The sequence below is a fragment of the Alnus glutinosa genome, chromosome 8 (genome assembly GCF_958979055.1).
Source record: "Alnus glutinosa chromosome 8, dhAlnGlut1.1, whole genome shotgun sequence".
NCBI classification, from domain to species: domain Eukaryota; kingdom Viridiplantae; phylum Streptophyta; class Magnoliopsida; order Fagales; family Betulaceae; genus Alnus; species Alnus glutinosa.
The window spans coordinates 26,491,756-26,555,933 of NC_084893.1; the positions used below are offsets into that span (position 1 = coordinate 26,491,756).

Genomic DNA, 64,178 nt, shown 5'->3' on the forward strand with positions numbered 1-64,178 from the left:
TAATGTAATTAACTTTAAATCTGAGAAATACTAATAATTTCACATGAAAGAAAAAGATCCTTTTTTGTCCGGTGGATTGAGGTCGCTAATAAATGAACAGTTTAAATTAAGCCATGTCAGCCTTCAAAGCACGTACGGTCTTTACTCTCGCTATGGAGTCCTTCATGGGTGCCACTTTTAGTTGGAAAATGATAAATTTACAACACCACCACAATAATTATGGATCAAGATCTCCTCAAATTCTTTGCCCGAATTTGATACAATTCGGGCAGGTTGTTGTGAGTAAGCATTTATCAGATTCACCTGACCGGATAAACAGTTAGGCAGCCCAACTTTTATTTGGTCAGGTGGGTCTCATAAATGCTCACTCACAACTACCTGCCCGAATTCTATCAAATTCGAGCAAAGAATTTGAGGGGATCTTAATAATATTCCTTCATATGGGGTGGGGTCAGTGTATGGAGCCCATCTTATATGAGGAGGTGTTGTGCAATTATTGTACTGGTGAAATGTAGAAATCAAACCCCCTTTTAGCTAAGCTGAAAAGCATTCTAGGCCCTTCGTATCCTATCCTCTTCCCACGTGTCCTCCTTTCACGCTCCGGATATTTTCAACCTCCTCCTCAATAAATACACTTCCCCACTCTCTCTTCTTCCTCAGCAGTCTCTCTAGCGTTTAAAGCTGATAACAATGGCGACCATGGCCTCCACCCTCACCTCCAAACCCCAAAGGCTCGCTCTTTTCGAAAACTCCGCCTCCTCCTTCCATGGCACCCCTCTGGCCCCATCTTCCATCCGCGTCCAGCCCACCAAGGCTGGGGCTAAACCCTCGATCTCCATGTCCGGCGCTCCCTCGCCGCCGTACGATCTGAAAGCGTTCACGTTCGATCCCATCAAGGAGTCCATCGTGTCCCGCGAGATGACCCGGCGGTACATGATGGACATGATCACGTACGCCGACACCGACGTCGTGGTGGTGGGCGCGGGATCCGCGGGGCTCTCGTGTGCCTACGAGCTCAGCAAGAACCCGTCCGTGCAGGTCGCCATCATCGAGCAGTCTGTCAGCCCCGGTGGCGGTGCATGGCTCGGCGGCCAGCTCTTCTCGGCTATGGTAAGTGCCTTCAAACTCATCGTTTGCCTGCGATCTCAATCCGGGAAACTCAATAGACAAGTTGCATGTTTGGTCCTTTTTGTAGGAGAAAAAACTCCTGGGTTAAGATTAAAAATGCTAAACGAATCTGTTGATAGAATCATTAAGTAAATTTTTATATTAAGGACTCAAGTATTAACATATTTATATATATTTGCCAATATTGATTTGACAAATATTTATCTTCCATTTTGTGGTTGCTTTCTTTAAGAGGCTTTAATTTGTGGAAGATTTTGACTGGATTTGTATACTAATCTAATGTCATTATATTAGGTAGTGCGCAAACCAGCGCATCTCTTCCTTGACGAGCTGGGCATCGAGTACGACGAGCAAGACAACTATGTGGTGATAAAGCACGCCGCTCTCTTCACCTCAACCATAATGAGCAAGCTCTTGGCTCGCCCCAACGTGAAGCTCTTCAACGCCGTGGCGGCCGAGGACTTGATCGTGAAGGGAGGCAGAGTTGGAGGGGTGGTCACCAACTGGGCCTTGGTGTCCATGAACCACGACACCCAGTCGTGCATGGACCCCAACGTCATGGAGGCGAAGGTGGTCGTGAGCTCCTGCGGCCACGATGGGCCGTTTGGGGCCACCGGGGTCAAGAGGCTCAGGAGTATTGGCATGATTGACACAGTGCCAGGGATGAAGGCACTGGACATGAATGTAGCGGAGGATGCTATTGTGAGGCTCACTAGGGAGATTGTGCCTGGGATGATTGTTACTGGGATGGAAGTTGCTGAGATTGATGGAGCCCCAAGAATGGTATGTTTCTAGCTCTTTTTTCTTTGTATTTTGTGTGTCTAGGAGCTTATTACATATTCACTTTGTTTATATATGCCCAGCTTTTATATCTAACATTCCATACAGTTCTAGCTAGTAGACTTAAAATTATCAGCTTTTATAGCTCTGCTGTGAACTTTTTGTCAAAGATTGTAAGATAAGATGAGTCTGTTTTCGTTGCTCACCTTTAATAGTGTGTACTACTGATAGATGCTGATAATCACATACAATTGATAGAAAGAGAAGATTTGATAAACATCAAATATTATCCAAGTTGAGAAGCGCGCAGATATGCATGTATTCAAAGCCTCCTATGGCTTGTAAATTAAGTTTGAGTTTAATTTAGTAGATGTTTAGGTGCCTTTGGTTTTGAAACTGCTGTGTTGCTAGCTGAAACTGCTGCTGTGTTGGTAGCTAACATATATTGTAACGACTAAGGAAAATTGTTAGCTACATCTCATATCATATCACTTTTAAAAAGGACTAATCGAGTTGCAATAAAATTGCTTATAAAGCTCAGTTTTATTATGGGGAATTTAGCACCATGAACTTTATAATTTTTATTACTTTGGGCTTTTCATCTTTTTAATGTGGGATGTGGGATTAGGGTGTTACAACTTTTTTTCCTTTAATTCTTTAGAGCCATGTTCGTATGATGTTATTAGATTGCTATAATTTTATTTGTAACGATTCAAGAAAAGTGTTATCACCCCATAAAGACTAATTCATTTGCAATTTGAGCTTCGTAGTTTCACCTAATAAGAAATTAATGTGGAACTTAATACTTATAAACCCATTTTATGTGGGCTATTATTTTTTCCACATGGGCTTAGTGTGTTTCCTATATGTAGTCTTTTCCTCAGTGGTCCAACAATATTATTACATTTCCATTGGAAGATAAAATAAGGCAATTATAATCTCTACTCTTAATGGTCCCTCGAAGTCTTGTCTTAATAACATGTCCACTAGAAAGAGCAAAGGGATGCCTTTTATGAATGAAAGTGATGGATCAATTTGTGATTTGCTTTTTCTTTTGAGGTAATGCAGGGTCCTACATTTGGAGCCATGATGATATCAGGACAGAAGGCAGCTCACTTGGCCTTGAAGGCACTGGGACTTCCCAATGCTCTTGATGGGTCATACGTTGGAGGCATCCACCCGGAGCTGATCCTAGCTGCTGCAGATTCTGCTGAAATTGCAGACGCTTAAATCAAATTTAATAGTGTTATTAGAACGAAGAAATGCCGGAAATATTTATAGACTGATAGGAATGAGTTGTGGGCTTGTGGTGGCCGGTGGTGGTGGGTGGTTAATGTGATTATGTGTTTTGTTAATAAGGTGGCAGCGTGTCTATTTCCTTTTTCTTTTTGTTAGCTTTTTGTTTATGACTGCCGGAACGTGGAAGTGGAAATGCTAGAATTTTCCCTTGAGCTTTTGTTATGTACGTCTTCTTGGTTTCTCTATCCACTCTTATCGATCTGTTTTCTCATATCTTTTTGGACCTTTAGAAACAATATTCATAGCAAGCTAGCTAATCTCCTCGCACCCAATTCTCTAGATGGTTAATGACCCTGTGCTAAAAAGTAATCATTTGATACACATTTAGATGGAGGGAACTCATTGAGGATAAATGGGTAGTCCCAAAATAGAGAACATATTTTACTGGGCGATTCCCAATCTGAAACCAAGAGTGGGCATTGGCGAAATCTGCGCGAATGAAGTAAATGGAGAGTCTGGAGCAGCATAATGCATGCTCTCCAGAATTTTGCTTTGCAAATATGCTAAATTTTGCGCTTGTCTCCCCTCATTCATAGTAATGTTAGGGATTTATTTATTTTTTATTTGATTTCAAAAGAAAACACTCTGTTCTTGGCATCTTTTATGTTCTCTTTCATCGTCGTGTTTCTCTTGTTTTGTGGAACTTCTTTTTTGTTTCCATTTTCGCAATTTCATGAAAGTAGTTCTTTAATATCAGTCTTCGAAAAAAACAGTGTGTTTTCTTTTGAAATCAAAAGTCGTGATGCAGACCTTTGTGAATAGCCAATAAAACTGGCATCAAACGTAAGCCATGGAACGAACTCTGCCTAAGCCTTTCCATGGTACCCAGTGAAATGCAGCACGTACGGAGACAACCCATCTCCAGGCATGTCCATCTTGAGAAACACTCCCACAGCAGGCCACCCAAAGGGGGCACCCCCACTGTTGGGGTGGCCAGCGATGGGGGTGACTTCTTTTTAATAAAGTGAATATATATATATATATACACACATATATGATTTTAAGGCGATTCGGCAAAAAAGCTTCCATGGCACTAACAAAACTTCACTGAATTCGAGAAAAACTCGTATCAAAAATTGATTTCAAATCAAGCGTTAATTCAAATTTATGATATATTTACCCTTTAAACAAATGCAAAATCAATGGAAAGTTGGAGACCTATGACAAGAAGCAAATAAAGCAGTGGAATACTGAATAGCTAGAATATTAGAATATATTAATGAGAAGCAAGTTGAGGAAACAAATTAATGAAATGATACTAAAAAGCTGGACATCAGCCGATACAAGCAAAATGGCATGCAGCATGATTCGAATGAGAAGTGAGACTAATAGAAACTTAAAAATCCTATTCTTTTTTCTTCAATTTTTTTTTTTTTTTTGATATAATTGTTTAATATATAATATATTATAAACCGATTAGCAATTATTAATCACTTTTGCCTATCTTTAAATCCGTTAACCACAACCAGCTTAGACAATTATGCGGTTGCGGTTATTAGCGGTTAATAATTGAACCGCTTGTACACCCTACCTTAAATTATGGATTTTAACTAATTACTTACGCGTGTTTGCTCCAATAAAGAGTATAATGTGCCTTAAACAATGGGAACGATCCTGCTCTGATTTAGACTTAAAACTTGATTGCATTGTCGGTTATTATTGGAACAATGAAATTATCATAATTAACTATTTGTTTTTATTTTTGCAAAATGGTAAGATCGAGTTTTCATTTACCATGGCAGTTCTCCTGAAATTTTAAGTATGTGCCATGTCGAAGGGTGGATTTTTTACCAATGAGATCAAAATTGATGTAGATTATTTGTCTATTACGGAGTGGGCAAACCAGCTAAAGGAATTTGGATAAATGAATTATATTGGTTATTGGTACAAGCTTGACGATGAGATTTTAGATCATGGATATATATGCTCACATCCGTAATGATAATGATGCCATCAATTTGATTAGGGGGATAATTAAGTAAGAATAGAATAGTGATGCACTCAAACGATAGTGCCGAATTTAAATAATTACGAGACAACTGATGCTAGGATGAAGATCTTTACACAACATGTGTGAAAGGTAAAGACAAGCATAATGCACATGGAAATTTTGATTGGTATGGGCATGGTACATTGTCTAATGTGTATAATGGTGATGTTGTGCCATCTAATTATGTTGATACTAAGGGAAATATGGAGATTTTATCATCCGAGTCTGATTAGGGGAAGGCCACTCGGTGCAAGAAGAAGAGAAAATACCCATAATTCATTGAGCATGATTTGAAAAGGAAACTTAAGCTACAACCATTTAAGAATGCCATAAAAAATTATTCCATTCAAAATAGATCCAATTTTATGTTTAAATACAATAGTAAAATCCGGATAACAACTAAGTGCAAATTGAAATGTGGGTGGCGGGTTTATGCATCACAGTCAAACACTTGACATTCCATCCAAGTTAAGATCTTCCTTCCGATGCTTAATTGTAGCACCCATCGCGAGAACAAAAAAAATTGATGTGAATTAGATCGTAAAGCAAAATCTTCAGAATTTTAGGGCTATGGCTTGAGTTTCATTCAAAAATTAAATTCTTCTCCAGTTTCATAATTTTCTTTTGCCTTGAATATAATCCAAGTCCTTGAATCAGTAATTAATTCTATGTCTTACAGTTCTTTCTGCATAAATAATTTTTTCAAAATTAAAATTAATGAAATCTTACACATTGTCACAAGAAAATATTAAGTGGATTACTCGTATTATCAATTGAAAAAGAGATGTTAGAAAAAAATGAATTATTAATTTTGCATCCAAAAAAGCAAAAAAAAAAGAAGAAAAAAAAAAAAGATTTTAAATTTGTCACAATGAGTTCTAAACAAACTTTTATACTATGTAAAGCTTATTGCAAATTTGTGTAATTATACCTTCTGATTTTACATTTTTTTCAAGATTAAAGTAAAAATAAAATTACAAATAAATATAGAACTTTTTCAATGAGTAGGTGATTTCTGTGCTACAAGTAGTTTAAGAGATAAATCTGTGCGCTACAGAAAACATGAGTGTGCTATGGACGACGTCGTTCTGTTCTGTTCTTTCATATTGATGGTTAAATTCTCTCCAGGAGTCTACAGCAGGTTCTCCCTCTGAAAACGTCTTTAGCGTCCTGACTCCTGACCCGTCACACTCTCACTTCCTTCTCGAAGAATTTTCAAGGTATGTTCGCCAAATTTCACTTTCTTTACGGTTTAACGGAAATTTATTAGTGAAAATTATGGAACCCTAGCTCTCTGTTTGTTTCCTGAGAAAACTCGGGAAAGGAGAATGAACGAGAAAAATCTACTGGTGTATATGTTCCTTATTGTCTTTGGTCTCTCATAAATTGAAAATTTTGGCTCAGGTAGTCTGATAATGTCGTATTACGTTCAGTTGATGCGGGGGTTTTGGTTTCGAGGGCCCAAATTTATGAGATTAAGAACTCTAATTTGTTTTCTTTTCGCGCATTTTCTTAGTAACCAAACGCGGTGCTAGCCCTATCCAATTTATTCCAATCCGTAGCTTCATTAAAGCACTGGTCGAGGATTTTGTTTTCTATGGTGCCTGACTATGAGAATAAGAATTCGAATTTGATCTTTGCACCGAAAGAGAAAAGGAAAAGAATTATAGTTTAGTTTGATCCCTTTTCTTCCATTTTCTGAGAAACCAGACGCCGTGTAAATTTCCCTGAACTCTTCGCTTATCCAAAATTGTTTAGAAACTCTATAAATTTTATTCCTTTTCTCCCTATTCATCGCGTCATAGCTTCATTTGAGTAGTTTTTGATTCATGAAATAATTTACCAATATCGGTGAAAACAAAGAGGGAAGCTGCTAACTTTACCTGCCAAATAGTGAAAATAAAAAATTGCTAGTCAATCTAGGATTTGTGAATTACGGAAATTTTATTGTGCAATAAATTTTTAAGGACCAGTAATTATTTTAGGTTATGTTGCAGTGCCGATTGGATGTCAAACTGTTTTAACAGTTTGGGACATTACATATCTCTTCCCTGGATAACTAGTTGTGTTGGGTTTTTATGTGTTAGTCTATCTATAGGCTCACAATAATGTTTTTAATGGCAGCCTGAGATTGAAAGATGGAGGAACTTTTTGTTGTGATTCTCTCTATGCTTCTCTTTGCTGCGTTAGTTCCACTCTACCTGTGGAAACGCCGTCAAGATTCTCGATCACCGGATGAAAACGAAGAACATGAGGTCTGCTTGCTCCTCTTCTTCTCTCTGCCTTAAGCTTCTTTTAGAGTGTAAGGTTCAATTTTCAGCGAAGATAAGTTATCAGCAGAATTTAGATTTGCTCTTTATTTCATCTTTTAACCTATTATGAAGATAGGTTCCAAGGAGGGAAACAGTTGTACGGGCTACTGGTGCTCGTCGAATGCGCCGGAGACCGGCTGCAGGAGCTAGTACATCATCAGCTGCAGTAGCAAGTGTTGAAGGTTTGTAAAGTGATTTTTTTTTTTTTAATTTTTGTGTCTCCATTTCTGTAAATGAAAGAAATGTATGAATTTTATTTTTTGGTCTTGATCCTGTTATTGAAGTTTTGAAATGTTTTCTCATGTAATTGGATAAATGGGTGCAATTGAATTGTGAATTCAGTAAATACTCATAGCATCTGATATTGGGCAGTCAAGAAATAGTATGTGCAGATATTGAGTTTGGTAGGGATCATAGGCAAGAGAGGAACGGACCAAAGAGAAATAAATTTAAATGTGAGAAGGTAAAGGTAGAAGTAAATGAGGATTAAATGAGGGAAAGCCAGTTGTGAAGGTATTTTATAGTTGACTGAAATCAATTTTTGTTCTTACGAGGTCTAATTTGGTTTATTCGTTGACAGTTGATGCTACAAACTTGAGGGGAATCAAAAGAATATTGATAAAGGTACTTGAAAGGATATGTTGGCCTGTCATAATCTCTATTATATGACAGGCCAACATTTATCAAAAAATGTTGGCCTCTAATATAATAGTGATTATGATCCTAGATAGATTGCTGTGTCAAACTAAGACTTGTATATTTGACTTTGTATAGTTGGGTTTTGGAATTGTTGAGTTGGTTTGAGTTTCTATAATACGCATGAGAGCTGAGAGGAGCTTGGAACAGTGTAGTCTCTTTATTAATTATTTAAGTTTTATTCGAGTATGTTATTATGGTTTCTTTAGGTATAAATTTATTTACATTTGCTCTATGAGAATGTTACTTGTAATTTGGTAATTCTTGTGATGGAAGTTTCTCAGAAGACTGTCTTCATGGCATTCTGCTAGAATTATAGCAGTCTTAACCCCCACACCTTTCCCTCTTGGACGAATAGAGACAAAACTAACATAGAAGGGGGTTGGCGTGGGCGAGGAAGATCTTTTTTCCATCAGAACTGAGCAGGGAGGATTCAAGGTTACATAATTGTGTGTGTGCTCCCCTAGATGCCCTCCCCGACTGGTCAAATCCTCCCCAGGCAAAGAATGAGACCTGGGTTCCTCAGCTAAATAGCTTCCTCAAACTTAACTTCAAATTGCGTAACATACAACTTTAACTGTCAAATGTGTGAAAAACAACCTCTTCAGCTTTTCAATGAGCTTGAAGTTCGCTGTGTGCTGGTCAAACCATTAACCTTGAGATCATTAACGTTACATATTTGTATGTTACCAGTTTTCTGTCTGCTTTCGATCATATCTTTACATTAATGCATCCATAAGATGTACAGGCATACATATATTGGTTCTTGCCGATCCTAGGTGTGCTTTTACGGCTTGACTATTGCTTTCCTTGATTACCTTATATAAGTTGGAAAACTGGTATTGTATTTGAGTGAAGTAATCATTCTTAAATGTAGATACAGAAGTTGTTGATGGAAGTGATGATGAAGCTGCTGCAGATGAGTCTTATGAGGCTAAAGCATCAAAGAAGAAGGAAAAGAAACGGCAAGAGCGGGAAGCACAACGTCAGGTACACTTTTTTGTCCCCTTTATATATATATATATATATATATATATATATATATATATATATATATATATATATATATATATATATATATATATTGTGCTCTCAGTTTTATCTTTATACATGGTTTTCAGGTATGATCATTCACTAGCGTTTCAGGAATATGTGGTAATGGGCAGGGCATCAGTACTTGCCTTGACCATCTAACCTAGATTTAATGAAAGTCCCAACTGTTGATATTAAAATTTAGAGCAAGCAGTATCTTTTTTGCTGTCCTGAATGAGGTCCAATTGGAATGGGGACATGTGGTGATTGCTAAGGCCTCGTTTGGTTTGCGGAATGAGTATTCCATTGGGAAATAGAATAGTTATTACTATGAATAAAAGAGAGGAATGGAATGACTATTCCTACTCTTTAGATTTTTAACAACTCATATACTTTAATTGGAATCTAATCAAAATTTTCTAAAAAAACCACACATTATTATTATTATTTAAAAAAAAAAAAAGTTAAAAAAACTCAAATTATAAAATAATAAAAAAAAAAATTGAAAACTAGTGGGTGGCTAGGCCACCCCCAAATGCTCAGGGGGTGGTGTGATCACCCCAATGAGTGGTCGGCCAGCCACTGTAAAGGTGGATTTGTTTCTTTTTTTTTTTTTTTGTTCTTTTCTTTTTTTTAAAAAATGTAGTCTATTCCTTTAGGAATAACTATTCTTCTAATTTTTTAGAGGAACAAGTATTCTTCTCCGTAAAGGAGTAGACCCCTACCAAACAAAATAATGACTATTCCATAAGAATAGTCATTCCATTTCAGGGGTCTATTCTGCGAATCAAACGAGGCATAAGTAATTCTAGAATTTCTCAACAACTAATGAGGATCAGTAACGAATGAACTTCTTAAGCAATTGGAAGTATCCATCTTACAAATTTGTAGATATTCAATTTATATTTAAGATGTTTAAGTACTTGGTGTGTATGAAGTTTGTGTTTCAAATTTTGTTTGGATCAAAAGAACTTTGTTGCTCTGAGTTCCATATGATTGTTTTGCTTTGTTGTTCTGAGTTCCACATGATTGTTTTGAAGGCTGAACAAGCTGCAAGAGATTCAAGGTATGGTAAACAAGACAGGTATGCAGAAATGCGGAGGAGGAAGGATGAGGAACGTGAGGCGAAGGAGCTTATGCTGGTAAGTGATTTCTTTTTTGTTGGATTTTCAGTCTGCATATGCGTGTATGTGTGTTTGTGTACACATGGCATTCCTTGTTGAAGAATTTTGTGGTGCTTCATATAGGAAGAAGAAGCAAAGGCTCGTAAGGCCAGGGAGGAGGAAGCTGCTGCATTAGAGTTTGAGAAGTGGAAAGGAGACTTTTCAGTCGATGCTGAAGGCACTATAGAAAGCGAAGTACAAGATGGAAATCAGGACTTGCTTTCAAATTTTGTGGAGTACATAAAGGTTATTTTCAGTCCTGTGTATAATAGACTTCTCAGAGATTTAATTCTTTATTTTATCGCACAAGTGTTAGAAACCTTCAATCTGAGTTTCTCATCTCATTTGGCGATTTAATGAGCAATTCCAGTAGATATGAAACCATGATAAGTGAATGTATTGACAACTGTTCGAAGTAATTAAGAGGAATAGGGGATATCTGCTAGCATATGAATAAAATTGTTTCGGGTCAGTCTGCTGATATGTCAGTGAGAATAAAAAGGCTTTCAAACAACGGCTGCGGTGCAGACTTTTTCTTTTCTTTTCTTCTTCTTTCTTTCTTTCTTTTTCTTTTTTTTTTTTCTTCTTTTTTTTTTTTTTTTTTTTTTTTTTTTTTTTTTTTTTTTTTTTTCGTTTACTTAATTTGTTTACTATGATCTTGCAGAACCACAAATGTGTTCCCTTAGAAGATCTCGCTGCAGAATTCAAGTTACGCACTCAGGTACTCTCTGTTCACCCTTTTGGCAGTAATATATATAAGGTTTCAATTTGACAGTATGAATGAATTTTAGATTTCGTTCTGTTTTTGAGAAATTACTACCCATGTTTTGTTTGTCTACAATTCTTTTAGAATGTATCTTGTCTGTGTGTGTGTGTGTCTCTCAACCTGAGAAATTTTGCATTGTGGTTTATATTGTCACATAGAGTTGTTTCATGCAAAATATGGCTTTCTAATGTTGCAACACAACTTTTTGTTGACGCAGGAATGTATCAATCGGATTACCTCCTTGGAAAGTATGGGTGCGTATTGTTCCATTTCTTTATAGTTGTATCGAGTCTATTGACCATCTTGTTGCAAACAATCAATAGAGTATTATTTTTTTATATAAGTAAGAAAGGTTTTGTTAAAAAAGCGTAAGGCACCTCTAAGTACGCATGAAGTATACACAGAAACATCCAAACCAGCCCACAAAAAGAAACCCAACAAACCCGCAAGGACCTAAAGCCCTCAAACCGGAAACCCACAAGGAGTACCCAACGCTACAGCACATGAGCCTAGCCTTGAGAGAACACGCTTGCATCGCTGTAGTTAATGGAGCTTTTCAAATTCAACACCTCCCTTATACCTTTAGATACTTAAACAACTCTCACATTTCAGCATCTCAAGGATGTCTTCTGTCATGAAAGATGCTTTGTTTGTTAACATTTGTTTATTCTTCTTTTTGTTATATGCTTTCAAAATAAAAACATTAACAAACAACCCAAAACACAAAACAATTAAAATTACTCACTTTTATCTCACTTCAAAACACTTTTTCAAAACAAAGATAAAATAAAAAACCCTCTAAAAAACATTAACAAACGAAATCCTAATATTTTTGATGAGTATGAAAGACAATATCTAAAGCCTACTTCAGATTTTTTCCGTCATCTTGAACTTTCCCTTCCGTTGTAGCACCTCTGACATTTACAATCAAATTTCTAAACAATGTAACTTTCTATGTTCTCTTTTGTGGTTTACTTTTTCTGATTTGATAGTTTTCTATGCTATTTATTTGTAGTTGGGCATGGTCCAAGTGTTTTTTCTTTTCTTTTCTTTTCTTTTCTTTTCTTTTTAATTCTTCTGTTTATAGCCTGTCCTAGTCTTTCCTTGACGAGACTTAATTAATTAGTATGTTATTTGTTGTTCCAGATTTATGTTCCATGGAGTATGTCTGGTCTTTACATGCTCTAAAGCATCTTCCCCTAGTTCTTCTGTTGTTTGAGGAATGTAATGTTGGATTTGGTTTTGTTTTAGGGCGACTTTCTGGTGTCATGGACGATAGAGGAAAATACATATACATCTCACAGGAAGAAATGAAAGCTGTTGCGGACTACATTAAGCGTGAGGGGCGGGTTAGCATCTCGCATCTGGCTAGCCAGTCCAACCAGTTCATTGATTTGGAGCCAAAAGCCGAGTTTGTTGAGGAAATCTGCAATGTGGAGGAGATCAGTGTATCTTGATTCAAGTGAATCTGTGTCATAGATAATTAGATATATAGTGGGAAACGAAATGCATAATGAAAAGTAAAGAGGCTTTATTCAATTTGCATGTGTGCATGACTTTAACATGAAAACCAACCAACCTACACTTTTGTGCGAAGAAAGGCAACATAGGTTTGACACGGGAATTGGGACAAGCTCCTGTTCTGCCAAAACCTTTTTTCACGTGTGCTCTGGTCTGGGTACGAAAAAAGGTAGATAATTTTTTACTCTCAAACTTGCATTACTAATGTTTAAGTTACTAATTGAGCAAAATTTATTATTTATTATTTATTATTTTATTTTTTTTAATGTCTACGCATTTGAGCAAGAACTTGATCAAGTCTCCGATTGATTTGAAGAAGCAAGATCGTGGAAACCCTGTTTTCTTGTAGGTTTAAAATATGAAATTGGCTTTACGTTGTTTTTGTAATTTTAATCGCTTATGCAAAATGACAAACTAAAACTTACTTTATCTAGTTTAGCTAATGAGTTTTAAAAGGCACAATACATTCAATTATCTATTCTTAACTTTATATTATTTAGATATATTTTTTTATTCTTTTTTTTATTACTTCTTTAATTATCCTTTTTTTTTATTGTCTTTTTTTTTTTTTTTTTTTTTTTTTTTTTTTTTTTTTTTTTTTTTTTTTGGTTGTTAAATTCAAAACGGTCATTTGGAAGACCCACATGAGGAAGGGGAAATGTCAGGAATTCAGGCCTGTAAATTGAAATCATTGACATTGGAGCTTTGCTCCCTCCAGATTCTTTCCTTTCTCTCCTGACTCCTGCGGTGTGATTTCTCTTCACTGGGCAAAACTCCTTTCTTTCTCCTTGTGCGGCGATACAATCCGAAGACAAAACTCTCTCTTTTCTCTTGCGTGTGGGCCGGTGTGGCACCTCAAAACAAGAGAAAGAATGCTTCCTTGTCTTCTGCAGAGAAGGATGACCAAGAGAGAGAGAGAGAGGATAAGAGAAACAATAAATAAAAAACCATCTGTGAAGAGTGTAATGCACTGTTCGCAAATGGGTGAAACATTTATTTTACATTTAGTTAACATAATCTAATGGAGTGTATTTTTAACTTTTTTGTTTAACTATTTTAGCTTAAAGTTGCAAATAGTTAACATATTGAAAATGCTTTTAGTTAGGAGACACTATAACTTTTACTACAAATCTCTTTATAAATTGACGTGGTAGAGTCACTTGATTGTTATGTTAGTTTATAAGGAAATTGTAGTAAAAATTGTATTTTTCTTATCGGTATTCTAGATTTAATTATCACTTTATGAATCCATGCAATAGGTCAGACAAGTTTAGATCGAAACGAAGTTTGACAATTTCATTACTCCTCAACCATCATAACTAAGCCTTGCTCGTCTACTAATGAGTTGCCAAATCTTAATTCACTCGTTGGAAGGCAATTCTAGAAGTAAAATCACAGTTAATATTTTTATGGTTCTTCCGATCCAGTACTAGTTTAACGCCCAACGCAATTGCAACCCATCCATTTTAGGCCTTTCCAGGCCAGCTTCTTGTTTACCATTTAACAAACCAAACAACAAAAATAACCTCAAACGACAGCTACGTACGTACCTTTGTCCTTGTCCCCTAGCTCTTCTACTGAGTAATATTGCCAGCCTATTAAATGTTCTATACAAAAATAACCTCATTTCTCTTAAAATTCACAAATTATTTACCATTTATAGAAAAATTGTAGTGAAATTGATCATGATTTTCCTTTTGACAGTGTATGTCTACCAAGAATGAGCCCACAACCTCCGAATTCGACGCTAAAACTAGCGGAAGAAAATTCAGTTGACTCAGTCTTCCAATGTCTCTTCTCTTTTATAACCATTTCACCTCTTACTCTTCCAGGGTTTCCCTCAGAAATTAACCCCCACTTCCTCCCGTGCCGCGGCCTCATGCGGCCGCTGCTCTCACAAAACCACGAAGCCATTGTTTCAACAAGCAATGGGAACAAAACCAGGAAATATTATAACTGCATGGCACCATGCATTGCCTTTTTACGTAACATTGTTGTTATTTGTGTTGTTTTATGGAGCTGGGGTTTGTCATTGCCAAGACTATGACGAAACCTCCACGCCGGCGGCTCCACCGCCCGAGCAGGACGATTGTAATGGGATTTTTCTCTCGTACACGTTCATTTCGCGCCTGAAAGAGTACCCGCACTTGAAAAACGTGAGCGCACAGGCATGGGCGTTCAAGGCCCAGGCCATGGTGTTCAATACCGGGGAGGACGAGCTGAATGCGTGGAAGATGTTCATCGGGTTTCAGCACAAGGAGATACTGGTGTCGGCGAGCGGAGCCGTCTTGGTTGACGCAAGCGATTTTCCGGCTGCAGTCGGGAACGGGACGTACCTTGTAGGGTCTCCGACGGCAGACTTGATGACCTCGATTGATACGGCGGGGGATCTTAATCAGATTCAGGTGACGATGGAGCTCATTGGGACGCAGTTCGGGGTGAAGCCCCCGGGTGTGCCGATGCCAAGGACGATTAGGCTTGAGAATGATGGGTATAGGTGTCCGGCACCGCGTCTTCATGGTATGTTTTGTTTGTTTTAAGGTTTGTATATATATATTTTGTGCATGCAGAAGGCTAGGGGATGAAAAAATATATTGAAAAACTTTTGATAATAACAGATCGAGACAACGATAATTTACATTTTCTGGACTGGTAGGCTTTAAGTTCTCAATTTCCTGGAAATTGGCAAGAATATTATTTGGGGGAGGATATTTCTTGACTTAAGAGAATCTGAAATGATCCTTGTTAGACGATTTTCAGGTCCCCGTTATATATTTAGGCTCGAGGGAAACAAAAAATATTTAGAATTATGTTTAAGAAGTTTTAGAAACATATGTTCTTCGGAATATGGATCGTTTTTGGGATCCATTGCTGGCCTATTGTTTGTTTCATATTTGTGTTGTCTTTCCTGTTTGGGTTTTGCTGTTGGAGAACTCACTCCGTTTCGTTTGTTTGTTACCTGGTAACCCTTGTCCCATGTCCCATTATTGAGTAGATTTTTTTTTTTCTCGCATATATCAACAGTACTTGAACAGAAGTAAATGTTTTCATTGGAAAGGTCATATTTGCTTCAAATTTTTCGTTTTAGGTCCCAGAGTTTCTCTAGATAAACCGAGCTAAAATAGTTCCCTTCTCTTCAACCTGAGAAGATGAAATAGTTAGATAGTGGAATTTAAATATGTGGAAACCAAAATCTATGGACTTATGGGATTTCTTTTTCCATTTCTTTTGCGTTGTTACAAATTTTCCTAATCCAATCAAGAGCATTTTATTCTTATTGATATAATTAGTTCTAATTTGTTATTGTTAAAAAGCAAGCATTAATCTTTGGATTATAACATCTTAATTCGATCAATCCCTGCAACTGAAAAACACAGTAGAGCTGTACATTGGTAGCATGAATTAATTAATTACGAGGTATATATATATCTTTGTACGTACTTAATTACTCTTGGCAATTAAATTTGTTTCCAGGGAAGAGTGTGATGTTTGTATGCTGCAAAAGAGATCCAAAATACAAGGCCAAAAAAGCCAAAAAGACCAAATTTTTGCCTCGTCAGAACGGCGATCTCTCCTTCACATACGATGTGCTCCAAACCTATGGCGGCAACTATCTCGCCCAAGTCACCATCGACAACAACCACCCATTAGGCCGTCTCGATCACTGGAACTTAACCTGGGAGTGGATGAGGGGAGAGTTCATATACAGCATGAGAGGAGCCTACACTCACAGAAAGGACGCCTCCGCCTGCATCTACGGCCGCGCCACTCAATACTATACAGACTTAGACTTCTCTCAGGTCATGAACTGTGACAAAAAGCCCGTCATTGCTGACCTCCCTCCCTATCTAGCTAACGATACAAAAGTTGGGAAATTACCATATTGCTGCAGAAACGGCACCATCTTGCCAAAAGTAATGGATGAGAGCAAAGCAAAGTCGATTTTCCAATTACAAGTGTATAAGCTTCCCCCTGACATGAACCGGACTGCTCTCAATCCGCCACAGAAATGGAGTATCAACGGCGTTCTTAATCCGCAGTACAAGTGTGGCGCTCCGATCAGAGTTGACCCGACAGAGTTTCCCGACCCGACTGGAATTCAGGCGACAGTTTCTGCCATTGCAAGCTGGCAAGTTGTATGCAACATCACCCGTCCGAAGGTTAAGCAATCTCGGTGCTGTCTTTCGTTTTCAGCGTACTATAATGCCAGTGTCATCCCCTGCAACACGTGCGCCTGCGGTTGTGGAGAGTCAGATACCTGCAATCAGAATGCCCGCGCAATGCTTCTCCCTCCGGAAGCGCTTCTCGTGCCTTTTGTAAACAGAACAGAGAAAGCAAAAGCCTGGGCAAAAATCAAACACTTTCCTGTACCAAACCCATTGCCTTGTCCGGATAACTGCGGGGTTAGCATCAATTGGCATATTGACACTGATTACAGGAGCGGATGGACTGCTCGGATTACGCTCTTCAACTGGGAAGATCTCATTTTTGAGGATTGGTACACTGCAATTCAGATGAAAAACGCTTTCCCCGGTTTTGATAAAGTATACTCCTTCAATGGTACCAGCTTGCCAGAGATCAACAACACCATCTTCTTCCAAGGCTTAAAGGGTTTGAATTTCTTGATGGGAGAGACAAATGGGAGTAAAGAGAATGACCCAAGAGTTCCCGGAAAGCAGCAGTCAGTAATTTCTTTCTTAAAGAAACACACGCCTGGCATTAATATACAACGAGGAGATGGATTTCCGACTAGGGTGCTCTTCAATGGGGAAGAGTGTGCACTTCCTCTGGAAATACCCCGGCCGGGAAATGCAGGGCATCATTCTCGTATTAAATTCCCGGCTGTCATATTCGTCGCAGTTATGACTTTTGTGCTGATGACAGATCTCTTCCATATATGATCATTTGGGGTTTTTTGCATGAAGCCTGAATCAGAGGATGAATTAGTACTCTGCTTTTCCTCATATCAAAATTTCTGTCTCAGAAACAGAGGATGCCTATGCACTTGGGCAAATGGCAAATGATGAACGGTGCAACTATGATTTGAAGGCCTGTTTTACTATCAGTAGGTTCCGAAGGCAGATGGAGAGAATGTAACAAGTTGAAAACAGACATAATGATCGTTATCTGTATGGAATTGTAACTACTATTATATAACTATGGATTCACATGGTGTCTGACAGATATTCTCCATTGTACAGTGATGGTTCACTGCATGATTTTTTGTTTCCTAATTCCTAGTATGTATACAGTTTGAAACTTTTGGAGGTTTTGGTCTTCTAACTTGTTGATCTCAATCTTTTCATTTAAAAACACTGGAAAATAGGTTGTCTTAGAATATAAACGCAACTATGTAGCTCAACTTGCTGGAACCAATATTAAGACCTTGTAGAGTGGACAAGATCCTTGTCTTGGGATATTTATTTATAATTGAGGGGAGCTAAGTGAAAGGGTTAAGTAGTTTGGGGAGTCACTTGCAACTTTAAAAAATTTGGGGAGGCATGCAATTCAGTTGTAAATTTGAACTTTGAAGGGGGTAATAGTTTTCGTGTGATATTACAAAAGATAATAACTTCTACAGGGACATGACAGAAACCAAGTCCTTTGTGCCCTCCAATAAGAAAAGAAATTGCCACATTAGCATAGAACACAAAAACTGGAAACCAAAAAATAAAAAAATAAAAAATAAAATCTGTTCTTTAAACCCAACTCTTTCCAGCCTCTCCCATGGCTTCCCCACCATCAAATAGCACAATTATCGAGTGACAACTCTACCTAAGTGTGACCATGGTAGCTCCCTCCCTGCTGAGCATCGTTCATGAGGGCTTGGATGATGAGAAGTGTATCTACTCCCTTAAAACCAATCGATCCATAACTTAACACTAACCCCACAAAAAAAATCTAGTAGTATCCAAATTAATGGACAAGCCAATAGTTCAAAGCACTTCCCATTGCGAGATTTCCACCTAGCTAGCTCAGGAGGAGCCTTAACCTTTATTCAACCCATCTTATTTTCGGATTATGTACGCTCCAATTTAAACTCTGAATAGCTCTTCAAGATTCCACACCAATGCAAGCAGAAAATGATAATTATTATTATTATTTTTTTTTTTCCAATATGGTCAACCAAATATATAAGGAATTTTCGATATCATTTTGTAATGTATTTTTTTTATATTTTTGTTTTAAATATTTTCCTCAAAACAAGAAACAATTCTCAACATTTTTTGCATCATCAATTAGTGTTTTGATGGTGGGAAGCCATGGGAGAGACTTGGGAGAGTTGGGCTTTGTTGACATTTGTGACACTTAGCTTCATCAAAATACAAATTTGTTGCGATTAAGCCACCTTTCTGTCATTCTTCTAAAAATATCCCTATTTTTTTTTTGAAAAAAGATAATTAAATTTATAAAAAATAAATAAATTTTGATTAAATACTAAAATACATAGATTAAGGTTCAATTAGTATAAAAATAATTTGCATGAAATTATGAATTTTTATTTTAGTTTTTTTTTTTTTAAGAAAATAGGGATATTTTAAAAAAAATGGATTAATTGCAAGAAAATGGTAGTTTGATAGGTCTACGTGTCACAACTGTCAGTTCATGGGACTTTATAATAATGATTGTTAGTTGAGAGGGCCAAAGTATATTTAACTCCCCCACCCCCCCTTTATTTTTTTTTTTCAGTGTTTATGTTTATGCTAACGTGACAATTTCTTATTGGATGACCCGAACACTTTTATGTCAAACCCTAACCCTCTAATGCCATGTCGGTTTCGTGGGTCGTATAAAAAATTGTCAACTCTCTTTCACTAAAGATTGTTTAGGTAGACTAGGTTTTCAGGCAAGAGGGTAAAAGAATTTTACTACCTACTGATTGTGCATGCATGGGCTTCAAGTATACTAAGAGTCTAACTAGACTCATTGAAATTGGGACACGTGGCCGGTGGCCCAATCCCAATGAAATGGTTTATAACTCTTGGTGAAAACTAAATTAGTTGGCTTCCAGATTTTGCAGAGGTTTCTTCATCCCATTAAATCAGTATCAGCTTGGCATGCCATAAGAGAGATCTACTGGCAAGAAGAGCACATTGGTTCAATTTTGCTATGACTAGAGGTATCATGATTCATGGATAACGAAAAAAAGGAAAGCCTACGTTTAACTGCAACTACTGTTTAGAAGGATGTGCTACTTACTCCAGTACTACTTCCCAAAAGAAAAGACACAACTCACAAGGTAGAAATTAAATTCATTTCATTGATATCAAATTGAACCGTGTATGAGTTTTCTTTTTGTATTTTTGCAGATTGTTACAAAAAAAGTGCTTACAAAGTAGATTCGTGTAAGCCCTGCCAAAAAATTGTTTTGGATATACACAAATAATGAGATCATTTTAACATACAAAAATGACTTTTGAGGAAGAATTGTGCTCAAGCAATCATACAATTCTGTGCAAGTACATAATTATCTTGCCAAAACAAATCACCAAGTAGGAAACATCCTATTATTTCTTGATTGGCCAAAAAATCGTGTGCTTTCTCCAAGGCTATGTCTTCTTGGCCTGCGGTATCAATGAATGAACAATGACTTAAGCAATCATACAATGCTGCTCTCTCCACCAGCAGACTTCACTTCTAATGGAGCAATACACACAGAGCTTGTGCATTGAGGAGAAAAAGTGTACTAAATAAAACATATAAATGCAGGCATAATCTTTTACAAAGTGAATGCAGCAAAGTGGTTTCATTCCAGCATAATATACATATACATATGTTTTAATAGACTCTGGGACTCTTTCAGAAAGGGTTGATGGTCAGTATGTCCACTAATAAATAAGCCGCAGAGAGAAAGTTTGTTGGCCATGAAATTCAAAACTAGGGAGCATTCTTATGTTATAACCAAGGTAAATATAGCTACCAAAATGTATGCTAACTACAAATAAAGCATCAGAGTGTACTCTTTGACTGATTGGTTTTAATATGTCGCCTTGCAATCCGATCATTTTTCACAATTTTTTTTTAGTGGAGTGTTAAAAACTTTTGAGGGCTTAATCACTTGCCATGTTTCACTGTTTCTTCTTACTTTCAGGAGAGATTTTAAATCCAAGCCCAAGATTAATAACAAAATCCCAAGAAAAGAACGTTACCTTTTTTAAATATTTCTTGTGAAGTTTCATTGCCCCAGAGCAAGCTTTTCTGGCATCTAGATTTCCAGTTATGTCATTCAATATCTGGAAAGGGTTAAAAACAAAACAAGAGAAGAGAAAAAATGATTTAGAAATAGAAAGGCAAAGTCATAAAGCAACATTCAGCACGAGCCTACTAGACCTGGATAATTAAATGTATGGAAAATGCTTCACCAGTACCCAACTACTGTTTCCTCAGGACTTCAAAAATTACATTCTAAAATCATTATTAAGAGAATACAAACATAGCAACTGAGGGTGCTTCAAAAAATGTTTTGGTAGAAAGAGAAGGGGAATTTTTTCTTTCCTCTTTTTTAACAAGCAAAGAATAAAGAATGTAACTTAAGGTCGTTACGTCAATTATACAATTTGAAAGTTATCAACTCATCAAGCTAACCTTGACAACGTCGTCGAGGCCCCGAGCTTCGTGCAGTAGCTTTGAGCTCTTATCTTTTAAAACACTAGCAACAAGGAAAATGGAGATGGGGAGGGGGGCTTCTGAACTCTTTGCTCTAACTTTCATATTTTCTCTCTCATACTTTCCACATTGACGTATTGACTTTGCTTTTCCTTTAGATCCCTCAGCTTTTTCACTAGCTAACTCAGGTTCTTCATACATCGAGTATAAGTCAGGATCATATTCCAGGGCCCACATCATCTGTTAAAAGTTCAAACAACCAGAGACCGACTGTTAAGAAAAGTAACAAATAAGTCCAATGTGCAGTTATAACAAAAATAAAAAACCCTGAGGTGTACAAGACTTCTTTGATTGATCCCTTCTGCATCATTTGGCATTCAAATTTAGAGGAATTATCAAATAAAAAAACTGATTGACTGGACATTTCTTAAAGCCACACAAATTAGCAATTTTATTGGATGTCATTTGCTATCCCTGGCTCTAATGCAAGTAGTCCCGGTATCGAGTTAAGGGATAAGTCGGGGTCATGGGTAGGCTTGTCCATAGGTGGGTCTAGGATACGAACCAAGTAACAAAAAAAAAAAAAAATCATATTTTACATTAGTAAGCTAAGGATGACAATAGTTGGGCAGATCCTATAGAGATTCATGACTTGGAAGTGAACTCAGAGAATGGGATCCTTTCTCGAATAGATAAGGAGGGTCCAAAATCTTTTTATTTATTTATTTTATTTTATTCTGCTTTTGATGAAAAAAACATAAAGAGACCAATACTGGTGGCTTCAGGCCATACACATGTTGGGCTTCATTCCTTAATAAATCATCAATATTGTAAGCCCATGTTGTACTCCACAAATTATACATGGGTAAAGAGGTAAACCTGATCTCCATAAATCATCTTGTGGTACTTTATGAGTAAATGCAATAATTAGATAGAGGAATTCAAAATTATTCACCAAGGGATCACCCAAACTCATTGGACTTCATATGTTCGAAACTCTCAGTTATGAGATAGGATGTAGACTAGCTAAAGTACACTTGATCAATAAAACTTAGACAGAAATATTAGAATAATGATTGAACAAATTGAATCAGTGAAGCATGCATCTACATCTGTGTAAATCACATCTTAAACTATATTTGAACATGCATATGTACAAATGATGTGGAAGGGGAACCAAAGCTCTGAAAATATTGGAAGTTAAGGCGCTAGGCGTAAACGATTTCTCTATGGCGTTCTTACAAGTTTGCTAGGATGTGTTAAAAGAAGACATTATGAAGGTCTTTTGTGACTTCCATGTTAGTGGTAAGTTTTCAAAAGGAGCCTTAATGCTACATTCATTTCCCTCATTCTAAGGATTCCAGGGGCAGTTGATCCCAAAGACTTTCGCCCGATTAGCCTTGTGAGTAGCATTTTCAAAATTATTGCTAAGACTTTGGCAAACAGGCTAAAGACAGCATTGGAGAAGATTATCTCTAAGTCGCAAAATGCATTATCCAAGGTAGGCAGATCCTAGATCCTGTTCTTATTGCCAATGCCTTGATAGTATAATAAAATATATGGTGCCGGGTGTACTCTACAAGCTGAACTTAGAAAAAGCCTATGATCATGTTAATTGGGATTTTCTAATGTATATCCGGAGGAGGAGTGGTTTTGGGGGTAAGTGGTGCTCTTGGATAGCTCATTGTATTTTCACGGTGCGTTATCGGTTTTAGTGAACGGCACTGCCACCGGTTTTTTTAGTAGCTTCTATGGCTTGAAACAAAGAGACCATCTGTCCCCTTTGTTGGTCATCATTAACACAGGGGACTGTTATTTGGTTTTAGGTAGGGACAGGGATGGACATCTCTCATCTTCTGTTTGCGGATGATACTATGATTTTTAGTAGGGTTGTCACATATCATCTACGACATTTGTGATGCTATTTTATGTTTTGAAGTTGTCTCGGGCTTGAAGGTTAATTTGGCCAAGTCAGTATTGGTTCTTGTGGGTGATGTTGTTGACGTGGATTGATTGGCAGGTATTATGGGTTGTGGAGTTTCCCTTTTGCCTTTGAAGTATCTTGGTTTTCCATTGGGAGCCTCCTATAATACCAAGTCTATTTGAAACAACGTTATTGAAAAGATAGAGCGCCGCCTAGCTAGTTGGAAAATGATGTATGGTCTAAGGGTGGTAGGGTTACCTTTATAAAGAGTACACTTTCTAATTTATCTATGTTTTTCATGTCCCTCTTTCCTCTTCCCACGGTGTTGCAAACTGTATTGAGAAGCTTCAACGTGATTTTCTATGGGGTGGACTAGAAGAAGAGTTCAAATATCACCTAATAAGTTGGTCCAAGGTTTGTTCTCCAATCTTTGAAGGAGGGTTGGGGGTCCAGAACTTGCTGATGTTCAATCGAGCTCTCTTGGCTACGGTGTTATTTGCATGAGAGAGAGGCTTGGTAGAGAGTGTGGTAGACACTAAATTTGGCATTTCATGGGGTGAGTGATGTTCTAATGAGCCTCTTGAGATGTATGAGCTGGGTTTATGGAAGAATATTAGAAGGGGTAGGGAAAACTTCTTTAGCCATACCAGATTTGAGGTGGAAAATGGAACCAAGGTTAGTTTATGGTATGATCTATGGTGAGGGGATATGGCTTTTAAGGACACCTTTCCAAATTTATTTGCCATAACGTGTGCGAAAGATGCTTTTGTTGCGCCACACTTGGAGTTTGCGAGTGGCTCCACTTAGTGGAATATAAGCTTTGCTAGAGCGGTTCACGATTGGCAGGTGGATGTCTTTACCTCTTTCTTCAAGGTATTGTATTCAACTAGAGTGATACGAGAAGGTGAAGACAAGCTTTGGTAGATCCCCTCCAAAAGAGGTTTGTTCATTGTTAGATCCTTCTACAGTGTCTTGGTTCGCAATGATGGCTTACGTTTCCCTTGGAATAGTTTTTGGCAGATTAAGGTTCCTTTGTGGGTGGCCTTTTTTGCTTGCTTGGTTGGTAGCCCCAAGAAAGATCTTTACCATAGATAATTTGAGAAAAATGGCACGTCATTACGGTTAATAGGTGTTGTATGTGTAAAAGGACGAGGAGTCAATGGGCCATCATCTTCTACATTGTGAGGTGGTAGGTGCCTTATGGAATGTCTTCAGTCGATTTAGGTTGTCTTGGGTTATGGCTAGATGAGTAGTCGACTTATATGTGCATTGGTGGACTGCTGACAGCACTCGGAGTATTGTTGTGTGGAAGATGGTGTCTTCATGCCTCTTGTGGTGTCTATAGAGGAAAATGAATGATAAATGTTTTGAGGACCGTGAGAGGACTTTGGAGGAGCTTGTATCGTTATTTTTCTATACTTTAAATTTTTCGACAACAGCTTTTGTTTATCCTCTGGTAATTAGTTACCATGATTTCCTTGCTCTCTCTTCTTCTTCTAGTTAAGTGTTTTCTTATGTATACTTCTTGTGTACCTAGGGTATGCCTTACTCTTTTCATGATATCTCGATTATTTATTAAATATCTATATATTGGAAGTTAAATTTGGTTTTCAAGGAATAGTTTCAAGAACTCCAGCCAGCAAATGGACATACATAACATTAAAAATAAATAAATAAAATATGAAGAAGAAGAAGAAGAAGAAGACAACAAAAAAATATGTAAAAGATACAAAAGAAATTAAATCCTACCTCCCAAAGGTACAATGAGTCACAAAAAGAGAATTCTCTACGGAACAAAACCATGAGCATCCGAAAAGCAAATAGATAATCACCTCCACCTAGTGTCTCTGTGTTCCATGAGCAAAAGACAGGCTTCGCTATTACTTTCTTTTCTTGAGAATCAAATCAATGGATGTTGAAGAATATATATATATATGAATTATCACAAGGGCAATAATCTCAACTGTTGAAATTATAGAATATAGTAACTATTATTAATGACAAATAATAAACCGCTAAATGGCCCTTATAGCCGATGACTATATCAACACCAGTTGAACAAGGAAAATCATCATATAAGTTTGTCTAACAGCATACCAATGGTTGAGTTCCTTTGACAGTGCAGACTTTTAATTCAAAAATGAAGCTAAGGTAAATGCTGCCTTTCCTACTCACCCTTTTTCGTATATTATAAATTAGAAAGAAATATTGGGGAATGGATCTTAGTTCTTTTCTTTTGGGTGACATATGAAATTCAATAAAAACTACTGACATTTAAAAATTTAGGTATCTAGCAGGATTGTGTTAGCAATACTATCACAGAGAAGTTCTTTTTCGTCAAAGAAAACTACAATGAACAATTTTCATAAGATCTTTGCCACCAGCCATGTAGACCAGCAGTGCAATTTGAACATTTGAGGATGCCTCCTATGAATGACTCATCCAAGGAAAAATTGATTGAAAATTTCCCCTAACACTCTCTCCATTATTTTCTTAATTCGAATTCCTGATTTCAATTGCATATAACTTAAGGATGTTCCCTTTTTCTAAGAATTTCTCTTAAGCAAGAGAACTATGATCCATTGTTTTTATTGCCTTTGGGGTTTAGTAGGTGATGCCAAAGGTGCCAGATGTGTTCTTTAGTTAGCCAGGGCTGTTTGGCCAACACAAAAACAATATCATTTGAAATTATTAGGGAGATTGACACATTAGGGAGTCTTTTAGTGAGACCATAATATAGCATGTAAGGACATCACTCAATCCAAAAGCTTAAGCATATGAGTTTGGATCCAACTATGCTATATTAACCACTCACACTTGTGATATATTTCCAATGTGGGATTCAATCTTTTTACACTCACATGTATACTAAACAATCTCCCCCTCATGTGCAAGTTCATCACCACATTGCTACGTTGTGTGCCATGTGGGTTTACCTGCACTATGCACCTTTGCCCTTACTCCAAGGAGTCTTGTTTCTGCCCATGCCATGGGCCTTTGCCCTTGGAGCAGTGATACATGGGGAACGGTTTTCCGTCCCCCATCACCCCATTTTTCATTTTTAAATCAAAAAAATTCAAAATTTGTCCTTTGATGTGACCATCAAAGGACAAATTTATATATTTTTTGATTTAAAAAATCAAAAGAGGGTGATGGGGGACGGTTGTTTGTCCCCCACCTATCATTTTCCTTGCCCTTGACTCCGGGGACCTTTGCTCCTTACTCTAGAAACCCTCGTTTATGTCAATTCCATGAACCTTTGCTCCTTACTTCGGGAATCCTTTATCCATGCCCGCACCTTGCACCTACTCTAGGGAATCTATTTTTTGCACCACCATTGGCTCTAATACCAGTTGTTAGGGAGAGAATCGCCTATGGATTCCACAAAGAGCACATTAATATAATGTTTGGACACCACTTGAACCCAAAAGCTTAAGCTAATGGATTTGGGTCCACTTATGTATATTAATTACTCACTTTGTTTATTCTTCGTCAATGTGGGACTCAACACTCAACAAATCTCCCCCTCACACGTGTATACTCAACAATAATTTAGATTGTAAGTTTTTAGGGGGGTTCTCTTCTGTCTACTTGAGTGTCCTCTCAATCAACAATACATTCTGTTACTTATCAAAAGAAACAAATCTCCTGATATTTTCACAACTGCCCCAGAATAGTGATTTTCAGGCTTATGTGTTATACTGGGTAACACTGACTGGGAGAAAGCTTAATCAACTGAAATGTGACTAAATCATTTTTTTTTTCCCGGATAAGTATTATGAGCTAAATATACAAAATGAAAAAACACAATTCTAAGGCAATACCTAAGTGCTGGTGAAGTTTTGGATCTATAACTTGAGTAATTTCAGCCAAATTACTTAGTTGTGTCTCCACCCCAACAGAGCTATCAGTACATCTGAAATTTCCTCGCTGTATATTTTCAAATAAGAACACATATCATGAGAATCTGGAGTTAAATTTAAAAACAAAAAAAATGATTAGTCAAAAAACTTTTGGAAGCTCCGAAAGAACAATGTAACAGATCGTAGAATGGAACATAGTGTGCATACTTTTGACTGAACAGAAGATATATATCATGGAAATTATGAGCATGGAAAATTTTGCAGAACCTTTTTAACACAAAGGTTCAGACTAAAACATAGCTCACTTTTGTCACTTTTTTTCAGCTTAGTATATTTGTCCATTCTTTAATATCAGATGCTAATATACAAAGTTGTTGACCCTGAGGAGTAGCACATTTAGCTGGGGAGTGGGGACCACATCTCAGGAAGCGGAAATATCTGGTTTGAATCTACTCTCCCCCTCCCCTTGGGGCCAAACTCACTCATCCAGAAAAGTAAAAAACGAAAAAAAAGATCATGCAATGTTGTGCTTGTATAAAAAACTCTGGCTATGTTCAATTGGATCAGACAAAGAAGAAGTCAAAACATTTCCTCTCATAATTTTCTAAGAGAGATACATCAAAAGGAAATTTTGATTAGGGATCCAAGAGATAGAAGCGACCGAGAAGCACATATACATATATTTGGCAAATTTTGACTTCTTTTGTTAAAATGAGGCTATAATTCATAAAGACTCAAAGATTTTTAACATCACTATATTCTATAATAGTAGTTTGATGCAAAGCTATGGAAGATCTAAAAAACCCTGGGTAAAATTAGAGGCACCCCTCTGCATATCCAAGCTTAGACATCAACAAGCCTCGTCGGTATGTGCAATGAAATAAGTAAGACATCAACTTAAAAGAAATAAATGGAGCAAAGACAAACATTTCAAGATACCAAAGCAAGCCAATATCATAAACAGCACTCTATCCTTGTACAAACATCCTCGTAAACCCCTTAAAAGACAATAAAAGATAAGATCCACCAAAGTAGAAGAAAATTAATTTTATCCTGAACTTCTTTGAGAAATAGTAGACTAAATTATCTCATCAAAAACCAGTAGGAGATATCCAATGATAAAATAGTAACTAAAAGTAAACAAGTACACTAATTAAAAGTGAAATATCATGTTGTACGAAATATTCTATGGGACAAAAAGGTACCAATCTCCGCATCAAACGTTCAAAGCACCAAAATGCGTCTGCTTCATCTTCAATAAGAATAATCATGGGGGAGCAAAGATCACTCATTCCTGCTCAGCATTGTCATAAAGTTAGATAGAAGAACTGACTGTTGCAAGCAATAGATGTAAGCTATTGTTACTTCTTACTATGCAAGCAGAATAATGTAAATGAGAAGAATTTCAATGAAATATGTATTTAGATAAGAATGCCAGATACATAACAATATAACCAGATTATATAATTGATTACTATTCATTCTTCAAATATAAGTGAAATAATAAAAAAAAAATGTTTGATTCTTGAACTTTAGAAATAACACTATCATAAGAATAAAGGAATACAAAGTCAAAAGATAACAGGTGTCAATTAGCAGATCCTGTGTGCAAATAATCAGCATTGTAAAAAAAGAAAAAGAAGCAACATTTATGAGAACATGGTAAAAAAGATGATCAATAAGCTAGCTCAGCTGCAAGTTGCTTGGCATCAGACAGAAAACCTAGGACCAAATCTTGCCTACACCAAAAGAGGGGAAGTTTAAGGGATGGGAGAGGGCTGTGTATCATAGGCCCACTAGCCTCCAAAGAACCCCACCGGGGGGGGGGGGGGCTCTATAATATTCCAAGCATTTCAAGCATATAATATGCATTATTCATATCTGGTCATTTTCTCTCCTTTTTTGTGTAAATCTCATATCTGCTCAGCCATGACAAATTAAGCTACAGGCTACAATGCCTTCTTGATAAAGCTAACAACTCAACAGCAAAGCCAATGGAAGTGGAGACCATGATAGATATAATGGATTGAGAATTTTCAACATAGCAATGTTATTCATTATTCATCATTTTAATAAGCCCTTGATAAGCATTAAATGTCCATTTGAATAACCCACCTTGACAATAGCCAACATCTGTATCTATCCATGCATAAACAGCAAGAATATCCCAAAGTTTTGACAAGTTTTCTTGCTTCTCGTAATACACCAATGTCCTGTCAGTTCGAACCACATCGAGACCTGACATTGATATTAAGGCAAACAGAAAATAGACCTTTGAGTTCAAAAATACTATTATAACTAAATAAAAACAGGCAACTTCAAAATAAACATATTGCAATTGGTTCACACCACAAATAAACGAATACTCCAACCTCAAACAAGATAGAACTAACATATTCAAGCAGGACAGATTGACTCAAACTAGGTGATTTCAGTGCTATCTTGAATATCATTTTAATTTCATTGGCAAGTAACGGCACCAACCACATAAGTAACCAAATGCATGTTGATTAAATCAAATTTGCAAATCCACAAAAACCTCTGAATCATTATATGTAATAGATAACCACTACTACATCCATCTCATAATTAGTGTCCCAAAAAAAAAAAAAATTAAGGAATAGCATTTGTATTTTTGCCTAATATCGCCCTTGCATAATTGTCTTTAAGCATTCATGAAGACAAATTTCAAAATGAGGATAAAAAGGGAAAGTAAAAATTTGAAACTTTTAACTTTGCAGCGTGGGACATGCATTCCCGAACAAGCAAAATTGGCAAAAGTGACAAACTCATAATTGGACAAACTAAGACAATGTGATCAACGCATAGGTAATTGAAACAACTAAATGAAATATTAAAGTAAACTGCAAAATAGGAACTAGAAAATTTTCTTGAAATAAATTGACATCTGAATTTCCTACTAAAAATTTATGGAGAGGGAGGGAGAGTTGAACACTTCAAGATTCCAGGCTACCAGAACTCATGCTGAAGAGACTCTATTTAGATGGTAAGTTCTTTGACATTGTGACAAAGGATTTTAGAAGACAATGTCAAGCCCAAGATGCACGCATCTAAGATCAATGAGGTAGCATGCCTGCTCATCACCAATCACAAGGTGTACTAATGAAGTGCCATATAAAAAGTACTTACAAGGTAAATTAATCATCAAAATACTAGGGGAAACAGAGCTTTATATAACATTAAAAGAGAGTTTTGCCCTCACAGAAAAGAAGTGAGCATTTATAGTTAAAAGGTACACCGACCTATTTGATGTAGTGTAAGCATCCACTGGATTACTTTCTTATCCTTCATTGGATCCAAACCATTGGTTGTGGCTTTAATATCAACCCCACCATTGTCTTGAGGAGGTAAAGCTTGTCCCTTGCCTGGATTTGTTTCTAAAAGTACCAAGGGTTCTTGAATGGGCTGACCATCTTCAGTGACTACAGGCGCCGTGATAAACCTTCCACTTCCAACAACAGGAAACTTTTGGCGGCACTCTTCCTTCCACCTAGCATATTGCATCCTGAAGGAGTAGAATTACACTTAATTGAGAGTCTCCTAATATCAGCAGATAGTGCAGCAAAATTTGAGCTCTTACAGGATATAAATCTGCGCTATAGTGGGAGATAGGTTGGTGACAACAAGACCCTAAATCTATCCTTAACCCTTCCCCATTGATTCCCTATGTGCCACCCAGTATATTCCTTAACATACTAACTTTTGTATTTGAAGGAAAAGGAAAAAATACTACCTTCGATGCTGCCGTAACTGCTCCCGTTCATCAAATGTACTCTTAGGATCATAACAACCAAGTAGAAATTCCCAAACTTCTCCTCTAATTGATGGATGGATCCCCTAATTTAGTAAATAAATAAGAGAATAATGCTAAGTATCAGCCCTCACAGGGTTGGTTTCCTTTATGAAGGAAAATCCAAAAAAGGAATATACGGAAAAGGAAAATATCTAAAAGTGAAGATATAGAGTAGACTCCACAGTATAATTGCTCAAGAATACAATGTTCCACAAAATTGATAACAAAAGCTTTACCAATGCCCATAAGTAGAGTTAAACAGACCCATAGAGTGTTCTTTTAAGTGATCAGGAGCATAAATTTTTCCTAATCCATGTAAAACAAGAACAATAGATTCTATAAAGCGATTGAGCTCAGATTCATAACATCTATGTCAAGGGTGACGATTTATTAATATCATATAATTAATAGATCTTATTAGTTCTCAAAAAGTAGATAATTGGTAAAAGTTTTAGCTGCAATGCAGGAAAGGAACACGTCATTAATGACATAGTAAAATATCTAGGTGATTTGTTCCTCTAAGTTATTTAAAAAAAAAAAAAAATGAATTAGAATAAGTATAAAATAAAGTGGTGGAACAACTTCAGCTTCATTTTGAGCTGTCAGAAAAAAAAAAAGAAAAAAAAAAAAAGAAAAAAAGAAAAAGAAAAAGAAGAACGAAGTCAAGTAGATCAGGTGCATGATAAAAGCAACAGAATAATAATTTAAATCTGATATATGTTATGGAGCAGATGTTGGAAATTTCGGTGAAATTGCAATCATATGATAAATGTAGCCTAGACAAGATCATTGAGATAATTAAGTTGAAAGACTAGGAAAAATGTTAATGATACTGTGCTACACCATATTAGGTAATATGAAAGTTTTTATGGAACATTTGTGAAAATTTAGTGCTTTCCTTGTTCTTGTCAACTTTTGCTCATATATTGATCGATATTGTCTACCCTTTGTGAAGTTATAAATGCATTTTGTTCCTGGAACCTTTTTAGAAATATACATCTGATGAGTGACTAGAAGGTTCATTCGATGAGTCGACCCAGGTGCATCTCATTCGAACAACCATGACACGCGTTCAAATGGTGGTCTCAGAGAATAGCAGCTAGGTTATTTTTTTACATGTTTTGTAAAGTTTTTGCTCTTTTTTCTTAAGGATTTGGTGTTTCAGAAGAGTATTATTGTACTTTTGTATTATGTTAGGTAAAAGTGTAGCTTTCAGTCAAGAACAAATTTGAGTTTGTATAAAAAAATTTCTAGAGAGCGTTCTCCATATGAATTTAGAGTATCTTACTTTCACGCAATTCACAGGGTTCAACAAGCAATCGATATTTCATGAACAAATTTGAGTTTGTATAAAAAAATTTCTAGAGAGCGTTCTCCATATTTTTCAGTGTTGGGTATTCTTGTTTTTTTTTTTTTGATAAGTAAAGTATATTCAAAAGGCACAAAGGGGCGCAACCCATAGTACACAGGACGTATACAAGAAGCCCCTAATTCAAAGAAAGTATTGGGTATTCTTGTTGAATCAATCAAGTGTTGATCTTTCATTCCTGGTATTCTGAGTGAACCAGCAGGTGTGAAGAAGGGTTTCAATCTGGTATTCATGCTCAACGAATTTAAAATCAATTTCTTTCTTTCTTGTCAGATCCATCTATCCTACAGGCTTCCTTGCATCACTATCCCATAAGGGCATGGGGAGTCGTGTTCACGTTTCCAAAAAAAAGAAAAGAAGTGGCTATATTGTCCAAATACCAAGAGAGTGAGTGAATTAATTCTCCAGGTCAACATTCACACCCGATTTACAAGAACAGCTATTTGCACGGCTTCTCATGATACTATAGATATCTAATATATAAAAAATGATAGATATGCTACGATGCAAACTGATTTCCACATTCCACTGTAACAATAAACTTCTAACATAATTTTAGGCAGGTTGTAAACCATGAAGAGGCTCTTACCCCACTTTGGATTCGACTTAGGGTCTTGCCTATATCCAGATGCCCTTCCGGAGTAAATGCAGCATGCCATTTCCTTACACTTAGAGTTTTACCTGCCTGCATAAGCAGATTTAAAAGTATTTGGTTATAGAAATAACAAGCAACACAGAGGACTTGTTATGAACTGGAAATTTCAATCTGTCTTAGTCTGGGTGACTACATAAATATGCCCTTACCAAATAAGGCGTGTTTATAGTAGCAGGAAACCTCATCAAAATTTTGGTAAGGAAACAACTCTTAAAAGGAGAGATATATAATTAGATCTCCAATGCAATCCATTACAAAGCACCAAGAATTATAGACTTGTAAATGCATATGACTAGTTCTTTTTTCTTTTTCTTTATTTCTTTATTTGTTTGTTGTTCTACGTTCAGCTCTTAAAAATACCTCTCAACTATAGCAGTGACAAGAAAATTGGATACATATTCTCTGAATTGGAAAGAAGAAAGCTGCTCGGACCACAGCAGCAAGTTTGACCTATAATAATGATAAGGCATTGCCCTCACAAGGACATTTGTATTGCGTGTCAAAATGATGGGATTAAACGTAAAACAGCATACAATCTGAAATTTTATATGAGATCTGCCCAAGGTCACCATCTCAAAAACATTGACTACATTACCATAAATGCCTTCTACCATAGAAGTATTCACAATCTTTATTCTTGTGCATGACTCTCCAATGTCAAGAAAATTATAAATTTCCAACACAAATGAACAAATCTCTACCATTTATCCTCACCTTACTAAATCCGTATACCATGTATGATCCAAATAAACATTTACGCCAACTGTTCATTGAAAAATCAACCCCATTTACCTTCGAATTGTACACATTACATGACAACTCGATTATTCAAAGAAAATTTATCCAAATTAAGTCAATGGGTATCTAAAAAATCCAAAAGGGTATCTTAAAAACTCAAAATAAAAATAAAAATAAAAATCACAAACAACCACCGGACCTTGATCTTGAAGCGGGTTTTTGGGACATCGGTGCACTCAGGCCGGACCTGGTAGAAAGAATCAGCAGTAGCTCCGGGGTCCCTCCACATTTTCAGAACACCAAAAGAATAAAGAAACAGAAATCCCAACCACCAGCAACACCCAGGAGCCGGACCCCTTTGGAGAATCAACAAAAACCCAGAAAACTTATTGTCTCAGACCCCGGAGAGGAAGCTTCAAAGAGAGACCCCGATCAGGAGCTGCGCAAGACCAGGCTCCAAAAGAACAAATCCTAAGCCAAAAACAAAAATTCAGACAAAAAAAAACGAACAAAGATTTGGTTTTTTGGTTTTGTTTTTCTTGTTTTAAACTTAATTTTTTCCTTCTAATTTGGATTTGTGAGGGAGTTGGTGGTGGTTTTGGTCTTGGTCATGGTCATGGACATGGACATGGTCATGGTGTATTACTCTGTCAAAGGAGGGTGCGCGAGGTGGTTCCCACCTCACAGACACCCACCAGTGGCCGTTTAATGCGTTAGTTTTTAACGTTCCTTGTGTTTTTCCTTCTCTCTCTAAAAAAAAAAAAAAGAAACAAAAAATATCTTCTAACCATTTTTGAGAAAAAAAAAAAAAAAAAACATACAAACAATTTGAAACAAACAAACGAACAAATACGTGGTTTTGTTTTCACTTTGTTCTTTACCTGATGTTGGATTTCTTTCCTGAATTTTTACACTTTTTTTTTTTTTTTTTCTTTTGCTTTACATAGATCAAAGAATTCAGTATTATTTGTGGGTGATATTTTTCTCTTGAATGTGATTGGAAGGTCGGGAGAGTGGGGGAGAGCGAAAGTGGCGTGGGGTCAATGATCATTGGACTTGGCTTTCGGCCGGCAATTTTTGTAGCGGGAACAACAAAAAGGAGGATTTTGGAGGGATAAGGCGGTTTTGTTAATGGTTCCCTTTTTGGGTCAAAGGTGCATTTTGTCAAATGGGGTTAGGGATTTGGATGGGCAGAAGTGGGCCGAGAAATGAGAGGCAGATTTTCCAGCGTGAGGAAGACTTGCCCGTTACGTTGGGGCTGACCATTTGAGCCAACCCCATCAATATAATGATGATACCTGACCAAGGATTCTCTGAACCGATTAGATTAAATTGAAGGATATATTTGTTATTTTATATATATATATATATATTTATTTATTTATTTATTTTTGACAAGTTTGCCTCTTCATTTCAACTAATTAGCTCTTTCAGTTCATTTGAATTAGAGAGCATCCATATGCATATGCGAAGATGCCCATTGTTTTTAAACATATTGAGAAATGCTATACCAACTTTGTCTTTTATACTTTCCTCTGCTTGTTCTCTAATGGGCAGAAGTGGGCTTATAAAAATACGTGGTTATTGACGTATATATAAAGCCACATGCATACATATAGTTTAAGGATCATTTTAACAGTTGATTTGCAAAGAATTTGCCATGTGTTTAGGCGGAGTGTTACGCTTTCTCTTTGTCATTGGTGACTAAAAAATGGAGGTAGTTTTGGATGGACTGGGGCGGGGAGGAAGAGTAGGATGTTCTATTCTTGATGGATAGATGACATCTATACATGTTGAATTATATGGTAATGGTGATATTCAGATTTTTGTGTTCTTTCCATTGCTTATATTTCATGATAAAAAAAAAAAAAATTATATATATATATATAAAATCTGACTATCAAGTGTTTTTATTTATTCTTATTCTCCATATATACGTTTTTTAACGGGAGTTTTATTTTCTTACATACATATCCCACATATCATAAGATGGACAAAATAATACTAGGGCACTTAAACTTTGCATAACTTTAATTAAACGTTGTTTACACGGCAATTCATATCTACATCCATATGGCCTACACAAGACAAGGAAACTCAGGCACAAACATAATCCTAGGTACAAGACACATAATATTTTAATGCTGAAATCATGTGTACGATATAATAAATCATTTATAGCTCATAATCGTCTTTTGTATGGTCTATCCGTACATTTAACTCTTTTACGGTGAGGTTTGCGCGTCCCGTGGAACCCTAATCTTACACTTCCTACCTAGAACGATCGATCGTTCTTGGGACCATTTGATCTTTCTTCGATACGATCAATCGTTCTTCCTCTTGCAACATGATTTCTCTTAATACATAAAACCCTCAAGGTGTGAACTTTTCTAAGCTTTAAAGAGCAAGACCTCCAAGAGATCATATAACTCTCTCTCTCTCTCTCTCTCTCTCTCTCTCTAGGGCAGGGTATCAAAAATGGGGCGAAAATGGGTCATAGAGTTTATCTCAGGCCTTTAAATAAAGTCATTCCCACGTGTATGTGCTGAAAAGTTATGTCCAAAAGCATCCCAACTATCATCGATCGATCGTTCGTTTAGTGCGCCAATTGATTGTTTCATGCCTCGTTGCATCGATCAATCATTCAAACGGCTGGTCAATTGTTTTTTTATAAAACCTTAAAAAACAATTATTTTAAAAACTTTCTTTTTTAACACCTTTTCAATACCAATTATTAAACACTTTGAAACTCATTTGTTTGTCTATCAAGCTAGGTGTAGAATATTTTTAGAAAGTGTATACATGTGCATATTAAAGTAATTTGTATAATATTATTCTTATGAGCTTTAATTGGTAATTAATAAAATATTTGCCACGTGTTTAAGATGGGTGTTACAAAAGCTAACCCCATACTTTACATACTCGTCTGGTTCACCCGTCTCTAGACGCTCTATAGCAGTAAAATAAACATTTTACAGATGTAAATGTGAGTCCACAGTCAATAAGTAAATAATTCAATCAATCATGTGTGACATGAGCTCTTAACTAAATAAAATTCGTCTCTTTTTTTTACTGAAAAACCTTGCTTTAACACCATTTAAAGAGATCAATTAACACATTTCCTTTAAATCCATTTTTAGTCTTTCATAAATAAAAGAATGTAACCACTACTTGAAACCTTTAAATCCTAATATCATTTTTCATCAAAACTTAAAAGAGAATTTTGCCTCAACTTGAAAATAAAACTTAGCAAATCATAAAATATTTTTTGCATGCATGAAAACATTAGTACTATATACATCCATTAAAGAAGCTACTAGATAATCATGATGTCGATATGCACATACTTAAATCCAAACAATGACCACATTCATCATATCAATGAGCACATTAAAATCAGCACCTATGGTTGCCTTGCTACTTGGGCCATTGCCAAGTGTCCCGATCCTTGCCTTGCCGTTTCTTGGACTATCAACATAGCAAGGTGACCATTCTGTTACCGTTCTTTCAGTCATTTCCCTTGCCATTTCCTTTCCTTTATCATTGGGGAGGGGGATGAAAAACTTTCACATGATTGTTTCATGGCCATAATCACGTAAAAATCGGCACCTATGGCCACCTCGCTACATACTAGGGCCATCGCCAAATGTCCTAATCCTTACTTGGCCCGTTTCATGCATATGTCATTTTCCTTAAACATATTTCTTTAACACCTTTGTCAATATCATTTGTAACATACTTTCTTTATAATTTAAATTACGTAAATTAAAAGATAAGGTTCTTATTCACTGAAAGTCTATGCATACAGAACATACTTAAAAAAATTTAACATCTATGCATTTGATCAATACAAAGCATTTCATGGAAAGTATTTAAATTACGGTTGGATGAAGGCTTTACTTACAACTTTTGATTAATTCTCCTTGTTAGCTAGCTACATGTCGTTAATCCATTCTCGAACTCGTCTACATTATACCACGATTATACATTAAGTTCTACTTTATTTTGGTAGTTCTAATACCCTACTGGACTTCAACTAGATCCATTTCTCCCATTGAAAACAATAATTTGCATTTTTTTTAAATTTCCATCCCAATGGGGTCAATCTGAACGGATTGAAAACCGAACAAGCTATAATGTTTGAAACTCATCCAAACAGGGACCAATTGAGAAACCAAATGAGCTATTCTTTCTGAAAACTTGTCGGGACACATACCGAACGAGCCTCTTGGATCTCCCTTTCTTCTTTTCCTTACCAATATTGCGTTTGGACCTGTTCTGAACAAAGTACCGAACGATTTCCTCGGGTCCTCATTTTGAGTCTCATTCTCACATGCTCGTCCGAACGAGACTATTATCGTCTGGATGATGAAGTGCAAAAATTACACTCACTTGGAAAATCACCTCCCAACATGTTTCCAACACTTCCAAAACTCTCATTCACAACACACAGCTCAAACTATGACACATGCATTTGAAATACACCAACTTCAAATGTAACAAAGCATCCTTTTAAGGGAAAGGATTTTCCTATATCTTTCAAAACACCATTCCAACAACTTCTTTAACACTCCACAACCATCATCACACACCCTCACGACATAAACTATCTTCTTTACTCACTAAAAGAACGAAATCAAAGGGAGGGATAGAGAAAAGTGCATACCTTTGGCAATTCTCCTTCTCCTCAAGTATCCAACACCTTCCTCTTGCTCAAAAATCCCTCAAGAACACTTAGGATACTCTCTCAACACTCTCAACTCTCTCTTCTCTCGTATGAAACCGATTGTTTGCCTTTCAGTGAGACCCATATAAATAGGTAATTTCAATCCTACAATGCAGTCTCATTTGGACGGGTTATTAGGGTCATTCAGACGAAATAGAGTTAGGAGCATTAAATTCAATTTTCATAAATGTCTCATCGCTTTAGCAGTCTTTTGACATGTGGTGATTCTATCATGTTCATACGAATAATGCTCCTTGTCTAGACCAAAATGAATCTCCCGCATTAAAAACATGTCCCATATATCCGTCAGATTCACGTGTGTCCAAGATCTCCTAATCATTGATCAATTCCTGTCCAGATGCTAATTCCTTCTAGTCCGGATGACACTCTAATACCTTCTCGTCTAAACGGTATCCTTCATATGTTCATATGAGATGCTTAATTTTTGAACTTTTATGAAAAACGTCACTTAGAACTCTCAATTTTTCATCACTTTAGCAATTAAGTACTCAAACTTTAAAAAGTATCAATTTAGGGTATCCAACTTTCATTTTTTTTCAATTTCAACCATCCGTTAGAATTTTCCGTTAAATCCTATTAAAATTGTCAAAATACCCCTCATTTTTTTAGGAAAAAAATTGCAAGCATTTATGTGATTGTCAAAATTTAACGAAATTTCAGAAATACCCATGCCTGAATCTTTGAAAATTTTATAAGTTTTTTTAAAAAATAAACACAAGATCTTTTGGGAATTTTAATAGGATTTAACAAAAAATTTTAACGAATGGTTGAAATTGAAAAAAAAAAAAAAAACTGAAAGATGAATTTCCAAAATTAACACTTTTTAAAGTTTGAATACTTAATTACAAAAATAATAAAAGATCATGGATTATAAGTGAAATTTTTTTGAACTTTGATTTAGTCTGAACTTCAAGTTTTCGATACTCACACTAATCCAACAACCCTAGGCTAACCCATGTTTAGGCTTGGCAATTCGGGTCGGGTTCGTGTCGACCCGGCTGACCCGATTGTGTAATCGGGTCAACACGAACCCGCCCCGATTATTAATCGGGTTGAAATATGAAACCTGAACACGACCCACTTCCCGTGTTACCTGTACATAACCCGGTAAACACGAGCAACCCAAAATTTTCCACAATCTCTCCAAGAAGGCACCAAAACCAGAAGAGAAGCAACCCGATCGGTAGCTCAACCGAAAAACAAGAGAACTGATAAAAAAAAATTCACATTCGGCCATTATGAGTAAGACTGTAAGAGGAACAACCCAAGGAAATTTCTAAGCAAAACAGTAACAAAAATCCCTTCAACCCATTCGGTTCCCCAACCTAAAACAAGAAAAAACCCAAAAAATTTCTCCACCCATTCTCAACCCACAACAAAGGACCAACCACCTTAAATCATAGTTACAACTCACAACAATTTGAACCCAAAATCAACAACTCCAAAGAACTAGAAACCGAAAATCGCAAAGAACCCACAGCAATTTGAACCCAAAATCAAAAAACTATGAACCGAATTACCGAAGTCACCGAACTGTGAACTGTGAGTCTGTGAAGGGCCTGAAAGGCTGACCAGCTGAAGCACAAACCGTGATTGTGTGTGACTCTGGGAGGCGTTATCGCCGTCATGGGCTCGTGGATGTGGCTGCGTGAACGGCGGGTGACCGACTGATTCGGAGTCTCGGAGAGTCGGACTGAACGAGTGAAAGAAAGTGAAAAATGAAAGTGTGCGGCTAGGTTTCATACTTTCATCTGCTTTCTTGAAGTTTCATTACTTTTTGTTTTTTTTTTTTTAGCGGGGTTATAATCGTGTTGGCGGGTCAACCCGCGGGTTGACCCGCCAAACCCGATTGTAATCGGGTCGACCCGATTATAATAAACTCAAACCCGATTTTTTCGTGCCGGGTTCGCGGGTCATGTAAAAAATTGCCAACCCTACCCATGTTAGTCTGTACCCTATTTAACAACTGTCTTAAGTCCGAAATTAATCAATTTTTATGTGTTATGCTTTTCTTAAATTGTTACTTTTCTCGGGTGATACACAATACGCATATGCATGTTTCAAGAAAGATAGGTTTCAATCAATGAATTCAAATTGATCATAGTTTAGTGGTTTGATAGGGTTAATTTGTAATTCAGTATTTCAGTGTACTTTTTCATTGAGTTGTAATGTTGTTGTGTTTTATCACATAATTTTCAAATTGGGAGTTTTTTAGGTTTTTAGTATTGGCAAATTCAATGTCAAAATATATTGTGTTGTTAGTTTTAATTTAGGGTTAAATCAAATCAAAATACGGTTAAAGAGAAGTCAAGCATTGAAGTATAGACCATGTGCATCAAGTCCAACACTAAAAACTGAGACGTTTAGACCTTCAATGGAAGCGATGCAAATCCATTTAGTACTTAAACCCGAGAAGCTTGATCGATGGCTCGTTCGATTGAGGTGATGAAAGTGGTGATGAATCTGTGAAATCTTAGCTTGCGTTTCAACGAGAATTAATCTCGTTTGAACGAGACAACTGCTTGAGAGTTTTAAACCTAACTGACTTAGTCTAAAATTTTCAATTTCCTTCCCCTCTATATAAGCCTCACAAGCCACGACTTCCACATGATCTAATTAAAGAGGTTATTTCTCATTGCTATTGGAGAGGTTTACTTTTTTTTTTTTTTTTTTTGAACCTAAACACATCAAATCTTCTCATAGTTTCATTCTTATCATTCAAAGTTTCAAACCAATGAAAAACTTACAACCACCAAAGTTTTGGGTTAAAGCGAATGAGGTTTGTTCGTGAAGGTGATCCATGTAGAAGAAGGTCATAAATTATAGAGCCACTGCAGTGGAAGGTGAATGGATTCTTTGTCGGGGTTGCAAATTGAGTATTGGGAGTTACAAAAGTTTTGTAAGTAAGAACAATTTGTAACTCAAATCTTATATAATGGATGCCTATGATATTAGGTGGCCCTTAAAATAATTTTACTTTTAAAAAGTTCTTCAAAAAGTATCAACTTCATTATCAAAATCTTTTTATTATTTCTCTTTGGAGGAACGGTACTTGGTCGCCCCATATGACACAACTTTTGACACCTTTGATATTTTGTGAGTTTTTTTTTTTTTTTCAATAAACATAATAATAAATAAATAAATAAAAAAGAAAGAAGCATCGGTGGTTAATAATTGTGTCATATGGGGTGGCAAAATATAATTCCTCCTTTTCTTTTATACTTAGCTTGTTTTGATTTTGTTATCGATAACAATGATAATTTGGTTAATAACAACTTGGGATATAAATTAGAATTTTTCACACATCAAGTCTAAGATCATAAAGAGCTTAATATTATTCCCAACAGAACTGAAAATTTTATAAGATTCTGCATATATATATATATATATATATATATTGGAATGAAAGAGATATATGAAGGGAAACAAAAGTTTTTTTTTTTTTTTTTTGGACATGTCCACACAAAAAGGAGGAGAGAAGATTCGAACTAGTGACCTCCGCTTCATGAGGTGTTGTCTCCAACCGATTAAACTACCCCTTGAAAATAAAAGAAACAAAAGTTAAAAGCATATATATATATATATATATATATATATGAAACCCGAATATATATACATTCCCACCTATTGATGAAAGCAGGTTATATGTACGGAAAAAGGTCGGCCCATAATTAGGCATACGATCCTAAATTTATGTTAAAAAGTAATACAGGTAGACCTCGATCATGACGTTAAAAGTTATGCACTTGACACAGGTTTAAGGTTTTGGCAATATTGCTCTTTCCGGCCGGCAAGTCGCATATTTCCAGCGTTTCAGTTTCAGCTTTATTTTGCAGGCACTTTTAGTCAGTAGAATTTGTAGAGACCGAATTAAAGGAAGAATATTTCTATAAACTGAGAAAAAAATTAAGTGGTTTGCAAGTTTAAAAGGACCTCAATTATATTTTAAGAAAAATTGTACCATTGATTTTTGTGGTTGGCATAAATTATAAATCGCTCTCTCTGGTATCAAAATTAATTTAGAAATGCCTACGTTTGACTTAATTTACAAATCGTTTCTTGGAGTCAAATTTTGTTAAAATTTTTTGACATATTCCGTTAGGCGCCACGTCAACGCTAATAAGATGGCGACACGTATCGATCATAATAAAAAATATATATATATATAAATCTATTAAAAATATAAATAAATAAAACTTAAAAAATTATTATTATTATTATTTAAAAAAAAAGGTGGCACGCGGCCACCCCGAAATACATATAGGGGTGGCCTTCGGGCCACACCCCACCCCTGGGGACGTTGCGCGTCATCCCAGAGGTGGCCGGGGGTAGTGTGCAGCCACCCCCATTGGCAATCGGCAGCCACCTATTTTTTTCTTTTCAAAATTTTTTTTGTTAAAAAATAATTTTTTAAGTTTTATTTATTTGTATTTAAAATATATTTATATTTTTTTTTATTATGATGAACACGTGTCGCCATTTCATATGTGCTAACATAGCATCTAACAGAATCTGTCAAAAAATTTAACAGAATTTGATTACTCCATTGAGCGATTTGTAAATAAAGCCAACTACAAAAATATCTGAATTAATTTTGATATCAGAAGGAGTGATTTATAATTTAGGCCAAACACAAGAACCAATGATACAATTTTCCTTATATTTCATAACAATTCGTGGAAGATTAAAGAAAGAATATGTCAAATTCATTAATTAAACTGCATTTTGGATCTTAAGAAGAAGAAGAAGAAGAAAGATAAGAGATCGAGGCTTTTAATTAAGCATGCATCTTGATGCAAATTTGTAGCTCTTGAAGCGGATTCCATATATGTTATGAGTGATGATGCCATTAGAATATTAGATCGATTAACCGCGAGCACAAGACATGAACATTCCGATCCTGACAACGTTGAAGCAAAGCATTAACCCGCAGACCAAGTTATAGAAAAGTAGGCATATGCTTTGCCCTACAAATTAAGAAATCCAAACAAATCGAGAATAAGAAAAAGTTGCTAAAGCTTCACTGCCACAGCTTGTAAAGTTGGATGCGACTTGGCCTACAAAAACCCATGATCATCAAACCATTCTTGTCATCCCTTCAGCTCGATCGATCAGCCTCCACCTTCGTTTAATTTACAGAATAATTCAAGTCCCCATTTGTTCTAGCTTTTTCAATGGCCAACTCCATTTTTAGATCAAATGATCATCACCAAAACAAAACATTGCACGTAGTAGTGGGGCTGTTTTGTCTTATGATGTTGGTCCACAAGGGAGGTGCAACTGAGTTTACAGTTGGAGGCTCTAAGGGCTGGACTGTTCCTGATCCTGAACTGCATTACAATCAATGGGCAGAAAACAACCGTTTTCAAAAAGGAGACTCTCTTGGTAAGACCAAAACTTTAATTTTTCCAAGAAAAAACTCGTTTATTCAATGCTCCATATTTGGTGGATATATATATATTTAGCATCAATTGATATATTATTTTAAATATAAGTAGAATAAATTTTAATCAGTAGTACGTGTTATTTCACTTGCAGTGTTCGTATACCCACCAGACCAAGACTCAGTGCTTCACGTAACCCCGGAAGCGTACAACAATTGCACCACAACAGACCCTATGGAGAAATTCTCCGACGGCCATACTGTCTACACGCTACAACAAACTGGGGCTTTCTACTTCATCAGTGGCGACAGAGATCGCTGCGTCAAAAATGAAAAGCTTGTGCTGGTTGTATTGGCAGATAGAAGCAACGGCTCGAAAACTAACGAAACAAGCACACCTCCTCCTCCGCCTACAGGAGAAACACCGTCTCCAGCACCTTCTGGTGAAGAGTCTCCGCCTCCCGCAACTCCATCTCCTATCAGTGAGATTCCTCCTCCTCCTCCAAGTGGAGCTTCTTCAATCTCGATTAGTTTTATCGGTTTCCTGGGAGCACTCACTGCAGCTTCACCTCTTCTTTTCTTATCCTAAGCACAATGTTTGCATATACATATGATTGAGCTGATTTTTTTTTTTATTTTTTTATTTTTTTCCCCGATTGTTTTCGTGCGTATACCTTTGAGCTCAGCGGGGTCATCGATCAACTGGGTTTTCAAAGGTGGAACGCTTTGTTATATAGTTGAGATCGAAATAAGCTGACAGTGATACGCTAGATCTTTGGCGTGCTTGTAACTTCACTGTTGAAGAACATTGTACGTACATAAGCAAATAAATGGATTTTTATACTGTGTGAATGAATACACTAATCTCTCTCTCTCTCTCTCTCTCTCTCTCTATATATATATATATATATATATTGTTTCGGTTTTTGTTTCTTGTTATGATCATGCGCGCTGTGGCTTTTTTATCCATAGAAGAAGTAGTCTATCTTTGACAGTTAAAGAAGGATATGTTGGGGTTGAATTTTCATTTTTCATACTCAATGTCACTGCAATTTAGGCTCCTTTCTATTCTTACACTCTTTTCCTATGTGACACCTCTTCGTTGTCTCGCCCTCTGCTTTCTCGTAGCTCCTCAAATTATATAAAAATATGAAAAATATTTGCTGATTTTTTGTTTGAGCCAAACACCCAAAGATGATTTCAGCTGAAAACATATTATACCGAAACAAAAGAGGCATAATTAAGTTTTAGTTGATGGATTACCATTAGGTAAAACCCTAACCTCAAAATTAACAACCCCTAGCATTTTTATCCGATTCGATCTTTAAACTTTAGCTATTTTGTTCGATAAATTTTCTTTCCCTATTTTTTAAAGATATCTTAGATCTCATTATGATGCAGAAGCTAAGAATCAACAGATGTTAAGTTGTCAAATTCTGAATTAATAGTGCTTCAATATCTTAACAAAGAAGATCAATGCAATAATAATAAGAATCGATAGAATCATGCATACTTGGTACAAGACCACGCAATAAGTAGTAAATGGGCATAACTTTGGCTAAAAGTATCATAATCGTGTATAAAACTCCAACCTGAAAAATTTTATTTGGCGCACACATAGTGGCCACATAGATACGATTAGGTAGCACCGTTTTTCAGGCAAAATAAAACCAATATTTTCCCCCTTGGAATTAATATTTGAAGTTCTTTTTTTTTTGTCATTTTAATTAGGAAATATTTCTTCTCTCATTTTAATAAGGATTTTATTTCCTAATTTCATCAAGTTTTTGGTAGAAGCTTTACTTTTATTTGCGTTTAATTTTATGTAATAATTAGACTTTTGCCATTTTTGGCAAAAAAGTCGATTTGTCTAAACTATTTAGAAAAATGCTAGAACATCTCCTAGTGTTCTCCTAGTGTTCTCCTGCAATGACATAGATGTAATTAAAAAATTACATCATTCCAAGAGAACACAAGAAGATGCTCTAACATTTCTTAACTATTTAAGCTCAACCTGTAGGCTTAGTTATTTGTTCCAATTTGAATAAGAATTCCACTATTTTCTTAGTTATTCTATGTTTTCTTTGAGGCAGCTAAGGTTTTTTTTTTTTTTTTTTTTCTCTATTTGTTAATTTTCTCTTTTCTTGAATTACCTTTCACATTTAATCTTCCATTTTTTGCTTACTAACACATGCTATCAGAACGGTCCTAATTTTGCTCAGCTTCACATTCTCTATTCTTTCACTACATCATTTCAATCATCTTTCTCTATTTTATTTTATTTTCCTTTTAGCACTTGAGAGTAAAGAGAATAGGAAAAAAAGAAACGAAAGAAAGAAAGTGCCTTTTGGCTTTTGTTGAGTGCTAATAGTGCTCAAAAAATTGAAGTCAAATGCAAGAATTCTTTTGGTGATTTTTGGTTGAGCACTTTTATTTTGCAAAACGCCTCTCCAAATTAGAGAGGAAGATGTGAGAAGCCTTTTGGTGATATATATATAACTAGCTAAATTAGCTAAACAGTGATTTTGTTGAGTGAGATATGCATGTTACTACTGTTTAGTATTCGCCGCAAATATCGACGTTATTTTTCCATGCCTAGAGGAATCTTATGTTCTATTTATTTCGGCGTAAAATGATTTCTAAAAAATGATTTCGGTATTTTACGGTGTTTGGTAGGGATGAAAATAATGGTCAACGAAAATTATTTTCAGTTTGACCGTAAAAACTTCTTTAATTTTCGAAAAACGATTTACGATTTTTAAAACCGTATATCGTTTTTCAAAATTAAACTTTTCGTTCTTACACGCACGTTTGATATCCGATTGTCAAAATTTAACAAATTGTCGATCGTCGGAATCCAACCGGCGCTGGAGTCCGGCAACGTCCGGTCGCTAGTATCCTGCCGGTGCCGGATGCCGACCACCGGAATCCGGCCGGATTTGGCCAAAACAGCCGGGATCCGGCCGGATTTGGACGAATCCGGCCGGATATGACTGGATCCTGCCATTGATCGGGCCGAATCTAGAAGATTCCGGCCGAATATGACTTGATTCAGCAATTGATCTGGCCATTTTGGCCGGATCCGGTCAAACTTTCTCTCCGAAATCCAGCAACGGCGACCGGACGTTACCGGATTCCGGTGACATTTGTCAAAATCTGATTTTTGCATTTTGTAATTTTTTCGTGCGAGCCAAACACCGAAAAATATTTTCGAGAAAATCATTTTTTCTGAAAATGATTTCGTCGAAATTATTTTACGACGGAAATTATTTTACGTCGAAACAAACGGAGCATTAATATCACTAACCCATAGAAAAAAAAAAAAATTATGGAAGTAAATACATTACTCCAAATTGAGGAAGAACATGTAGCACGTATAGGATTGGACCAAAAATACATTTGTCTCCCCACAGCCAAGGGGCAGCCCAACCAGCCAAGGTCATTTCACTACCATTGTCCACGTTCCACAACCAACTCACCACCATCCGTACTATTTCAAGCTAAGCTTTAGTAGAAACTAGAAACTAGAAAGAAAAATTAAAGGGAGGAAAAAGATCGCATGCAACCATTAAGCTCAGATTCCTTCTTCCAAATCACTTCCTGTGATAGCAACTAGAATGGCTAACAGTTCTCATGCTTCATTGTACATTTATAGCGGAATAAATTGCGAATGACCGTCACTAGGGTATGGGAGTCCGGGAAAATCTGAATTTCTTTTCCGCTTAAAAATCTCACCTATCTATCAAAAATTCTTCCCTAATTCTACTTTCTTCATCACTCTAATGGTGTTGTGCAGAATGGAATCCACGATTCCAGCAACCTGAAACACAAAGTGTAGTCAATTGATACCGGCAATAAGATGTAAAGAGTTGGAACAGGATTCTCTTCATTTCCCTTGAAATGGAGAGTAACCATTTTATGGTCTAGATTAGATTTCACAAGCATTTAATGATGCAGCAAAATGTACACCGTTAGATGCTGTAAAATCTAATCTGGACCATAAAATGATTCGAGGATCAAAGAAGAATCATAAGATACCAACCGTGAAAACACCCCCAATAATTGCGCAGACATTTGTGATAAAATGTGAAAAGGACTTTCGATTCTCAGTTATTAAAACCTGACAAAGAGGAGAAGAGAAGAAAGAAAATTTGAAATGAGAAGCAGGGAGTAATATCTAATACATGAATGCTCTATATTTTGTTACCAAACCTGCATCGGAGAAAGCTCAAAATGGAATTTTGTAACGGGTATATGTATGCTCTGCGCCAAACTGCTGTGAGCTGTGTACTCGTACTCCTCAACTAATTTATGAGATCCTCTTGTTATCACCTCCGTTTTAACTATTTGAAGATAATGCTCGATCTGCAAATGAAGTAATCTGATAAATATATGTCGAAATAGCGCTTGAACATCAAAATATCATCCACGTGCAAAGACCACACATAATGAATCTCTTGTAAGCTGATTTTCACCAGATAAGGGGAACCCAAATAGAATGATTTACCCCATTCAGCAACAACTAACCATAATTTCTATTTCAGATAAAATATATGGAACAAATGGATTCAAAATTGGTTCCGGTCCTTGAAAAAATTGTGGGAATTAAACATTGTACATCATGGGTGCAGACTATCTTCATCCACCAATTCCCATATTGATATATAAGATTTTTCTGGACACTTTGAATTCATATCCCCTGTGCTTAGCATATTCTTCACATATATGCTATTTTCCTTGTACATGTGCAAAACATTGCCGATCTCTTTCACACGTAAAGCAGATAAAATAATTACATGATGATGGCTGAGCATGTGAAGAAGATTAGAGAAGCAAAAATAAAACTGAACTTACAGTAACATTTGCACCCAAATCACGATGATTAATGAATGCTTGCCCATTCAACCTGTCATGACTTCTACCAAGATAAGGTATCAAGCGCTTCACATCACTCATCACCCTAGGCGCAACCTTCCGACCAAAAGAAAGATTGGATATGACATGTGACATATTCATTTGAGTAGGATCAAACGAATGGGCTCCTGAACGAGCTGAGATGATAAGGTTTCCTGGAACCTGCAGAGAGCAAGACAGTTTTTATTTGAAACTTTACACCCAAATAAAAACAGCTAGGTGTTACACTTTGGGCCCGATTTGCAGGTCCAAGGAATGGCCAGAATATGTTGAGAGCATAAGTATAGTTACTGTAACCAACACAGTGATGTGTTATTATTGCCGAATACTTTCATTTTCAGAGCAATTTCAAGGATGTGAAGCATCTCTAGGCATGCTCACATCAGGAAACTCTGAAGCTACAAAAGAGTTCTATTGCAATAACAGTTTGCTTATGGATAACTGTAAAATATCCAAGCAATACTTCTATGAATTTCCATATTTATAGGAAATTACCTTTTTAACTCGCACATATCCTTCAATTCTACACCCTCCTGTCAATGGTGCAGGTCTTTTAGCATTCTCTGACACATTTTCAGACTTCCCCTCCAAAGCTAGCTTCTTAGACTCCAGTGGAATAGATGCAACCAAAGCTTCCATTGTCTGCAAGGCCATGTGACACCCTTAATGTGTCTTGGACTAGAGGAAAGCCAAACACAAAACTTGGAAGAAAGTGATTCTAAAGCAAACCAAATTGCTTCTGTACCTTAACCAAGCTATCTTCATCTCGATCTCCATGATAAGATTCATGGTCATGGTGTCCATGGTCATCCCTGTGACAGACGAAAGTCAAACAAGAAGGAATTAGAATTGCAGAATACAGGCAGAGATGAAAACTCTGATGCTACTCGTATGATATATGGAGCATAAATGCTTATGGAATGAGCAAAACATGCTGCTAACCATGCAAAACAACCCTATGGCAATACAATTTCAAATTAGAACCAGTTAATTCTTAATGCAGACATAACAATTACAATTGCTGTTATTCATAAAAAATTAAAAAAAAAAAAAAATTACAATTGCTGTTCTATAGAACTTACTTAGACATGCAGGGGCAAATTAGATTAAAAGACACAATCATAAACATATTTTTCATTGATAACTTAAACACGTATCTAGTAATTTTTGAACCCATGACCTCATTCTCCTTCCCATTTTATGGGAATACAATGATGAACCTTTTATAGATTGAATCGACAATGGATGTGAATATGAAGCATATGATAAAAACCTCTTCAATAACTGAAAGCACAAAGAGTAAAATGTGCAAATTTATGCAAGCTATAAAAAATCACTGAACATCGCTTGAGAATGGTGGTATGCATAAACAGAAAGATAAATTATTTACCTAACATCACTTCCTTTACGAAAAATGCGAACTGAAGGATAGCCTTGTATATGATGCCTAAACAGTAAAGGTGAAGTTAGGAACAATAGCACAAAGGTGAGAAACTAAGCAGAGGAAAAGCATAAGAAAAATAAACAAAGTTGTAATCCAACATAAAACTATGAACTGCATAAGTAATTCAGAAGTCGGCCACTATTTTTTTTTTTCTTGATAAAGTAAAGAAGTCGCCACAATTCTCACAAAGGAGATACAAAATATCTTCATCTCATTATTACTAGAATTTATTTAGAATAAGCATGAGAAGATCACACAGAGTAGTTACCATAAGTCCTTGTATAATGTGCACATGATATTTACTAGAGAAACAAAAACCAGCTAATACAAAGAGGTCATCCAAACCAAATACCATAAAGACCTATGAAAATTATACAATGGCCCCTAAATTGTGGAATAGCCAAGCATCAAAACTCTAGCAATAGAGTAATCCCCCCAAACCACCCACTCTCTCCCCGCCCCCCTTGTCCCCCAAAAAAATTCACAGAAATAAAAAATTTAAAAAAAAAATCTAAAAAGTAATCTTGTAACTTTTTGAAATAAATATAACAGCTTCATCCATAAAACCATCATAATTCACAAATATATTTTTTAGGATGAAGAATATTGAAATAATCATTCATTACAAGCCTTGTTATCAATAAGCCATGAAAAAATTGATAGCATAGCTAGCAATATTTCGATCACAATAGTTTGCAGCCCCATCCAAACCAGTTCTGATTCTAGTTTAATTTTAATAAAAATGTTTCCCAAGTGAATCTGTATGAAGAGGGGACTCTTCCTTTCGGATTTTCTTACCGACTCTGATTGTCTGTTAGGAGGAGAACGGAAGAGGGAGGAAAGAAACGTAGGATGAACAAGAGTTTTTCACTGTTTGATATGAGATAAAAATAGGAATGAAGGACAAAGGGGAAGGTGGGTGTTTTCCACCTTGGCCCACCAAAACTCACCAAATGTGGGAAGAAAATAGGAGAGATTTTGAATGAGAAAAAAATAATATAAAAAAAAATTACCCTGACTAATAAATTTTAAATCAATAATATAAAGAAATAGCGGTAATTTAAAATGAAGTACTTTTTCTTTCCTCCCCTTCTTCTGTCCTACCAAACAAGGGAAGGAAATTTTTTAATGTGTGATCTAAGCGAAGTTCAAGCTCTAGTTTGTGAACAACATTTATACCTTTATCTATAGCATAAATGTATAATATGTAACTATATAATGCATATTATAAAATATAATACATAACTATAGTCTATATGTAACAAATAAACAATATGTTATTATATATAACTAGAGAGTATAAACTATAGTATATGTATAATGTGAGCAAGTAGCAAGTCTATATACTATATATAGCTAATTAACTATAGTATAAGTATAGTATATAACTATCGTTAATCACGTGTGATGTGATATATATATATATATATAGTTGCATACTTATATACTAACCATTCAATATAGTTATATTGTTATATACTAACTATTAATAACTTAATATGTTAGTTTAACATACTAAATACTATTATCAAAGTATTATAATTAATATGTAATACTATATTTACTTAGCTAGTATACTATATGCTTATTTAGTATATACTTTCCTATAGGCTATAGTTAACTACTTAACTATGCTTACATAGTTAGTTGCTTAGTAATATTAAGTTAGTATATATTAACCAACTAATTAATAACTTAATATGTTGGTGATACTAAGTTACTATATGTTTACACTAATTATGTGTATATGAGCTAAGCTCGCGAGCCTTAATCAAGTTTCATCGAACGAGTCGGGTATGTATAACTTAATAATCGAACGGATTTCTATAGTCACGAGCGGGTTTCTGCACTCAAGACTCGAGTTCAAATCGAGTTTAAACGAGCGGGTTGTCGAACAGACTGATTTATTTATAGCCCTATATCCTTGGTTTGTTTCCATAAATTCCCGCCTTTTATTTCCTCCTACATTTCCATCCTCCCCACCAAATAAAGCCTGAGTCACCGGCAACAAGCAGATTAAACTGATTCTATAAGGATCAGTATCCAATTATATGGATAAATCCAGTGCCTCAGCAGTCTGAGAAAAATGGAGTCATATATATAGATTTTTGCATACATTTAACGAAAAATATAGGGCCAGAACTAGTTAAAATTGAACCTAAAATTTGAACCACACAAAAAGTAAAGAAAGCTGAAAGTAAGAAAGGATAAACCAAGAAAGTACCTCCTACACAAGTCAGGTTCTTGAGTGCAATCTACCTTTCCCAAAAGAATCCGTCCATCCAACTCTGGATCATATCTGGATAAATAAGTGCACATATGAGATGCTGCGTAGCATGGAGCGAAAATAAGGCTAGTACATCGATGTCATAGATGGGAGGACAAAGTATATATATGCAAAATTCATTACAAGGACAGGAAACAATATAAGCTGGAAAGTGAAAAACCTTTCTCTTATTGTTTTTGCCGTCTTTTCCCATGCTGGTTTCTAAACAGAAAAAGAAAATGAGGCAAGTATCTATTAGAGATGGAGAGCATCCATATAAAAATGTATTAATCAACTAAAAGCATTTAGTTATTCAACTAGTGGACAACAAGCAAACAATTGACAAACTACAAATGATTTTTTTACCAGTGAGATTTCACACAAAATAAAGCGCGGGGACCCATGGGTTGAACAAAACAAAAATGATAGTTGACATTTTTCATGTTACAAGCAGATGTTCAACATATTACAACATGACTCTGGCACATAGAAAGATGCACACCTATGCGTCCAGAGTGACTCACATAGAAAATGAGAGCAAAACAAGCTTCCTAAGAGGAAATTTCACCTGTCGCTAACAAATCAGACATATCTAGACTAGTACTCACTGCAACTGGCAAGTTGCAACTGTTCCTGACTTCTTTCTTGCTTGATCTTATCCGCAGTTGACATAAACAACCAAGCAATTCAAACAGAAAGGCAGCTTGAGATTTAATGTCGTTTTGTGTTGACGTAGCAGCAGGAGATGGATAAGAGGGTATATTGAAAAATAGCTAGTTGGGGGAGTGGAAAAACATTCAGTCCCTCTTTTTTTTTTTTATAAATCAGTCCCTCTTTTTTTAGTTGTTCTTTTCCTTTGGTCCATCAGCTACAAATTACATATTTCAGTGAATAAAGTATGTCTGAGGCAAGTCAGTCCTCTGTAAGCACCACTGTAAGCTTGGGTGTTCGAATGAGTGAAATTCGTCATCACCACCACTCTTAATTGGATGGCAGTTAATTACCTGGCATGTGCCCAGTGTGGCATTTGGTTCAGTAAAATCATAGGAATACCATTAGCTAAAGCAAATGGTTTGATGACCAAACCTTCACAAGATAACTGTTAAAAGATATGGGATTCTAAATTCTCCCTTATTGTACTGTGACTACTTCACTAAATGCAAGTTGAATTGAGCTCTAAATTCCTTTTTGCAATGCATCATAGACATATTCAGATCCAAAGATGTGCAATGCAGTGGAAATTCATTATATCAAACTGAATCATATCAAACAAAACAAATGGACTACTTTAATAGATAATGGAATCCACAATTTATTTCCATAATGATAGTTCACACAGATGGAGTCTGCAAACGTAGAGCCAATTAGGCCGCTATCATTTAATTAAGCAGCAGTGAAGTTGTAAAATAAAAAATTCCAAGATAATAACTGAGTATTCATTAAGATAATAATACCAGGCGATTGCTCCAGTAGCACCAAGGAGCGAAAAAATTAACTACCAAAATCTGATGCCTGAAAAAGAATTGTTTAGCACGAATCAAGGGAGGCACCACCATAATTGTTACATTACAAGGAGATTCTCAACAATCAGATACTTAAAAAAGATAATTAATTAAAAGCCTGAAACTCAGAAGCAATCCACTTACATATGAGAATATTTATCAAAATTTTGAGCTGTTAGTGGAACAGAACCTTCAACAGGTTCTTCATCAACTTCATCCCCATGCTTAATGTGATGAGAAATTGGTCCCGAGTGAAACTCAACACCAGTGGGTCTTAAATTTGGATCTATAGAAAACTTGCGAATTGTTTTTGTTATATTCAACCTGTTCTGAAGGTAGAAGGTCACAGAATCAGGCCCATTATTATTCATAAAAAAATAAAAAATCAGGCCAGATTACACTATATTGAGAAAAATAGAAAAGGGACAAATTACATCATTTTGTAGAAGTAATCAATGAAACAAACGGAATAATAGACACTTACTGTTCCCAAGATATCACTCACGTCGACCGATGCAAATTCACATGAGAGGACAGGAAAACTACAAGACAATAATAGAGAAGGAACTAGTCAACAAAATTAACAAGAGAGAGAAAGAGAGAGGTTAGCCATATTAGTCGGTATTATTTGCATATATTTGGAAGAAGGAGAATACAGATTTAAAATAACATTGCTGGCAACATAGTAGGAAATGCCTTATAACAGGAACCTTCATTTAGCCTCAGAAAAAAAAAAGGAGGGGGCCTTCTAATATTACAAGTTCTCCCAAACCCAGAAACATCATGACCAAGAGACCTTAGCTTCACCTGTCAATCAATGCTTTGACATCTTTAAATTCATAACACCCCCCCCCCCCCCCCCCCCCCCCCCACAAATGATATCAATACCACTCAATATATGTTTGTATATACTACATGCATAAACACGTCTTTGTATAATCAGTCTTATACTGATTATCACATGACTCGGTGTTTAAATCTTAGAAGTAAAAAAGTGCCTTCTTTTATTTTGAAAAAAATTGTCACCTAAACCCCAGTATCTCATCAACAGCAAATCAAGGCATCAACTAACTAATACTATCAAAACCAGGCCCAAGTCCCACCCCACACATTAACCCATGCTTCATGCATAAAGGATGTGTGATATTTAGCAGTAGACTCAACAAAGCTATGATTGCGAACAGCAAAGATATTATACATGCATGTTTTTGTGTGTGCGCGTGCACGCGCATAAGACGCAAGCATTTATCTATCTCAAAGATGGTTCACAAGAATTTCATAACCAACTAAGAATGTCAACTAATGCCATAGAATTCTACCTGATATTAAAATCAATGCGTAAGAAGTCTCCATCAGAACTTGTATCAACTATAACAGCCGTAGATGTGCTAACAGTCAAATAATTATTCAATTCCTGTAAAATGAACAACGTTATTTACATAAAGAAACAAAACCTACTACTAAATGCAAAATAGTCACATAACAGTCTGCAAAAAAAAAAAAAGGGAAAAAAAATGACAAACACAGGTGTACTGTCATCTAGGAAGTTAAAATGAATCACAAGAATAGATAAAAGTCTTATCTATAAAAGATTAGATTTAATCATCAACCTCAGAATGCAATGAAGACTAAATTATCTGCATATCAAGCCCATAAATTTCCAGATAAGGAGGCAAAAGCTACCTACCATTCCAAATAAAAACATCATGGACAGTGCTGCTACTATGGATAATCCTGCACCTGATAATGATGCCTCTGTCAAATCTCTTGGAATTTTCCTGCAGACAGAAAAGAATAAGTGGCTTAAATAAATTCATAAAATATCATTATGATTTACGTAAAAAACAATGTATACCAAACATTTACTTTGCTGCAACTTATCAAACAAAAGGGAAAGGAAAAAGAAAAAAGACCAGAAGTTGGGTTTTTCATCTTGTCACCTAGGTCTCTTTTCTTCTACCCATAGGAAAACTTTAAAGAGAGATATTAATTATTCTCCATCTCTATTCTCTGTTAGTTATATTCGTATGTATGTAATTGCTTAGTAGTCAATCACTTGATTCACTTCACTACAGTGTAATGAAAGCATGGATATCAGGTTCATAGCATGGATATCAGACTTTTTTCCAAGCTTGTTGGGAGGTTTTGCGCTTGGACATTATGGAGGTTTTTTCTGAGTTTCATGCTAGAGAAGTATTTGAGAAGAGTCTGAATGCTTCGTTTATTGCTCTTATTCCTAAGACTCCAGGAGCTTTGTCTCTCAAAGATTTCCGGCCCATAAGCCTTGTAGGAGGTATCTATAAGATTATTGCTAAAGTTTTGGCTAACAGATTGAAGACGGTAATGGACAAGGTTATCTCCAAATCTCAAAGTGCTTTCATCAAAGGGAGGCAGATTCTTGATCCAATCCTTATTGCGAATGAATGCCTTGATAGTCGTATTAAATCAAGGGAGCCAGGAGTCGTTTGCAAAATGGATTTAGAAAAAGCTTATGATCACGTTAATTGGGATTTTCTATTGTATATGTTGAGGAGATGCGGCTTTGGGGGTAAATGGTGTTCGTGGATAGCTCGTTGCATTTCTTCTGCAAAGTTTTCGGTGCTAGTTAACGGCTCGCCTAACGGCTTTTTCAGTAGCTCTCGAGGCCTAAGGCAAGGAGACCCTTTGTCTCCCCTTTTGTTTGTGTTTGTTATGGAGGCGCTGAGTCGTATGATTACTGCGGTGGTGAGTGGGGGTATGTTGGATGGGTTCAGAGTGGGCCATGCTTCTTTTTCCCACCTTTTGTTCGCTGATGACACATTGATTTTCTGTGATGCTAGCTCCTCCAAGCTTTGGTCTTTGCAATGTCTCTTGCTCTTATTTGAGGCTGTCTCGGGTCTTAAGGTTAACTTGGACAAATCCAGTATTATTCCAGTGGGGAATGTCGTCGATGTGGGAAGGTTAGCCGACATTTTGGAGTGTGAAGTTGCTTATTTGCCAGTGATGTATTTGGGTCTTCCTTTGGGGGCTTCTTACAAGTCTACTCGTATTTGGGATGGAGTTATTGAGAAGGTTGAAAAACGGTTGGCTAGTTGGTAAAGGTTATATCTCTCTAAGGGAGGGAGAGTGACCCTTATCAAGAGTACGCTCTCTAACTTACCTACGTACTATATGTTTCTGTTCCCTATTCTGGTGAGTGTTGCATCGCGCATTGAGAAGTTACAACGCGATTTTCTTTGGGGTGGAATGGGTGAAGAATTTAAATACCATTTGGTGAGTTGGGAGAAGGTTTGTACTCCAATTTCGAATGGGGGGCTTGGCATTAGAAATTTGGTTATGTTCAACCGCGCATTGCTAGGTAAATGGATATGGCGCTATGGCATGGATAGAGATGCTTGGTGGAGAGGCGCGGTGGATTCCAAGTATGGGAGTTTGTGGGGTGGGTGGTGCTCCCGAGAGGTTGCTGGGGCGTTTGGAGTAGGGTTATGGAAGTTTATAAGGAAAGGTTGGGAGAATTTCTCCAAATTCCTGAGATATGAGGTGGGGGATGGGAGTAGGATTAGATTTTGGCATGACTTGTGGTGTGGAGATACGATTCTGAAAGAAGTGTTTCCTGATCTCTTTGGCATTGCTCGGGTGAAGGATGCGTCAGTGGCTGATAACTTGGAGAGTTTGGGCGGGTCCATTCAATGGAACGTGAGCTTTGTTAGAAAGGCTCATGATTGGGAAGTCGATGTTTTTGCCTCTTTCTTTCAGGTACTGGACTCTACCAAGGTGAATTTTGAGAGGGCAGATTGTCCTATATGGGTCTCGTCCAAGACAGGTGTGTTCAGCGTGAAGTCTTATTTTGGTTCTATGATGTGTTCTAGAGGTAGTCGGTTCCCATGGAAGAGTGTGTGGCGGTCTCAGGCTCCTCCGAGGGCAGCTTTCTTCACTTGGTCTGCAACTCTGGGCAGAATTCTTACCTTGGACAATCTCAGGAAGAAGCACATAATTATTGTTGATAGATGCTGTCTTTGCAAGCGGGATGGGGAATCAGTGGACCATATTCTTCTGCATTGTGATGTGGCATCAGCTCTATGGAACAACATTTTCTCTCGCTTTGGTATTTCTTGGGTCATGCCTAGGAGTGTGCTTGACTTAGTTGCTTGTTGGTGGAAGTCTGGGAGATCTGGGAGCGCTACTTCTTGGAAGATGGTGCCTATTTGCCTTTTTTTGTGTATTTGGAGAGAACGAAACCTTAGGTGTTTTGAGAATCTAGAGAGCTCCCTAGAGGAGGTGTTAGAGTTGTTTCTCCATACCTTGTATGTCTGGTCGATGGCTTATTTGTACCCATTATCAATCAGCTTTGCTGAATTTCTTGCTTCTTTTTCGCTTTCTAGTTAGGTGTTTCCTGTTGTATACTTCTAGTGTACGTAGGAGCGCCTTACGCTTTCAATAAAACTATTATTACTTATCAAAAAATAAAAAGCATTTGAAGCAAAGAATCCGTGCACATTAAGTGTTGTTTCAAGAGTACTCACTCAGAGTGGAACTTGTTCTCTCAATCTTTAAAGCTAGGAACTTGGGGCCTTAAACTAACTTGGACCTTTCTTAACATTTCAGATTCTTGTGGTTTTATTGTACGTTTATTTTGTGTCGGAGAGGATATACTCCACACACACACCCCCCCCCCCCCCCCCCCCCCAGTCCGAAATAAATAAATAAATATTAAAAAAGGATCTTCAGTCGTACAGATATTATAAATTGGTAGGTAACATAGGCAACATTGCTTCCAAATACTAAACGTCACCGAATTCCTGGAACGTGTATATTTCCTATAAATATATTACTTTTTCATCACAGAGCCCAGCTTTTTGTTTCCTCTCGGCACACCACCCTTGTTCATATAACTATATCCACATCAAAATATATCCACTCTAATAGCAGTGTCCAGCTCCAACACCAATACCATCATAATCCCTACATGCTACTAGCATCTATTGGCACAATTGCATGAATAAATTAACTCCTCTATCCGTATGCCAAATTTCCAGTGTGAAGAAGAGAAGAGAGGAAATACATGCTTTGATTTGGTTGGAAAACACGAAACCTCCCTAAAGTTTAATTTGTAGCAGTTAAACCCATCAAGATCTTATCCAAAAACATATTGAGCACCCATTACCTCCTCACCACTTGGAAAATACCATGTCGGTAAACCTTTTTACACCTTACCTCATTTTACCAATTATTCATTCATTTAAAAAAAAAAAAAAAAAAATCAATAACCATTATTATAATTATTATTAAGATTTTTTGCATTGTAAAGGAGAAAGTCAATTTGGCTATACAGGATGATAGTGTTCGTGAAAGTGTACAATTAATCCTAAAATGGCATAGTATGATTAGTTCTTGGTTAAACATATTGACTTTATACCTTGAACCTGTCTACAAGGAAGCCATGTTTTACAAACTAAATTTGGGGGAGGTTCATTTTTTCTAGTATAAACATGTTTTACACGGTAAAATGTAATTTCTCCTGGGGAAAAACACATCTAGTAGAAAACACATTTTCCATCGAAGACCAAACCTTCCAAAATTATCATGCATGAATGATAAGATTCAAACAACTACCATGAGTCTCCCATGCAAAATTATCCACTATCAAATTGTTCTTCACAAACTCTGGCGATCAATTTGATAATTCGAGAACCTAAAAACAAACCCCTCCCTACTTAGAATCACAGTGTAATATCAGTTACATATTCAAGCTCACTCACATTCATAGTCCCAATGCTAAAAAGACCTCATATCACCGTCCGATTTCTCAACGAGGCCAGAAAAAAGTTCGGATAATTCCTTTCATATGCATACATGCATAAAACACTGGTATAATAAGAGACACACGGACGATCTCAATTTATTAGAAAAATACATAAAAATCCGAAGAAAAAAAAAAAACAGTTCCCGATCCAACCACAACGTTCCGAGCATCACATATAGACAACACAATTCACAAAACAAAAGACACAGAGAAAACCAGTTGGCGTTTGTAGCAGAGATTAAAGAAAAGGAAATGTGGAATTGGCAAGAAGGAGAAGAGAGATCTGACCTGTAAAAATCGACGGATTTGATCTTGCTGGAGGAAATCATGGTTGCGAGAATTCTGATTCTCAGACGGGCGAGCGGGAGGTAGAGAGAGAGAGAGGTAGATATCAAATCACAGAATGTGAAGGCATATCCTCAGATCTATTAGGAGTTGGGGAGCGAATGAGCTTAACGTGCACTCGATTTTCAATTGCTCTTTTTTCTTTTTCTTTTTTTGTGTGTATCTCTCTGTCTCTCTCGCTCTGACTTTTCCGTTATAAGCGGATATTGGGTGTGCTTCCTTGAGGATCTTTTTGGACAGTACCATCACTGTAGTGTCCGCGCGTTTATCATATTATTATTTAAAGAGTTAAATACAAAAATGGTCTATCAAAACTGTCCGCACGTCTATCTTTAGAATTTCTGAATCTGTAGGAATTAGGATTGCTCGCTGTTCGATTGGTTTTGCCGTTCAATTTGAAAAATATGGTGCGATTTAAAATTGTAATTTTTAAAAATGTAAGGATCTGTTTGAGTTTGCGACGCGATTTTAAAAAGTGTGATTTAAAAATAACGATCTTAAAATATGTGATTTGAAAAATAATTTTTAAAAATGCAGTCAAGTATTTAGCAAAATTGCATTTTGGCCTTTAAAATTCCAGGTTTGTCTTTAAAATTTTGCGTTTTCAAAAAAGCACCACATTTACTGCGATTTGAAAAAACTGTTTTCTGCGTTTTCAAATCGCAATTTTTCAAAAATGCAATTCCCAAACGATTCATTTTTTGCGATTTGGTTTTAAATCGCACTTTTTGTCTAATGAAATTACAATCCCAAAAGCACCTCAAGTAAGTATTTAATAAAAGAGAAATGCTTGATTGTACACTCTCATTCCATAATTCCATTCCTATATTATCATTGTCTATGTGAACCAATAATGTGAGAGATAGTAGAAAGAGTGTAGTGAGACCTTGATTTTTTTAACAATATTTTGAAGTTGGCCTAAATTATAAAACAGGTTCAAAGAGTGAATTATAATTATAGTTTACTACAGTTACCTTTTATGAATTTTTTGTACTATAGAAAGTGATTTATAATTTAGGCCAACTTCAAAAACCAATGATGCAATTATCTATTTCTCTTAATAAAATTAAAATTTAACTTTTAAAATAATTTATTTTTAGAAATGCACCACTTGCTTGAGACAACTATAACATACACATATATAGAAAATATATCAAAGCTGAAATAAAAAATATTCCAAATATTCTAACACAAAAAAGGGAAGAAGAATCTCTCGTGTAACCCTTTTCTGGTTCAATTTTTATATATATATATATATATATATATATATAAAAAAAAAAAAAAAAAAAAAAAAAAAAAAAAAACCGAAAATGATGCTTTAGAGCGTGGACAACCGACGGAGAGTTTCCTTCAATGATAATAGATTTTTAATCCCTAAACCGGCCCCTTTGTGAACGGTAAAAAATGGTTCTTTATTTTTTTCTTTCTTTTTTTTTTTTTTTTTTTTTTAGGGTAAAAAATGGTCCTTGTATTAAGGTTAGAGAAAACATACATACATAGGATGAGTAATAATTAAATACCACCTAAAGATATAATTTTTTACCACTTTACCTATGTGGCAAGGTGATCCCCCACTATTTTTTAAGTTTTTTTATTTTTTAAAAATAAATTAAAGTAGAGAATCACCTTACTAATATGACAAAGTGGTAAAAAATTGTATCTTTAAATTGTATTCAATTATTACTCTAAAAAGGCGCAGGGGTCGAAGCACGGAATATGGCTATAATTGCCTCAAATTGTCGCGTGTGATCGTCAGTTGCATTACACGTAGGTCCTACCACACATGCTAATCTACTTTTTTTTGTCTTTTAAGCGAATATTCTTAATCTACTAAACTGAAGTTGTTCTAATTATATTCATACAATAATGGCTGACAATTTGAGTTGGCTGGTCTAGTCAATCTGAATACGGCTTGAGAATGACCTAACAAAATCTGTTTGTCTCGTTATTAAATGACTTAAAAATGAGTGACTTGTTTGGCTCGTTTTAATTTGTATTTATTAAATATATATATATATATATATATATATATATATATATATATATATATATATATATATATAATTTTATAATATAATAAAGCAAGTTGACCCGTGATTTTCTCGCTTATTAAACAGATTAAATGGCTCGACTCTTTTATGATTTGAACTCGTTTATATTAAACTCTAATTCTCTAATGCCATTTTGAATTCGCCGATTGTTACAAAGATTACCGATCATAGTTCTAAACTTGTTCTAAAATTGTCTTTATTTTTATTTGTTTTGGTATTATTATAGTCACCGTTGCTATTAGGCACATTTTATTCTACAACAAGTTCGTGTTAGAGTTGCTTAACGGCATGTTTAGGTGAGAGAGGTTTTTCAAATACTTTTTTTTAAGTATCAACTTTACTTAGATTTTATTCAATTTTTTATAATTCTTTTTCAAATTTTCTTAACCATTAAAACATAGTTTCAAAAAAATAGTTCTTTTTTGTATTCACAATTTTTTAAAAAATTGCACACCGATCAAGACTAAAAGAAAAAATAAATAAAAGAATCAAAACGAAAAGTTTGTGTTATAATTGTCTTTTCTTCTTTATATTCTTATAGATAAATGTTGGAAAAATAAATTCTGATAATTGTTCCGCTGCACAAGAGATATTTGGATAGGAGTAGTAGTAGGTCTATTATAACTTTTATTATAAGTTTCTTATAAATTGATGTGATAGTTTATGTGATACTCATTACGTCGATTATCAAAATGTAGACAATCATGTGGTAGTTTACATGTCACTTACCACTTTTACACTTTTTTCGACATTGGAGAACATTAATTTTTTTATTTTTTATTTTTTGTAATTTGATGGAACATTGTCCAAATTAAAAGTTTGAAGGGACATTGTAAATTGAATGGTAGTTTGAAATGACTACGTGAATTTTAAAATAAATAAATTAATTAAAGAGTGTTTGGCCACTAGTGACTACCACACGGGCTATTTTTTTTTAGTTGTTAATTATTTCATTTTTTTACATGTAAATAGGAAGTCTCTTACCTGAAAAATAATTTACAGAGGCAGTGATCTGATCTCCATACATGAAATGTTTAATGATTTTTTAATAAATATTTTGTGTTTTTTTTTTTTTTTTTTTTTTTTTTTTTTTTTTTTTTTTATATATAGAGATAATTACACTAATGGTTCATGAAATTGACCTAAATTACGAATCACTCCATGGTACTATAATTATAAATCACTTGATAAATCTATTTTCCATCCACGACGTAAACAAACCACGCTGCCACAGCCAAGCCAAACCGAACGCACTGAACGTTGCTCCTCGGACGTGGGTCTGAACGCTGTCGGCATTACCCAGGCCAGAAAACGCCGCCAGCACCCATGCGGGACCACACCGGCATTACTTGGACTGGATCACGTTGCCACCGCCCAGGCCAGACCACTCCATCAGCTTTTTTAGCATTGGACTTCCATCGAAATTGAAAAGTTATTCTCATTCACAAAACCCCCTTTTCCCTATTCAATATTCGAAAGCCACTGAGAGATCTGAGAAACACTGCCGTTGAATGGGCAGTGACTAGGTGCATGCAAATTGAATGAGAAAGGTGACTTCGCTTGTCGATTGATTTGAGGAAGGGAGGTTTTTTTTTTTTTTTTTTTAATGGAGGTTTTGATCGTGTATACTGTGCATAATTTCATTTGGTGTAATATGCTGATGTATCTTTTTTCTATTAGAGCACTAGCAGCAGATTCCCAACCATTTTCCCTAAATTTAGGGAACAAAACTACTTTTTGTTTCCCTATAAAAAAACACCCCACAATAGATTCCCTTAACTTTCCCTATATCAATTAAATACTTTTTTTTACTCTTACTTTATTCTTTTTTTCTCTTTCCTACTTTTTTGTACCAACCAACTCCCAACTAACTCCCAATCAACCCTTCATATCTTTGTTTTTATGTTCATAAAACTATTAAATGACCATTTAAATGGTTTGATCAAAACAGCTGGGAATGAAAAAAAAAATTTCAAGGGAAGGTTCTAGAAGGTGGGTTGATGTATTGTGGATGATACCCAACACAAGTGAAAGTTGCATGGTGGGTAGCTTTGCTGAGATATTTCGTAAGCCTCAATTGACGAACA

General features: G+C 36.0%; 6 protein-coding genes across 7 annotated transcripts; 4 read left to right on the forward strand and 2 right to left on the reverse strand.

The window, feature by feature from the left end:
• Positions 1 to 636: 636 nt before the first annotated feature.
• On the forward strand, positions 637 to 3,369 carry LOC133874903 (thiamine thiazole synthase, chloroplastic). The gene is made up of 3 exons (XM_062312811.1): positions 637 to 1,110; positions 1,423 to 1,911; positions 2,977 to 3,369. The coding sequence occupies exons 1-3, from the start codon at positions 691 to 693 to the stop codon at positions 3,136 to 3,138; spliced, it is 1,071 nt and encodes a 356-aa protein (XP_062168795.1). The 5' UTR covers positions 637 to 690; the 3' UTR covers positions 3,139 to 3,369.
• A 2,889-nt stretch (positions 3,370 to 6,258) lies between these two features.
• LOC133876508 (DDRGK domain-containing protein 1) lies at positions 6,259 to 12,705 on the forward strand. 2 transcript variants are annotated; one of them, XM_062314798.1, is made up of 9 exons: positions 6,259 to 6,417; positions 7,322 to 7,452; positions 7,586 to 7,691; positions 9,089 to 9,195; positions 10,278 to 10,379; positions 10,485 to 10,646; positions 11,065 to 11,121; positions 11,384 to 11,420; positions 12,418 to 12,705. In XM_062314798.1, exons 2-9 carry the CDS (start codon positions 7,336 to 7,338, stop codon positions 12,621 to 12,623), a joined length of 894 nt encoding a protein of 297 aa, XP_062170782.1. In that variant the 5' UTR covers positions 6,259 to 6,417; positions 7,322 to 7,335; the 3' UTR covers positions 12,624 to 12,705. The 2 variants fall into 2 exon arrangements, with proteins under 2 accessions (XP_062170782.1, XP_062170781.1); XM_062314797.1 differs by having other exon boundaries at positions 6,260 to 6,417; positions 9,083 to 9,195.
• Positions 12,706 to 14,615: 1,910 nt separating this feature from the next.
• Positions 14,616 to 17,588, forward strand: LOC133876559 (COBRA-like protein 10). Its single transcript, XM_062314865.1, has 2 exons — positions 14,616 to 15,207; positions 16,162 to 17,588. The coding sequence occupies exons 1-2, from the start codon at positions 14,616 to 14,618 to the stop codon at positions 17,586 to 17,588; spliced, it is 2,019 nt and encodes a 672-aa protein (XP_062170849.1).
• A 2,337-nt stretch (positions 17,589 to 19,925) lies between these two features.
• On the reverse strand, positions 19,926 to 34,374 carry LOC133875918 (rab GTPase-activating protein 22-like). The gene is made up of 11 exons (XM_062314190.1): positions 33,857 to 34,374; positions 32,854 to 32,949; positions 30,836 to 30,939; positions 30,345 to 30,607; positions 29,197 to 29,319; positions 28,287 to 28,375; positions 27,043 to 27,148; positions 24,968 to 25,065; positions 21,274 to 21,534; positions 20,838 to 20,921; positions 19,926 to 20,252 (listed from the first exon to the last, which is right to left on the reverse strand). The coding sequence occupies exons 1-11, from the start codon at positions 33,944 to 33,946 to the stop codon at positions 20,238 to 20,240; spliced, it is 1,329 nt and encodes a 442-aa protein (XP_062170174.1). The 5' UTR covers positions 33,947 to 34,374; the 3' UTR covers positions 19,926 to 20,237.
• A 9,125-nt stretch (positions 34,375 to 43,499) lies between these two features.
• Positions 43,500 to 44,643, forward strand: LOC133875415 (early nodulin-like protein 9). The gene is made up of 2 exons (XM_062313546.1): positions 43,500 to 43,789; positions 43,943 to 44,643. The coding sequence occupies exons 1-2, from the start codon at positions 43,579 to 43,581 to the stop codon at positions 44,374 to 44,376; spliced, it is 645 nt and encodes a 214-aa protein (XP_062169530.1). The 5' UTR covers positions 43,500 to 43,578; the 3' UTR covers positions 44,377 to 44,643.
• Positions 44,644 to 47,075: 2,432 nt separating this feature from the next.
• On the reverse strand, positions 47,076 to 60,253 carry LOC133875844 (protein disulfide-isomerase 5-4-like). The gene is made up of 15 exons (XM_062314088.1): positions 59,984 to 60,253; positions 55,601 to 55,691; positions 55,233 to 55,327; positions 54,398 to 54,455; positions 54,058 to 54,242; positions 53,866 to 53,923; positions 52,593 to 52,633; positions 52,370 to 52,444; positions 50,092 to 50,148; positions 49,447 to 49,513; positions 49,197 to 49,343; positions 48,642 to 48,863; positions 48,000 to 48,152; positions 47,830 to 47,907; positions 47,076 to 47,607 (listed from the first exon to the last, which is right to left on the reverse strand). The coding sequence occupies exons 1-15, from the start codon at positions 60,022 to 60,024 to the stop codon at positions 47,530 to 47,532; spliced, it is 1,446 nt and encodes a 481-aa protein (XP_062170072.1). The 5' UTR covers positions 60,025 to 60,253; the 3' UTR covers positions 47,076 to 47,529.
• Positions 60,254 to 64,178: the final 3,925 nt, after the last annotated feature.

What these genes read in the sequence shown, in the direction of transcription:
- LOC133875844 (XM_062314088.1), bottom strand. Translation starts at nt 60,024, where the DNA reads ATGATTTCCTCCAGCAAGATCAAATCCGTCGATTTTTACAG. An exon ending in TTTGATAAATATTCTCATAT is followed by an intron (nt 53,924 to 54,057) that starts GTAAGTGGATTG and finishes ATTCTTTTTCAG; the next exon opens with GCATCAGATTTTGGTAGTTA. An exon ending in CGTAAAGGAAGTGATGTTAG is followed by an intron (nt 49,514 to 50,091) that starts GTAAATAATTTA and finishes CGTCTGTCACAG; the next exon opens with GGATGACCATGGACACCATG.
- LOC133875918 (XM_062314190.1), bottom strand. Translation starts at nt 33,946, where the DNA reads ATGTGGAGGGACCCCGGAGCTACTGCTGATTCTTTCTACCAGGTCCGG. An exon ending in AAACCCGCTTCAAGATCAAG is followed by an intron (nt 32,950 to 33,856) that starts GTCCGGTGGTTG and finishes CTGCTTATGCAG; the next exon opens with GCAGGTAAAACTCTAAGTGT. An exon ending in TAAGTCGAATCCAAAGTGGG is followed by an intron (nt 30,940 to 32,853) that starts GTAAGAGCCTCT and finishes TTACTAAATTAG; the next exon opens with GGGATCCATCCATCAATTAG.
- LOC133876559 (XM_062314865.1), top strand. Translation starts at nt 14,616, where the DNA reads ATGGGAACAAAACCAGGAAATATTATAACTGCATGGCACCATGCATTG. An exon ending in TCCGGCACCGCGTCTTCATG is followed by an intron (nt 15,208 to 16,161) that starts GTATGTTTTGTT and finishes ATTTGTTTCCAG; the next exon opens with GGAAGAGTGTGATGTTTGTA.
- LOC133874903 (XM_062312811.1), top strand. Translation starts at nt 691, where the DNA reads ATGGCGACCATGGCCTCCACCCTCACCTCCAAACCCCAAAGGCTCGCT. An exon ending in GCCAGCTCTTCTCGGCTATG is followed by an intron (nt 1,111 to 1,422) that starts GTAAGTGCCTTC and finishes TCATTATATTAG; the next exon opens with GTAGTGCGCAAACCAGCGCA. An exon ending in TTGATGGAGCCCCAAGAATG is followed by an intron (nt 1,912 to 2,976) that starts GTATGTTTCTAG and finishes GAGGTAATGCAG; the next exon opens with GGTCCTACATTTGGAGCCAT.
- LOC133876508 (XM_062314797.1), top strand. Translation starts at nt 7,336, where the DNA reads ATGGAGGAACTTTTTGTTGTGATTCTCTCTATGCTTCTCTTTGCTGCG. An exon ending in ATGAAAACGAAGAACATGAG is followed by an intron (nt 7,453 to 7,585) that starts GTCTGCTTGCTC and finishes TTATGAAGATAG; the next exon opens with GTTCCAAGGAGGGAAACAGT. An exon ending in AATTCAAGTTACGCACTCAG is followed by an intron (nt 11,122 to 11,383) that starts GTACTCTCTGTT and finishes TTGTTGACGCAG; the next exon opens with GAATGTATCAATCGGATTAC.
- LOC133875415 (XM_062313546.1), top strand. Translation starts at nt 43,579, where the DNA reads ATGGCCAACTCCATTTTTAGATCAAATGATCATCACCAAAACAAAACA. An exon ending in TCAAAAAGGAGACTCTCTTG is followed by an intron (nt 43,790 to 43,942) that starts GTAAGACCAAAA and finishes TTTCACTTGCAG; the next exon opens with TGTTCGTATACCCACCAGAC.